Below are 61,682 nucleotides of genomic sequence, written 5' to 3' on the forward strand. Positions count from 1 at the left end.
GAGAAATGCAAAAATTTCTCTCTATCGTAGAAATATCATATATCTCTTTTCAGGTAAAAGCAAAAATCAATACTGATGGCAGTCTCTCTAACTGGGGTGCTGGTGTGGGGAGAGTGTTTAGGGACTCCTCCAGTAGGTGCTTGTTATTTTTTCATGCCCCGACTGAAGCAAGGGATGCCCTTGAAGCTGAGTTGATTGCAGTCTTCTGGGCATTAACCTTTGCTAAATCTGCTAAGTGGTTTAATATTTGGCTAAAGGTTGACTCTCTCTTACTTATCAATGTTCTAAAAAATGAAGACCAGTCCTCTTGGCATTACACATACTGGAAACATAAAATCAAACATCTCAAGGATTCACTTTGCCTCAACCTGGCCTTTATTTACAGAGAAGTTAATAAACATGCCAATTTGTTAGTTAAGCATGGGTTAAATTCAAACTGTACTTCTGTTGCCACCAAACCACCCCCTCTACATTAGCTCTTCTGCTTCATGGGGATACCATTGATGTCCCACATCTCAAATGGAAGGCTCACAAATTTAATGCATCTTCTACCATCCCTACTAGAAATTATAAACATCTCCCTGTCCATTAGTTATGTCTTGCCTTTTTGTCACTTTTATTTTCTTTTCCCTTCCCACTTTTTCGTATGGCTATCTTTTGTGGTCAGGTCTCCCTTTTTAGAGGTGAGTCATTGTGTAATAGGTTTCTAGAGGGGGACCTGTTCCTTTTTGAGTCTATTGTAATGGTTTTCATCTTTTAACATGTAGGGAGCCGAATAATGCTCCTTCCACTAATATATATATATATATAATAAAAGGAGACTAGGCTCCTATATCATTAATAAAAGACACAATATATATATATATATATATATATATCATCTTGATTATAAAAAATTGATCAAAAATAATAACATCACGCTTAGACTCTTAAATCCCATTTTTTCCTCCATTTTGTCTTAGAGCTAGGATTTTGTAAATTGTAAATCCAGTTTGAAAGACAGACTTATAGGATTTCGAGAAGCTGGAGCGTGTGAAAGCGGGTAGGAGCGGAGGGTAGAAAGACCAGTTATTTTTAAGGAGAAATTATTGCATACGGACACCGCATGCGGTGAAGACAGACTTATAGGATTTCGAGAAGCTGGAGCGTGCGAAAGCGGGTAGGAGCGGAGGGTAGAAAGACCAGCTATTTTTAAGGAGAAATTATTTTTTTAAAAATTTAGGTGAGGCCCACCGAAATACATCATGGCCATAGATCATCTGATTTACGGTCAGGATCGGACACCGCAGATGCATGCGGTGTCCGTCCGTATGGAATAATTTTTCATTTTTAAGGGTGTTTGGTACGATACTTTCAGCATAATTAAAGTTGGATTTATCTTTAAATTTAACTAAACATCATAAATAAATAAATTAGATAAAATTATCGTCAAGTTAAATTTAATTATTTTCTTATTCCGCTTATTAAATCTGAATCTATTAAATTCACTTGTTAGTTGGATTTAAATAATTTGTTGCAAAAAAAAAAAAAAAGGTTCAGAATGATTTATGCCAAATAATTCAAATAGATTTAATTAAATTTAACTTTAATTCAACCAAACATTATTTCAAATTTAATAATATTTAAATTTAATGAATCCGAATTTAACGATTTTGGGTTATGGAATGAGCAGAAAAGTTTCGAAAGGATCCTTGAATGCTGCGATCCAGTGGTTACTTTCCTAACTTACTCCTCCAATTGCGACTGTACTCCGCAGAGAGTATATATTAATTAATTAGTCCTAACTTACTCCTCCAATTGCGGTATTCGGTAGCACACTTTTAATAGGATTTAGCCATTCATTTCACCTAAATCTAATAAAACAGAAACAAAAATATATGAAACAAAATCTAAGACTCTGTTGAAGTAAAATGTCTCCCGTTTCGTCTGTTTCTTCCCGTTCCATTCCATCTCTTCTGCAACGTAAATCCAGATTTATCAGATTATACATAGATTTACGTCGTAGTTTCTCCGTCGTGAACTGATCGAAATCCATGAATTTGATAAATCCTATTAACGTAAATCTTCTGCTGCGGCGGCCATACAACGTCTCAAGAAATATTATATACATACTACTTAATTCCGTCTATGTATACATTAACATATACATTTCAAATTCTACGTACATGACATGTTATATTTCACCAACATTTTTTTTTGAAGCTACTACATGGGAAAAATTAGTTGAGATATTTTAATCTAATTTTCATATATTTGATTAATTTTAAATTTCTATAAAAAAATTAATTAATAAATTCATTATTAATAATCAAATTTAATAAATTAATTAATACATAATCATCAAAAGAAAAAATTTCTTGATTTCACGTATTAATAATAAAACGCATGACATAAATTAATCTTGACAAAAATTAAAAATGCCGAGAAAAATTTTCCCAATATAACGGACACTCTCCGAACCGACTTCCTTAGTTATCTCAGTTCCGGCGACGCTCGAAGCTCCGAATCGGGGGAAGATGTCGACAATGGAGCGGCTCTTTCTTGAAATCTTCGATAGGAAGAGGCGGACCGAGCGCCAGCTTCATGAGCAGTTCGAATCATATGGTGAATCTCTTGCCTGCAACGTAATTGCCGACGGCGGGCGACCGCCGCCATCCCCCCCCGCCATGGCTGTTGGAGCTGGCTCCAGCCACCGAAATTTGTGTTAATCCTCTAGGTACTTCTTCATTTCTCGTACTCTCTGCCGGAATTTTTAAAGATTTTAGGGTTTGATGGCACCGGATTGGTATTTATGAGTTATATGGAGATTTAAGTTGAATGGTTTTTTTATTTTTTTTAATTAAAGAGCACTGGAAGTACTCATTAAAATCCGAATGTATTTCATGAAAAGCATTTGAATTGATTTTCACATTATTTATATGTGTGCGATTTACGTACTAGGAGAATCATTTTTCTTGTGAGGAAGTTTAAAACCATCATTTAGAGAACACTCTATAATATATGGAGCGTTATTTTATGAATTGCACACCCAAGCTTTTTCTTAGCATGAATAAACTTACATAAATATTTCAAACTATCATGAATATTATCAATAACTACTCACATGAAAAGAAGTGATTGCTTTCGCATAGAAACTTCATTATTCTACAAAAGCAAAAGAAAGCTTTCTTACTGCAATTTTAAGTAAATTTGAAGCTTGAGAATCATATAAGGACCATCACAACAAAAGGTGGATACGACAAAAGCTGGATACGTCATAATTTTGAAGTAAAATAGCCACAACACAGGAATAAACTAAGGCTACGGATTTTCATTGAAGCTTTTGATCCTTTTGAATTCTGCAAATCTCTTATCAAAATCAAGATTCCTTTTAATGACTGACTTTAGGATGGGTTGTAAAGGTCTAATAAAAAGAAGTGTAAGCAACAACTGCTCACAAATTTTTGGTTTTACTTTTGTCGATTTTTTTTGGCTTCCAACTTTGTTGTCAAATATGGATTTAGCACTCTATTATTGGTTAGTTCTTGTTAATCCAGATTCCTATGTTGTTGTTTGGTGTAGAGCTTATTTTTTCACAGACAAACTTAATTTGGGATTATATTATTCCCTTCTGATTGCTGATATGAATTTGGTGTAAAGATTATTTTTCACGCACAAAATTAATTTGGGATGCTGTTATACCCTTTTGATTTATGTTTATTCTGTTTCTCCAGCATGTAGACATCCTTCATCTTCATTTTGGAATACAAAGAGAAAATCTTGCAGTCCTACTCGGAAGTTCATACAGGGAACTTTGCCCCGAGTATGTTCTTAGTTTGTTTTCTACATATATTTGCAACTTTACAATTTCTAATAATTCTTTTCATTCATTTAACTTCAAAGGTATCTAGAATGGTATCTTTGGCATTTTTAATCGTTGATTACATTAGCAGGATGACTGATTCATTTGTTGTTTCTCCTATTGTATGATTAGTGGTAGTTAATTTAGTTGTCTTTATAACCGTTATTTATTTTTGGTTAATTTCAGGTTCAGCTCTCATGTATAATTGAGCAGTTGGTATTCCCATCTTTTCTATTTGTTTCTAATCTTTGAGGCTTTGTCAGAAAACATTTAATATTTGTGCATTAAATATGATATGAACCTATTTGGTCCTATTTATTAAGGGCCTATTGAGGAAACTTTGTTAACTTCTGAAGATGTGAAGACAAGCATCATACCTATCACTGAAATGAATAAAAAAAATTATTCACTTGTAAGTCAATTAATTTTTATTTTTAATTAGTTAGACCTTTGTTCTTATCATTAATCACTTGATTTGGAAGTTTTGGTTAAAAATAGACTATCATTTGTTATGCATATGATGAGTGGGTCAACAAAAGCTAAGATTGTGTTGAACTTTTGATGCCTTGACTGTTGAGAAGTAAAATTTCTTTGTAAATGAAGAATTTGTGTGGTAAAAAATAATGGAGAGTGGGAAAGGGAAATGTATGGGTGCCTTAATGTAACGTAGACAAGGTTAGGGAGAGAGAAAGAAGCCTAATAACTAGGAGTAAGAGGAGGTAATTAAGCTTATAGATGATGCCAAAGAAAATCAATTTTTTTTTTCATCATCAAACATTTCTAATTACTACCCTAGACGAACTATTAATTTAAAGAAAAGAGTAGGAGCATTAGAAAGAAAGGAGTGTAGACTTCTCTTGTATTAGTTGAAATCGTGCTCTACCTACAAAGGATTGATGAGAAAGATGGAAGAAATAAAGATATCCTAGCAAGAAATGAAATCTAAATAATACAACCTATTTTTGATATAAAAATAATAAATATAATAGATTTTATTTCTATAGTTTAACTAAAATTGTGTTCCAAATAAGCCACGTATCATAAAATACCAAGCTGCAAGGTGGCAATGGGAAAAGAACGGCTGGAAATGCCATACAGGGACGCTCGTCTGCTTTTCTAGCTCAACCCAGCAAGCATTTCATCTAGGGCCATTATAGGAGTGGCCATTGAAGGTCTGCTTGCCATCCAATACACATGCTGGCAAAAATCCCTTGTTTGAGGCCACTATAAATGTTGTAGACGATAAAAATCCTCACTTTTTCTTCCTTTGATAGGGGAGAGAACATAGATTTCAATACTCTCCCTCGAATTGGTTTGTAAAGATCACACAAGCTAAGTTTGTTAATTATTTTTTCAAATATGGACCTCATCAATTCTTTGGTGAAATATGCCAGCAGTTTGCTGCGGGGAGGAAATATCTAAAAAACACAGATTGCTTTTTTGCGTTTTCCCTTTAACGCAGTCATTCTACCTTCACATAATTGGTTTGATCATGATGGACAAAGTTGGGTGCGATACTCATAGCTGCCTTATATATTGTCATAGGAGCTTGATAGTTATTAGAGCTTCAAGTAGTTTCAACCAGATTAGTTAACTAATCTCGCTAGCCAAGGATCTAACGTCAGCTTCAGGATTACCCACCACATCATTTTTGTTTTTTTACTTCTCATGCTTGGATATTACCTTACACATAAGTGCATTACCTTGATGTATAACTTATATTAACTATCAAACTTACCCAGTTATCATCTATATAGGTTTCTTTAATTTTAAATTATCTTTTTCTGAACTTTTTTAAAGAATAACCCTATTTTAGGGTTCCCTTTTAGGTACATCATTCATATGTTCTTTGTAAGGTGCATGCATGAGTTGACTTACCTTGCTAATAACGAGTTCAGAAAATGTTTGGGTTATTATCTAACAGTTGACTTATCGTCATCATGGCGTTGATATAAATTGGACCAAATTCAATACAATTATTAATGACCCCTTGGAAAAGTTTGGGTTATTCCAACATAATAATCACTAGAGTTGGGAACTGATTTTTTTAGTTCTTATTGAGGTTCATCTTGTCAGAGCTTTTGCCTCTCCGTTCATCGGCAAATAATGCACATAATCATTTGCCAACTTATAACACTTGACTCGGAGTTTTAAAAATTTTCTCTTATTTTAGCATCCTTATTGTAAATTTTTAAAAATATTTAGCATTGCTTTGCACCTTTTATCAATCAACATATATGAATATATGCCAAAAGAAAAGCATGGTATATAAAACTTGACATCTGGTACTTGATACACATCATATTTTATTAAACAATTTTATGATTTTAGATAAACATAAATATCTTGAAATTGTTTTAACTGGTGATCATAGAAAATGCAATAACTTTATTGGTAAAATTTGGTGTCAATAACATGCTCAATATGAAGAAAGTCTACTTACGTGCACATGACAGTTCAATTTGAGGGCAAAAATTCACAAACATTAGGCTCCCTATATTAGAGGTTGAACATACTACAATTAAATGATCCTTCCAAAGTTTAAAATTGCGCAAATGGTAACCAAGGCTTTTTTCTTTTGAAGCGATGCGTAAGTCTGAAGGTGTTTTAAGGTTTAAGCTTTAAATTTAAAAAATTATGTAAATTAATAAATAATGTATTAATTATAAAGTGTTAAGTAAAAAGTATCATTTTATATTTATTTTGAACATGTTAAAAAGTAATTTAACAACATTCTAATTAAGTAAAAAATTATAAATTTTTAAAAAATAGAAGTAACATTTTAATATGCTAACATCAAATTATGAAATAAGGTGAGTTATACAAAGGTTAAATTATTAAAATAAATCAATAAATTAAAATAAAATATTAGAATGTAATAATCAAAATAAATTCAACATAAAATTTTCTCTCACTCATACACTTCCCCACTTAAAAAAATATTTAACAAGTCATCAGCATTTAAAATTATAAATTTAAAAGTTATTATTACTCATCCCCCAATTAATATTCATTAGAATCATCAACATAAAGAATTATTTATCTCGCATCTTATTTTTATTTCTATCTATATTCTCTCATTCTCTCATTCTCTCATTATCTTTTTTTCTAGTTATTCTTATTTTCTTAAATATTAGTCATAAATAAGAATATTAATTATAATAATAAATTTTTTTGATAATTAAAACTTTAGTTGCATAATTTTTTTGGATATATATTATTTATATTTTTTATTATTTAGTCTGTGAAGTGTGAGGGTTAGTGGGTAATGTTATTGATATTGCTTATAATTTTGTTAAAAAAATTGCAGATAGCCTTAAAATTTAAGGTGTTTTTTTAGGTAAGGAGAGCCTCAGCCTCGGTGAGACATATGCAAATGAACAACTTTCTGTATGAGTTACGTGACGACTTATATAATAGTTTAAGTGTATCTTAATGGAATGAAATGTGCATACTTGTTTAGGCGATCCATTATCACCAACATCACCGTAAATACCACAGATCATGGCAACCCCTCTATAAAATTCATCTTCACATCCTCCCAAAACTTCTCAGGTTAGGCCAGGGGTGGCAATAACTCTTTTGGTGCCATAGTCAAATAATTGTTCGTTGGCACACATCACATCTCGCCAACATGCTACATCTCTGTACATCTCCGCCCAATATAGCTCGGTTGATAGTCAATTATATGTTTGTTGTACCACTAAGTGTTCCTTTATTGCATTGTCATGAAACTCCTGCAACAGTTTGGGGATGTACCTGGATGCTTTCAGTTACACAAATTGTTCCTGGTAGAGTAGTTGTTGGCCCCTCAATGCATATTTTGGATTATTGTTCGGATCCTGTAACAACTTTGCTCTGAGCTTCCTTAGCCCTTCATTCTGCTCCCCCTCCTGCTTCAGGGCTTCCTAATTTAGGACCGGGGGTACTTATAATGCTCTCAGCTGCACTTCCTTGGTTGTGCATTTTTGGCTTTATTCTCCAATCTTGGGCTGTATTGGATCTCAAACTCATATCCAAGTAATTTGGATAACCACCTCTGATGCTTCTTAGTCGCCATCCTTTGCTCCAATAAATACTTCAAGCTCCTCTGATCCATCTTGACTTTAATGTGTCGCCCCAATAGCTAGGGGCATGATGTCTGAATGGTCAAGACAAGAGCCATCAATTCTTGCTCATACGCGAACTTGAGCCTCACTCTAGCCATGAGCACCTTGCTGAAATAGACAATAGGTCGCTGGTCCTGCATGAGTACTGCTCTAATCCATACCTTGACGCAACCGTCTTTTTCAAAAATTGCTTACTGAAGTATGAAAGTGCTAATACTTGAACATTTTTCACGACTCTTTTCAGCTGTTTGAAGGCCTGTGTTGCTCCTTACTCCCCCTTGAAATTATCTTTCCTCAACTGCTCCATCAGTGAACATGCTATCATGTCATATTCTCTCATGAATTTTTGGTAGTACTCGGTGAGGCCTAAGAACCCTCCTAACTTCTTCAAGCTCATCAACAACGACCAATTCAACATAGTCTTGAACTCGTGTTGATCTACTGCTACCTCTGCTTTGGTCATCTCATGCCCTTGGTACTCCAGCTGTGACTGTTTAAAGGAACATTTTTTCACGTTGACGTACAACTAGTGCTCTCTCAATGTGTCTAATACGGTCCTCAACTTTCCTATATGCTCTGCTTCTGTTTGAATGTAGATCAGAATGTAATAAAAAAATACAAGAACAAACTTCATGAGGTAAGGTTGAAAAATCCCGTTGATGAGAGACTAAAATGTGGCCAAAGTTTTGGTAAGGCCAAATAACATTACAAAAACTCGTAGTGTCCTTCTCGAGTTTTGAATGCTTTCTCATGCACATCCATTGGATTCATCATGATCTAATTGTATTCCGACTTCAGATCGATCTCGAGAAGATAACTGCTCTATAAAGTTCATTCTAGCAGCTCATCAATCACCGGGATAAGAAACTGTCCAGTACAGTTTCCATGTTCAAAGCCCTTACCCACACAAAATCGTCAAGTACCATCTTTTTTTTCACAAATAGAATTGAACTAGAAAAAATGGCTCACACCGGTTCTGATAATCTTTGCTTCGAGCATCTCTCGATCAACTTCTCTATCTCATCATTTTCAATCTGATGATACTTGTATGACTTGACACTGATAGGAAGAACTCCTTCCTTTAATGTAATGGTATGCTCGTGTTCCCTCGGTGACAGCAATCCACTGGGCCGTTGAAAGAGGTCGGAAAACTGTTGTAGAAGCTGTTGAATGCACTCAGGGAACTCTACTGACTCAGGCTCCCGGATCACCTCCATACTCGACAACTCCACCAAATAGCCCAAACCCGCTGCTCGTATCGTCTTGACTAAGGTTTTAAGTCAGATCATGGTTTTGATTTGTCTTGCATCCTCTCTTAGCAGCACATTCTTCGCTTCCACCCTAATCTCCTAATCGATCTTCGACTCCCCATTCGTCTATAGCTACTTTATCCCCAAAATCACACTAGTGCTTCACAAGTCCAAGGGAAATAAGTCCTTCACCACATGTAGGCCCTATAGTGTTAATACTAATCCCTTGCAAATTCATCGGCTTTTTCCACTTTCATATCGCCATCTTGACCCCAAAGCTTCCCGTATCTACTAACTTTAACTCCAGCCGGTCCACGACCCGATTTGAGATGAAATTGTGAGTGACCCCAATATCCACAAACACTACTACCGGCTGCTCCCTGATCTGTACCCTCACCTTCATGGTGTGAATTGGAGTAAATCCCACCATTTAGTTGAAGGACACCTCCGATACATCGATGTGTATGTGCTCCTCTTCTTCCATTGTTTCTTCCTCCGACTCCTCACCACCGGCCTCCTCTCTCTCACAAGTTAAAAGGACCTGGAGCATGTGATCATTGCACCAGTGGCCTGAGGCATACTTCTTATCACATCGAAACATAATCCCTTTGCTCTCATGTACCACACCTCTGCTTCTATGAGGCGCTTGAAGTTAACCACGGGACGGCCCTCCATATTCCTATCATTCGATGACTTCTTCTGGGTTCTCAGCATCATGGTTGTTGAGGTACTCATGTGGAATCTTTTCATGGTGCCGCCTTTGCTAATCTTCTTCTTCTGGTTTCGTCTTTCACCATATGGGCAAGCTCCATCATCTCCCTCAATCACCGCAATCTCAATAGTCGGAGTGTTGCCCATATGTTGGGCTTTCGGCCCTTCTTGAAGTTTCCCTCCAATACTGCTTCAAAAATCCCCTTCGGCTATCCTGACAGTAGCTCAAATCTCTCTCCATAGTCCATGAAAGTTTCATGAAAGTCCTCTTCTAAGTTAAGGCATATAATTGCCTATGTAGGTCTTCTTCCGAAATGTTTCAAAAATGTTCTAACATGCAATCCTTAAATTCCTCCCACGAATGGATCTGATATTTAGCTTCCCTCCATTAAAATCGTGCGATGGTTTTCCTCTCCTAACATAACCCGGATGTCATGAGTTTTTCCTTGCCATTGAGCCCATTCACCGTGAAGTATCGTTCTGCTCAATACATCCACCCATGTGCATGTTCCCCCCGAAGATTGACATCTTCAACTTCCTAATACTAGCATCACGGCCCAACTTCCTCTCCCTGTGGTATTTTCTCCCATTTATCTAGTGTGAAACTCCCTCATTCGATCATAGTCATGCCCCATTCTTGTTTCTCACTTCGTGTTCATCCCAACCCTTTGCATAACATCTTTTCCATATTTGGACTCAACCCTTCCATCGAAAATCTCTAATCCCCACCCCCCATCTGAGTCATAGGGGAGTTCTTGATGGTAGATGCTTTCCTCCTCATGTTCCTCACGTTCGATCTCTTTCCTTTTTGATATGTCCACAGATTCTCCAGTCAACCCTTGGTTAGGGTTTGTAAGTTAAGCTACTGCTGGGGTCTTGGATTGCATCTTAATAAGTTTTTTTATCATTTCCAATTTCTCAAATTTGTTTTCAATGGAGGAAAATCTTTTCTCTATTCTGGATTTAAGTTGTCCTACCTCACTTTCCAATATCTTCTTCAAAACATCAACTTTTTTGCTGTCATTTCTCCATGATCGTTTAGAACAAAAAACTCCTTTACGTTGATTACGTCTGTGAGTTCTCAGTATCTTAATTCATGGCTTTATAGTGTGGTTAGGTCATTGTACGCCATGATCCCGATCAACTACTTTCCTTGAGACTATAGTGTTGCTGTTCGGTCACAAAGGAGCACTGACATGATGCGATCCTACTGGTGTTCCCTACAAATTGCGACTGAATTGCGAGCTTGGATCATGAAGTCGATGTACGTCGCGGTTTCCCTCGCGATCAGCCTTTGCTTCCTAGCAAGCGCAAATCGCGATTGTACCGTGAGCTTCAGTCACGTAAGAGTGATGCAATTCCGGAATCTCTACTGCGACATGTCGTTTCCCTCCCAGATAGCTTTTATCATGACTATATCATCATAAGGCATGCTGCAATCGAGTCGATTCCCAGAATCGACCGTTTCGATATCAATTTGATGAACATGAGCCAAAATTAGTGAACAACTTGTGAGAATTAGGTGGGATGAAATCTAAATTAGGGCTAATCGATTAATATCAAGCAAACAAGAAAAATACAAGGGTAATCTATAATTTGAAAGGTAGATCGTCTCTCTACAAATCTTAGATGCCGCTAGGAACATGACGGCAAAAGGAAAAGTTGTAGGAAATAAAACATAAAGAAAAACCTAGCTTATGACCCTCATAAATATCCTTGAAGACCCATTCAAACTTTCCGCCCGAAACACCCCTTTCTTCTTCTCATATAGGCGATCAACGGCTGATCAGGTTGGTTTGCCTTGGTACTGGACCAGCTGAACTGCAGGCGTATCATGGAGTTGGATATAAACTCAGCATCTTTCCATATTTGCTAGCCCTTGTTAGGGCTATCGTCCATAGCTTAGTCAAAACTTATATTTGATATTCATGAAAGAAAAGGTATGAGAGAATAAGAGAAAAAAGTTATAGTATTCTTCTTGGTTTTGTTGGCCAAAATTTAGCCCAATATATAGAGGTTTACATAGGTGAATATCGGGAAAAAGTAAATTTGTCTTAATAATAATGAAATTGTAAATTAAATAATAGATTTTTCCATACAAACTACTAAATATAATGTATAGCGTTGGAATAATCTAAAATCCGTGGCCATCATCGTTCCACCTGGATGTAATCCGTGGACAATGGATTTACAATATGTGAACAACAACATTACTTTTATAGTAATCTAGCAATATGTGGACAATAACATTTTATTTATGTTGTGTGGTTAATTCTGGATTCTAGAATTAAAGACTTTTTTTCATATTTATTACTTTCCTTGGTACTTATTTCTCTATTTATTTATATACAGTTATCATCATGTTTTTAACACCTAATATGGGAATAAATTCAATCATATAATCTCCCATTTCTTTTCTGTTCTCTCTTAATTTAACTTTCAACAGATATGATCCGTAAAATTAGCAACATGTTTGTTCCAAATCAGCTGACTATCATACAAGCCAAAACTGTAAAATTGGTGAGGGGAAAATGACTGATATGCCATATTGAGATGCCCGCTAGTTTTTCTGGCTCAAACCAACAAGTGTTCCGAGGAAAGAAACCGCTAGCCCCGTATAGCAAGGAATTGCATCTACAGAGGTGTGCCTATTGTCCATGGCACGTCATGCTAGCAGAAATTTCTTTTTTGGGGCTACTCTAAATATGGTAGATGATAAAGAAAATTTGTTATATATATATATTTTTGATAGGGACGGCAGCACATATTTTAACATTGAGAATAGTAGCCATTAAGAATAAACTCTAGTGACAATAAGTAATTGCAAGCATGCCCAAATGTGGGTTAACCATCCTGCTATCTAATGTAAGTGCGAGCATAAATTCTTTATTTGGGGCTGCTCTAAATATTCTAGATGACAAAGCATCTGTTCTTTTTCTTTTGACAGGAGTAAAATCACAAATTTCAATGTTGTAATAGTAGTCTGGATTTTATCGAACAATCTAATGCTCCTGACAATAAGAATGACATGCATGTCCGAATGGTAGTTAATTATCTTCTGACAAATAGAAAAGTAACGAATAAAGATAATGCTATAAACATGATAGAATAGATAGTATTTCACTAAATTAACATAAACTAAGATGCACAAGGTTTTTAACTAAATGTAGGTCTCATATAGACAAATTGTCTAATCTATTTAGCTTGGTCTTTTGTTTTTTTAATCAAAGTGACTGTTTTGTCTTGTTCCCATCAATGTATACTCTAGAAATATTGTTGATGACTTCGTTTTACGAATATAATAATTGTTTGCTTATTTTATTTAATCAATCAGAGAGCTATACTAATATCATCCATTATCGTTATGTGCTACTAAAGAGTTGCTTTCATTTCAGGTTGTTGGACTATATTCTTCTCTTCCATAATTATTTTTAACTTTGTCAACAATGCAAAAATAAATCTTTACACAACAACAACAACAAAGCCTTAATCCCACTACGTGGGGCAGCTACATGAATCCTTTTTCTCCATTTTGTTCTATTTACTGTCATATTTTCATTTAGTTCTGATAAATTAAGATAAATAAATAAATAAATAAAATAAAATCTTCTTTACATTATCTTTCTGAAATCCATTTTACTTCATTATGACCTTACTTTTTTTGAATCTTGACCAGAAATAAACTTTTATTTGCAGGATGATTCTGATTTTAAATCAAGCCTCCATGATTTTGTGATTGCACCAACTTTGAATCAACGAAATAAGATTCCCCACATAGTAGAAGAAATTCATTGCGCCTGTTCAAGGGAAGTAGTTAGATCTACTAACCTCAATGCATTTGAATCAGAAATTCATCAAATTTTGCAGGGAGCCGAAAAATTGCAGTCATATGTGGGTAATTATGAAAATAAAAATTCTGCAAGCTTTGATCGACATGATGGACCTGAAAAGGGTGAAGAACCATCTGAAGCACTCCAATGTCTGTACGGATGTGATATTATCGGTATGTCTGATACTGCTGGTGTCATGTCCAGCTATCATGGGACGATGACTGATTTGAAGGAGTCCAACACTGATCTTCCACATGTGGCAGAGGATAGTATTTTCTGCAAAGCTGATAATATTCCCAGCCTTGAAAAAAAACGAGCTTCTACCACCTCCCACTTGGTAGAAGAATTTCTCATTGTCCCCTCAATGGATGATATTAGATTCGGCAATGTCATGCCATTTGAGTCTCAAATTGATCACACTTCTCATGGTGCTGAAAAGTTATTTTCAAATGTGGATTCATTTGAAAACAAAGCTTTTGAAAGTCTTGTCCAGTATTGTGTTTCTGAAGAGGGCGAGCCATATAATGTAAAACAACATTTTCACAGAGGTGATATTACTGGCACATCAGATACTGCTGGTGTAAAGTTTAGTGACGGGAATGTACCTGATTTCAAGGGATCCAGTATCAGTCTTTCGTGCACATTAGAGGCTAATATCTCCAAAGATGCTGACCAACCCAACCTTCCAAAAGAACGAGCCTCTGCTACTCCACATGTAGTGGAAGAAATTATTAATGTCTGTTCCAGGGATGAAGTTAGAACCTCTAAATTTATGCCATGTGAATCAGAAATTCATCGCAGTTCTCATAGCGTTGAGAAATTATTTTCTCACATGGATGCATCTGAAAGCATTGCTTGTCAGAGTATTGGTCACCCTGATGGGTTTAATGAGGGTGAGGAAATACAACGTTCACACGACTTTGATGTTAGTATATCAGATATTGCTTTAGTTAAGCCCAACTGTGATGAAAACTTGCCTGAATTTGATGGTACTAAAATGGCTCTTCCTTTTGCAGATAATATTGTCTTCAAAGATGCTGACATTCCCAGCCTTTCGAATGAACAAGCTTCTACTACTTCCCACATAGTAGAAGAAATTCCCAGTGCCTGTTCAAAGGATGAAGTTAGACCAGTTAACTTTGCGCCATTTGATTCAGGATTTCATCACACTTTTCAGTGTGGAGTGGATTCATTTGAAAACAAAGCTTCTGAGAGTCTTTGTCACCATGAGGGATCTGAAGAGGGTGAAGAACCATATGATGCAAAAGACAGACGTGTTGTCACTAGTATATCAGATACTTCTGGTGTTGAATCCCGTTGTGATGAGAACATGCCTGAATTTGAGGGATTAGGCATTGATCTTCCCTATGAAGAGGATAATATTGTTTTTAATGATGCTGACATTCCCAGTCTTGCAAAAGAACGAGCTTTCGCCCTTGAACAGCTTCGTCAGTCAAGCATTCTTCTCACCCAAAGGCCTAAATCTTCCATAATGAACATAATGGATATGATTTCAGATGTTTCAAACTCTTCACCTCTTGGCATACTTCAAAAAATGGACTTGGATTTCTCCTTAGAACATAATAATCCGGTCATAGAACAATTTACTTCGACTTCCAGCATTAAGCTGATGGGCATGTTTTGCAATAATGGATCACAGTTGGATGGTCCTGTTTTTGAAAGTTCTCATTCTCTATCCTCTTTAAGTGCTATGTTTGGTTCAGAGTTGCAGAGTCTTCCTTTAACCCCTCCAGCTATAAAATTCAGCCATGTTAGGCTGTCTGGGAAAAAGAGTTCTAGTTCAGTGAAAGTTAGTTCTAATCCAGAGCTTGTATGCTTCCGTATTGATGAAAATTCCTCCACTACTGAAGAAAATGCAGATGTCGTTCAGGTTGGCTATTCCACTCAACGACCTTCAAGAAATATTGAAGTATTAACAAATAGCAAACCTTTGTCTGATGTGACGTCATTGTATCAAAATGGCACATGTTTACTTTCCAATTCCAAGGAATTTTTGGTGAGAGATAGCCTGGAATCTGTAAACTCAGATGCTGCATCTAGCCTTGGATTTGAATATCCAGAGAGAGAGTATAACTTGAAGAACAAAGAGAATCATAGGTACACAGATGCGATTAAAGAACTTGGGAAATCTACCAAAACAGTGACTAAAAGGTCTGAACGGCCAAGGATATCATGTAGATACAGTGACAAAATTAGGAAAAACCAAAACATTTTAAAAGGATGCAAACAATCCAACATTCTATCCAACATATCTTCATTTATCCCTCAAATTCAGCAGAAGCAGCGACAAGCTCTGCCATTACAGAGTGAGTGATTTTTGTGTTTGGCAGTTTCATTCCTTTTCACCATTAAAATCATGTCATCGTCTACTGGTTATATTGTCATGCCTGGTATAATACTGTTGTTATCCGGGAATTCACGTTGCCATTTCCCATATAAAATTTATAGGAGATAATAAAATCCAGACAACACAAATGCACATGCTAAATTTGAGGGTAATTTTGGAAATTTTTATTCTTTATTGCAATCGGATATAAGCCACCCTTTCTTGGTCTGTTGCTTAATAAAACATTTTTGTTGACGGTAGAGAATTGGAAAGTTGGTTCGGTGAATATGATTTATGTATTTTTAGGAAGGAAAAAATAATTATTCCTATTCAATTTCATAGAATACGATTACAAGATAAATAGTGTGGGATGACTCTCACAATAGGGAAATAATAAATTCAGCCATAACTCTTTATGATAAAAGAATGAAACATGAATTATGACATACCAATAGTTCTAACTTCTAAATATAGTACACTATTAATAGAATAATATACTAAAAATATAATCTTTCTAAAAATCCAAGACCTCTCTCTCATGTTGGAGCGTAGATATCTATCATGCCCAATTTGCGTACAAGTAGCTCAAATTAGGCCTGAACAATCATTTGGTGAAGGTATCCACAATTTGTTGAACATTAGGGATAAATGACATGCAACTAGCTCCACAATGAATCATGTTTTATGTTGTGTCTGTTAATCTCCACATGCTTTGTGCGATCATATTGCGCTGGTTTTGGTTCTATGTTTATGGCTGCTATATTGTCATAGCATAACTTCATTGGCATGCTTATTGGGATATGTAGCTTTTTAAAAAAAAATTTCAACCATAACTTCTCACATATTCCACTAACCATAACCCTATATTCTGCCACCACACTACTCCTTGCGACCACATTCTGTTTCTTCCTTTGCCATATAACCTAGTTTTCGATGGAAATATAGAGTTCATTGCGATCTCCTCTCTTTTGTTTTGCGATCATTTGTTTTCTTGATCTCCTTTCATTTGTGTTCATTATGATCTGAATTTTGTATGGAGTTTAGTATTTTATAAGGAGTTCTCTCGCATATGTAAGAAAGAGATTTTTTTTCTCGCAAGACGCCGGCGGTGGTGACGGTTCCAGTGTGTGGCGGTGCAGTTGTGGATCTTGGCGGCGTAGGGAGGGCTCTGGGACTGGAGCGCTCTACTGTTACACGCAATGGGCACTTCATTAGCCGCTGATATGAGTTTTTTATTCTAGACTTCTGCCCTTTTCTGTCTTCATGCGACCAAATAAGCTTTTGGAGTGTATAGTTTTTTGCAGTTTTCAGACGAAGTTGAAATTTGTTTTTGTTTCTTATCTTCTATAGAGCTGTTGAAATATCTTTTTATTGATTGCAAAGGATTAATGAGGCATGAACTCCATGCTCTCTTTAAATGAGTAATTTTTTATCCTCCAAATAGAACTTGTTAGTTGATGGATCATTTTAGAGTATCACTTCACCCTCAAAATAAAACTTATTACTTTAATTATCAAAGTATCACTTCACCTGAAAACGGGTGCTTGCTTTGTAATTATCAATGTTTTAAGCCATATGACCTTGTTCCGCTGCCTGTGGACCTTTTAAATATCGTTTGTACTTCTTAATCTCTTTATATTTACTACTGGATTGAGAAATGAAATCGATTTATGTGATTTGGTCATTATTTAATGATAAATATTAATAATGTGAGTAAAAAAGCTTGAAGTGATGCTAAGTAGTTAAAATACCCTCTTAATCAGCCAACCAACTAATACTTTGTTTATTAATGTATTTAATAAATATTTTAGGCCACTATTTAATGGTTGTTAAACCGTTAAACTTGTCATGCAAACAATCACGATGATACAAGTTCAAGCACTTTAACAAAAGTTCATTGTAAATTTTCTTTTATTCCGTACCTTAGCTGCTTTATTATTGCCCAGTAACAGATTTCTCAAAATGGATAGTCTTACTAAGTGAGTCCTAGTCTGGAAGTATGTTGTGGCATCCTTGTGGAACGTTGAAGATAATGTTGGGGAGTTTGTTATATGCAATACTTTTTAATTCTCCGCAAAAAAATATTTGTTCGAGTGTTGTTTACCTGCTTTTTCTTGACATATATTATGATGAATAATGCTTCTTAAATGCTCTAAATGAAGTCGACTGTGAAGCTATTATAGGGAAAGCTGTGTTTTCAATTTTTCTATAGTTAGTTTCGTTTTGTGATTCCTACCGTCTAGGTGCTTGCTTTAGGACAATCATTTTTTGGAAGGTTTATTTCACATTTTAATAGTTAAATAATGGTATTTTGATGTGATAAGAGTTAGGTGGAATAAATCTGAAAACTAAAGATTAGGTGTTAGATTTGAATTATTTGGTATGTATGCAAATGCCCTTTTTTTATTAGACTGTTATGCTGCTATTATTTGGTGATTATGATTGATTGGCACATGCCTAAACTTCAATTCTTACATACCTGCCGTATGTTCAATTCTTACATACCTACCAGTTGAAACCAATGTATGTTCAAGGTTGCTAGTTTTGATTGAGTTGTGATCTAAAAAATAATTTTGGCCGGCTCACTTGAATCTCTCTAACCCGAGATTCCCGCTAATCATAAATCTACACAAAATAAGCAAAATAAGTGATGTGTCCCTTGTTCCTCAATGATCTGCCCATAATGCAACCACTTCAGCTATATATAAATCAACATAAAATTGACGATATTTAATTAGGATATGGATGATAATTCTGTCGCTTCATTGTAGTCCTATTTTATTTATTATTTGAGCCATCTTTAGTAACCGTGCATACTTTAAAATCTTAAATATTCTATTTTTGTCATTGCAGAGAAGAAAGACATTAAAGTTAAGGCCCTGGAAGCTGCTGAAGCTGCCAAGCGCCTTGAAGATCAGATGAAACTTGAGCGTGAGAAAAGAAAGGCAGCTGTGAAACTGGAGCGGGAAAAATTGAGGCAAGAAAATACCAAACGACTGAAATTCGAGCAAAAACAAAAAGCTGAAGAGGGGAGGAAGAAGGAAAACATTGCAGCAAGGAAGAGACATAGGGAGGCTGAAGAGAGAAAAGTGAAAGATAGAAAAAGGCAATGCATTGGAGAAACAAGGACATTACAAAGACAACATAGAGACAAATTGCATTGTGGGAAAGCGAAGAAAGATAATCAACAAAAAACCATAGTATAATAGCTTATATATTCATTTGTTTATTGTATTTTTACTCCTTATATGATAAACATGCATTATTCCTGTAGGATGAGGATCAGAAAGGGGGGAAACAAAGAAACAATGGAGGCCAAAAGAAGTTGGAAAGTGTAGTAGATGTTATGGAAAGTCAAATGGCCGTTGAAATGCAACAATGCACTATTGAACTTGTATCTGCTGATACCATACGGGGTGATGATAAGATTAAAGTTCTAGTGGCCTCTGCTGAACGCACATCCTTTGAAAAGGTAAGAGTTTGAAAAATATACCCGGATAGTTGTTATTGGTTAGTTTATTCATAAATAAAAGTTGTTGTGTTGCATTAGGCATAATTTTATAGTTTTCCTTTACATAGGTGAAGTTAAAATTACTTTCTGATTACTTTTATTGGCGAGTAGATTTATAATATAATATGAAATGTAATCAATAGTGGGCATCATGCCTATTGTTAAAACTTTTCTTTTGCAAAGGTAAAGTTGAAATAATATGAAAAAGCATTGTTGACTAATCTATTATGTCAGTATATAGGGCAATCCTCTTTAGTATTAGGCTTAATTTTCATTTATGATGGTCAACATTAGTTTCAATACATTTTATTTCTTTTTGCATAAGATCTGGGTCTCAAGTCTCTAATAGCCACGTCCATTTTTTTATCTTCATTTTATTCCTGTTTTCTTGCATGCATTTACCTTGGACATTTCTGGAGCATTTCTCAGCATTTTTTTTTTAAGTCTGAAAGAAATAATATTGATTTTTATCTTCTAATACAAATTTATCAAGGGAGTTGGCGGTTCAAATTTTTTACAAGAAACAGTAGAAGATACTGTCTGTGCTGCACACATTTCTTTTGAATTACAATCATATGAGATGTCTCCATATCAAACGTCTGATGAAGAAGACATGGAAGAAGATAGCAGACATAGAAAGTACATTCCAAAGTGGGCAAGGTAAGCTTAGTTTTGTAATGTTCAACTGATATAAGTATGCATTTTATATTTAACGATCTCTTTTGGTAGCCTATAGCTGTAAAAAGCCCGAACTTTCAATGATCAAAATCTTGTTCGCTTTGGTCTACTAGTGACTTAACAGTTTTGTCTACCTGTTGCAACTTCCCAAATTCACTCATCCTAGGATTGCCGCTATAAGATCACTTTTAACTTCAGTTTCTAAAGAAATTCTAACCATCACACGACAAAATGCCTCTATGTTTGAGATTTCAGCTTCATCCTATTAAAGGGATTTCACAATCCCCCTCATTTAGTAACTTACGTCCTCTTGAAACTAACATCCTCTTGTATCCTTACATACATACACAAAGCAGAAAGAGTTCTAGATGTGGCCTATATATATATTTAGGTGGTGGTTCCCACCATGTTGTACTTTGTCCAATAAGAGTTTAAGATATGGCTCTTATACTATAGTTTTTTTTCTTGTATGATTATTTTGATCTTCTAGCTGATGTATTGCGCTAATATCATTTATAGCAGGGCATACTCTCAATCATCAATATATTATTTGTTTTGGCCTAATAATCTCATAGTTTTGCCTACTTGGTGCAACTTAGTAGGGGTCACCCATCCTAGGAGCACTAATATACGAGCACACTTAACTTCACACTAAAGGCACCTCAATATGGAATGCTGAGCATCATACATTAGGGATTTTATAGTAATCTTTTGTAGAAGATTTGTGGCCTTTTCAGCAAATTTAGTCCTATTAGTAAGTAAACGTGATTTTCATTTCCATGCAAAGTCTCTGCCTATTCATTGTCACCATGATTATGAAGTTTTGCCCTTATTTTTAGCTTTACATAACTTTTTAGTTGGCCGTTTCAAGTAATGTACTTTATTTTTCTTCGTGTTGCACAAGCTGTTGTGCCATTTAGTGATATCCTTGATTGAGGATTTTGATCTTTATTTGTTTCATTTAACATTGGTTGATGTGCTGCCTTTGAAGTTCTTTTGTTCTTGTCTTTCATAATTACTTCCTTGGATATCGACTTGAGCTTATTTTTACTGATTTTCTTATTCTGGAAAAGTAAATATAAAATTGCCGAGTATTTGTTAATGCAGAGGAGAGAGCTTGGTTGAAAGCATTGTCAGCAATCAGCAGTTAGATCCGAAGGATATCTTTAGCCGCAAACGGTCATTCAATATTTCTCAAGGTAAAATTTCCCCAATAATTTTGTTTGCATTTCAATTACTGGATATTCAATTGCTGGGTGCAAATCCTCTACACGGTTATTATGACAATTTTGTAGACGACCAGTTGGGGAATTCCATGTCTAATTCATTTTGAAAGATTGGGGGCATGTTTGAGATCAATTTTATTATTTTTTTTAATTTTTTTTTTGAACTTTTGTTTTCAAATGTTTGTCTTGTGTGTTTTTCTCGTCTTTTTGTTTTTGGCCTTTAAAAATAAATTTGTTCATTTCTAGGAACACCTGAAAAAATTTTAAATTATTTTTTGTATTTTTAAAAATAATTTGATTTGTTTTTAACGTACAAAGATGTTATGTTTCAATTGAAAACTAAAATAAAGTTAAACAAAAACACAAAATTGAAAACAAAAAATAAAAATGATCCCAAACAATCCCCAATTTCTAATTTTTTTTTTAGATTCAATTCATGCCATCCAAAGTCTCTTGGACTACTTACTTTCCTCAACTGTACCTCTGTAGTTAACCATGATAACTGCTGAGTATTTGAACCCTTATTTGGTCTTGGTCAAAGACGGACTGAATCCTTTTTTTGCAGTTTTTCCCACCGAATTGGTTGGCGCCAACTATTGAAGTGATCCGTAATCCTTGACTTGAATATTCAAATTGGACATGGACTTATGAGAAATAAAAAGAAGATTTTTTAAATTTAACTAAAGTGATGTGTCCCGTGTTCCTCAATGATCTGCCTATAATGCAACCACTACAGCTATATATAAATCAACATAAAATTGATGATATTTAATTAGGATATAGATGATAATTCTATCGGTTCATTGTAGTCCAATTTTATTCAGTGTTTGAGCCATCTTTAGTAACCGTGCATATTTTGAAATCTTAAATGTTCTATTTTCGTGCTTGCAGAGAAGAAGAAAGACATTAAAGTTAAGGCCCTGGAAGCTGCTGAAGCTGCCAAGCGCCTTGAAGATCAGATGAAACTTGAGCGTGAGAAAAGAAAGGCAGCTGTGAAACTGGAGCGGGAAAAATTGAGGCAAGAAAATACCAAACGACTGAAATTCGAGCAAAAACAAAAAGCTGAAGAGGGGAGGAAGAAGGAAAACATTGCAACAAGGAAGAGACATAGGGAGGCAGAAGAGAGAAAAGTGAAAGATAGAAAAAGGCAATGCATTGGAGAAACAAGGACATTACAAAGACAACATAGAGACAAATTGCATTGTGGGAAAGCGAAGAAAGATAATCAACAAAAAACCATAGTATAATAGCTTATATATTCATTTGTTTATTGTATTTTTACTCCTTATATGATTAACCTGCATTATTCCTGTAGGATGAGGAACAGAAAGGGGGGAAACAAAGAAACAATGGAGGCCAAAAGAAGTTGGAAAGTGCAGTAGATGTTATGGAAAGTCAAATGGCCGTTGAAATGCAACAATGCACTATTGAACTTGTATCTGCTGATACCATACGGGGTGATGATAAGATTAAAGTTCTAGTGGCCTCTGCTGAACGCACATCCTTTGAAAAGGTAAGAGTTTGAAAAATATACCCGGATGGCTGTTACTGGTTAGTTTATTCATAAATAAAAGTTGTTGTGTTGCATTAGGCATAATTTTATAGTTTTCCTTTACATAGGTGAAGCTAAACTTACTTTCTGATAGCTTTTATTGGCGAGTAGATTTATAATATAATATGAAATGCAATCAATAATCCATATCATGCTTATTGTTAAAACTTTTCTTTTGCAAAGGTAACGTTGAAATAATTTGAAAAGGCATTGTTGGCTAATTTATTATGTTAGTATATAGGGCAATCCGTTTTAGTATTAGGCTTAATTTTCATTTATGATGGTCGACATTAGTTTCAATACATTTTATTTTAGGTCTGGGTCTCAAGTCTCTAATAGCCATGTCCATTTTTTTTATCTTCATTTTGTTTATGTTTTCTTGCATGCATTTACCTTGGAAATTTCTGGAGCATTTCTCATCATTTTTTTTTTAAGTCTCAAAGAAATAATTTTGATTTTTAATAATTTTAATTTTTGTCCTTCTATTACAAATTTATTAAGGGAGTTGGCGGCTCAATTTTTTTACGAGAAACAGTAGAAGAAACTGTTTGTGCTGCACAAATTTCTTTTGAATTGCAATCATATGAGATGTCTCCATACCAAACGTCTGATGAAGAAGACATGAAAGAAGATAGCAGACATAGAAAGTACATTCCAAAGTGGGCAAGGTAAGCTTAGTTTTGTAATGTTCAACTGATATAAGTATGCATTTTATATTTGATGATCTCTTTTGATAGCCTATAGTTGTAAAAAGCCCGAATTTTCAATCATCAAAATCTTGTTCGCTTTGGTCTACTAGTGACTTCACAGTTTTGTCTACCTGATGCAACTTACCAAATTCACTCATCCTAGGATTGACTATAAGATCACTTTTATCTTCAGTTTCTAAAGAAATTCTAACCATCACACGACAAAATGTCTCTATGTTTGAGTGTTCAGCTTCATCCTATTAAAGGGATTTCACAATCCCCCTCATTTAGTAACTTACGTCCTCTTGAATCCTTACATACATACACCAAGCAGAAAGGGCTCTAGATGTGGCCTATATATATATTTAGGTGGTGGTTCCCACCATGTTGTACTTTGTCCAATAAGAGTTTAAGATATGGCTCTTATACTATAGTTTTTTTTCTTGTATGATTATTTTGATCTTCTAGTTGATCTATTGCTCTAATATCATTTATACCAGGGCAAATTCTCAATCATCAATATGTTATTTGTTTTGGCCTAATAATCTCATAGTTTTGCCTACTTGGTGCCACTTACTAGGGGTCACCCATCCGAGGAGCACTAATATACGAGCACACTTAACTTCGCACTAGAGGCACCTCAATATGGAATGTTGAGCTTCATACATTAGGGATTTTATAGTGATCTTTTGTAGAAGATTTGTGGCCTTTTCAGCAAATTTAGTCCTATTAGTAAGTAAACGTGATTTTCATTTCCATGCAAAGTCTCTGCCTATTCATTGTCACCATGATTATGAAGTTTTGCTCTTATTTTTCTTCGTGTTGCACAAGTTGTTTTGACATTTAATGATATCCTTGATTGAAGTTTTTGATCTTTATTTCTTTCATTCAACATCGGTTGATGTGCTGCCTTAGAAGTTATTATGTTCTTGTCTTCATAATTACTTCCTTGGATATCAAATTGAGCTTATTTTTACTGATTTTCTTATTCTGGAGAAGTAAATATAACATTGCCGAGTATCTGTTAATGCAGAGGAGAGAGTTTGGCTAAAAGCATTGTCAGCAATCAGCAGTTAGATCCGAAAGATATCTTTAGCCGCAAACGGTCATTCAGTATTCCTCAAGGTAAAAAAATCCCAATAATTTTTTTTTGCATTTCAATTACTGGATGTTCGATTGTTGGGTGCAAATCCTCGACACGGGCAGTTGGGGCATTCCGTGTCCAATTCATTTTGAAAGATTGGGGGCATGTTTGAGATCAATTTTATTATTATTTTTTAATTTTAAATTTTTTTTGAACTTTTGTTTTCAAATGTTCGCCCTGTGTGTTTTTCTTGTCTTTTTATTTTTGGCCTTCAAAAATAAACTTATTCATTTCCAGGAACACCTGAAAAGATTAAAAATTTTTATTTGTATTTTTAAAAATAATTTGATTTATTTTTAACATTCAAACATGTTTTGTTTCAATCTAAAACATAAATAAAGCTAAACAAAAACATAAAATTGAAAACAAAAAATAAAAATGATCTCAAACAATCCCCAATTTCTAATTTTTTTTTTTAGATTCAATTCATGCCATCCAAAGGCTCTTGGACTACTTACTTTCCTCAACTGTACCTCTGTAGTTAACCATGATAACTGCTGAGTATTTGAACCCTTATTTGGTCTTGGTCAAAACAAACTGAATTCTTTTTTGCAGTTTTACCCACCTGAATTGGTTGGCGCCAACTATTGAAGTGATCTGTAATCCTTGACTTGAATATTCAAATTGGACATGGACTTATGTTTTTGATAACCATGTATATCAATCATGACCCAATGCAATTTTTAGCTTGGCTCAAAAGACTTTTTTTTTGTTTTATTCCCTTAAAACCAGTTTTTAAGGGAGTTCCGAGTTTATTTTCCATGCATTGGGCTTTTGCTGTATTAGATTCTCTCAGCACTAGTAACGAAGGTATTTAACCTGCTTCTAGAATGACATGGTTGTTAATTGTCATGTTACAGATAATTACCTGATGGATGGTTGCATATGTTATATTGGATTTTCTGTTTGGAATATTTACATGCATGCCTCTCCGTTCCTATGTAATTACATATCTAACACTAACTTTAATTTTACGTACATGACACCTTATGCAAGAAAATATTTATTTGACTTTTTGAAAATTAAAATGGTTGTATTATGATTGTGATATGAAAGTTTTAGATGATATAAATGTAAAAAATATATTTAGGTGTAAATACATAGAAATTGGGTGTTATGCATGTAGATGGGGCTTTGATTTGATAATTGATGCCATGCTTTATCAAGATTCTGTGATTTTATTATTCGGGTCAGGATTCAATATATTTAATCAATCAAATGATGGCAACTGGCATTAAGTCAAATTTCTAGTTGTTTTAATTATGTTGATGCACTATTCATCATATTTTTTGAGTCATTGTGTCAATTTTAAAGCATTCCTTCGAAGCGATGCACTGTATAAGCTGAATGCAACGGTATGTGTATAAGGGCCATTACCCTGATGACTAAGTGGTTAACTCTTATAGGTAATTTTATATTATGAACGGATGAGAGTAAAAAAGTTAATTAATAATGATAATATTAGAATGAAAAACTTAAAATATAAGTATTTTCATATGTAATTTAATAAAATTAGTAGATATTATAGTTCATAGGCAATAAATCTCTATGCATTGAAGAATTAAAAGAGTTGGGGGGAAATATTAAGGAGATTAATGATTTATGCTTTAAAAAAGAAATGTGCATATTAACACTTATAAAATAAATTATTGCAAGTAAAAAAGATCGTTGAGATTCTAAGAATTGCAAGGTTGTTTCAAGTAAAAATTTAAGTATGCAATATCAATTATTGATTTTAGGTTTTAAAATTAAGGTTTGGAAGATAAAAAATATAATATAATATTATATAATATTAGATGGGGACGTGTGTTAAAAAAAATATATTTATAAGTCAAGTCAAGATCTTAAGATTTAGAAATTAAGATGTTCATGAATAAGTAAATACTATGTGAGATAAAGTAAGAAGAATAATTAAGCAAGATCTAAAAGTAGTGTTTTGAAAAATTAAAAGAAAAAAAAATTCTTTAAATAAAAGTAGTTTGCGGTGGAATAATAATGTGTACTAAAAGATAAAAAAAAAAATTGTTATAAAAATTAGTTTAAATGTAAAAATTTGGAGAATTGGAAAAATATATAGAGGCCCATATGGGCTATAAGAACAATTTATAATGCCAATAATTTTACTTTTAATGTTTATTATAATATATTAGAGACTAAAGAGAGTAAAATATATATGTATGAAGTACTCAAATGAAAAGATAATAAAAGTAAAAATTTACTTCAAGTAAGGTGTATTAAGGATGAAAATAGAAAAAAAGTACTTTTAAATGAGAATATTAAAAAGTGGACGGTGATATATTTTAATAATTTTTTCAACGAAGAATGTAAAATTTTGATCAATTATAGTGATTTTAACATCAAAAATAATAATTAAATTTTTATTTTTACTATAGTGTTTGTAAAATAGAAGTTGATGAGGTTTTTAAAAAATGAAGTGTGGAAAAGTAGTAGGACCTTATGATATTCCAATAAAAGTATGAAAATATTTAGGAAATTTGAGATTTTTTTAGCTTAATGAATTTTTAATATTAATTTAAAAATTAAAAAAAAATATTTAATGAGTTAAGAAAGAGTCTATTGGATCTTATTTTTAAGAATAAAGAGGATGCACAAGATTACACAAATTATAGATAAATTAAGTTAATGAGCAATACATTAAAGTAATGGGAGAGAGTACATGAACATAGGTTGTGATTATGATATGAAAATTCTCCAAAATCAATTTGAATTCATGTCCAACAAGTATATAAGAGGTTTGATGGAAAAGTATAAAGAAAGTAAGGATGATCTACATATGATTTTTGTTAATTTAGAAAATGCTTGTGATTTTTGCAAGATAATATAATTTTGACTAGAGATGCACAATAATATATTATCCTCAAGCAAATGGATTATTTGAAGCATTCAACATAATCCTAATTCAAATCTTAAAAAAGTCACTTGAAGATAATAAGAGGACGTTGCATGAATAGTTGGTGGAAACTTTATGGGCTTGTCAGACCACATATAGAATCCCAACTCATTCCACTATATTCTCCTTAGTTTATGAGTCTGAGGCTGCACTCCCACTTAGAGTGTAATTTCCCTCACTTAGAATTGCTACCTGTTTAATTAATATTCTAGAACAAAACATCTGGTAACTATTAGAAGAGCTCAAAGAATAGGATGAGCATGTCTGTTATCTCAACAAAAACTCAAACTTTACCAAGTGTGGATGGTTCAAGTGCATGATAAATTATTTTGGCCTAGAACCGTTCATGTGGGGCAATTGGTCTTGTTACTCAAAAGGCTATTCTTGGCCCATCGAGTTTCTAGACTTCAACCAAAAGTGAGGTCAACAGCCCATCAAAGGATATGTAAATTTGAACCAAAATGAGAAAATCCATTTTTTGTAGATAGTATATCAATGAGGTTCTTATCAATTGTTAAACTGTAAGGGTGAGTGTTCAATACTGCTGATCAATGGGTGTTACCTAAATAAGTATTATGTCTAGTGTTGTTTATTTCTTTTGATGAAATTGGTTCTAGGGGCCCTAATAGAAGTTCAACAATTATTGAATCTCTGAATTTTTAAGGAAAATTTATATTTCAATTATGGATTTAAGAATTGATTTTAACAAAATTGAAGTCAATCAAACTTTAAGATCTCAAAATCTCAACACTTTTTCAACCCAATTGAAAATAATTAAAATCCAAATTCTTAATTCTATCATTCACATTTGATGTTCCCTTTTAACCTCTTTCATAATAAATTTCTTAACTGATGATTAAATTTTAATTAAAAGTTGAGCTTTAAAATAGGTTTAAATTTTTATTATTATTGTGTATAAAGGTCATCAGGCAACCTTATTTTCCCTTTCAAAAACAATAACAGTCTGGCAGTCGATCAAGCTCACATGACAAACCACCCGACAAATAAATTTAACATTGGCTTTGAAGATTTGGATCTATTCTGCAACAGCCCACATATAATTATGGCTTAGCCAAATGAAGTTACTGAGAAGGATCTGTTGATAGAATTCTCTATAAGGGAGGTAGAAACCATGTCCTTAATGAAAACGAAAAGGAAGAAAGTGTCGCCTCTTTAATTCGCAGTAAATCTATTGAAACACCAACTAAACCCCAAATCAAATTAATCATTACTAAACCTACTTCAATTAAACATAAAGGAGAAACAAAAATAGAAATACAAAGAAGATGTATTGCAAAATGACTAGGAAACCAATTTTAGATTCAACTTAAGTTAAGAAAAGTAGAGGTAGACTTAAAAAGGCTTGAGCATGTTGTATAAAAATTGAACTTACAAAGAAGATGTATTGCAAAATGACTAGGAAACCAAAATTGCAGAGGTTGAGCATACACTAGTTGTGGCAGAGTATGTACCCATGGAATTATCTCAAATGATCAGAGACGGATGATTTAAATATATTCCACATTCTCTTCCTATTAAACCACACTAGAGGAGCTAGAGCGGTCACTCTATCATACCTCTAAATTAAGTTTGATGATTAATTAGCAAGGAGGAGGTAGGTGAATAAATAATATTTTGAGCAATTTTAGTGATTAAGAGGAAGATTTGTCAATATATTGGAGGAGCTAGAGCTTTACAATGAAATATTTAGTGAATTGAAGCAATAAAAATTTATTCAGCCTGTGAATGAGTTATAGGAGAAAGGTTGACAGGGATTGCTTAAGTGATGCACTTAAATAAAACTAAGGAGATAGATGAAGGGTAAGGACATAACCACTTTACAATTTGAGTATTGTTATAACAGTGAATGAGACAATGAAGGCCATTTACATGACATCATCTGTAGTGAAGAAGCTGACAACCTCCCCATACTATTTAAAAGCATGATTAAGCGGCTTTTGTTATGGTATGTTATACATCCTTCATCTACACCCAACGTATGCATAGTCAAGAACTACGAAGAAGGAGAATGCATCCAACTGCACATTGACCATTGTAGTTTTGAATGAACTTTTTGCACTATCTCTTTTCAAAGTGAAAGTGATATTATTTTTGGTAAGGAGATCAAGACTGTTGGTGCTGGGAAATTTTTTGGTGCATCCTCTACTCCTTTGTCAGAGGTTTAGTGCTAGTTATTAATGGAAATGGAGTGGATCTATCGAAGCATTATGTATTTGTATAATTGAATTTTTTATTTACTAGAAGTCTGTTATGAACATTCAATTGGCTTAGAATGTTTTTTTTTCATGAAAATATTATAAAATTTATGTTCCTTAAGGAGCAAAATTTTTAGTAACTAAATGTCACTGGCGAAAGAGATCTATGCACCATCTATATGCATTGATGCATGTAACTATACTACCACTGATGCTGACCTAAATAGTGATGAGTCTTCTGGCACACGTCTTGGATCTCCAACAACATCTCATCTAAACGCCTCATCACCTTGACATTCAATGGGTAAGACTGTGGTATCCCATGATGCCAAGAAAAGCTCCTTTCCTCTTATGGATGAACTTGCATAGAGCCAACAGAAGAAACGGAAGTCTTGGTAATCACCTTCTGCGGTGGAAGTAACTCATCTCCACTCCCTTCAACAATCACCTCTCTATAACAGAAGATAAAAATCAGTGAGATGTGCCCTAATCTTACAGTGGTCTGACCACCTATTATGTGAATGATGGACTAGTGGAGCACTACCCTAATATCAATCAGCCTACCCATTTGGGTACAGAAGTTTAGGACTGCCCTATTATTAGTGACATCTGTGGGACTAGTGGTGGAGAGAAGACAGGACATAATGAAATAGTGTCAAGTATGGCAAATAGGGTTCAAACAGGTTAGGGGAAAGTTCACTAGGTCTTTCCTTCATTCCCATAGTGGACTTTCTACTAACTAGTGTTGTTAGTCAGGTAGATAATAATCTTCTGGTATTCAGGAAAAATGAAACTCTCAAAATCACAAAGGAGCATGTTTGGGAGGCTACACAAGTTATTAATAGTAGTGGGATCAAATGGAACAGGTCTCCCTGACACAAAGGCTCGCTCGCCCATGGATTCTTTCACATTCAAGTAGAACTCGCAGACTAGCGGGACAATAGTAGAGGAAATAAAATAACAGAGACTCCCCTACCCACCTCTATCCATCTTGGTCGTAACCTTCTCATCGGGCATTTGGAAAATCCATTCCAAACTCATTTTTTAGTACTAAAATGCTCTCAAACCACTATGATGCAGCGTAGCTTATGAATTTAGTAAATTCAGAGCTCGATCCCCCTTTCCTTTAGTTTTAGGTGCCATGAATCAAAAGATAGGCCAACAGAAATAAGGTTGTAAAAAATTTTAAATGTGCTGACAAGATATGAAGGCAGAGCTGGAAGAAAAGTGAGTTCTGGCAAGAATGTGATGATAATCAAAAATTCAAAACCAGCAAAAAAAAAAAAAAAAACTTGATGAACAACGAATCTAATGATAAGAACTTACTGAAACCTAATAGATCATGCCCGATTTACCCAAATCTTGCAGGATCTAGTGAGAGAAATGCGTCTTCGGCAACCTAAGAGGATGATGGCATGCTATGAGGGTGTTTGAAGGGAAAGGAAGAAGGAAATGAGATGCTATGACTGGATTTGATGGCTTAAATGGGCAGCAGTGTGGTCACACTCGATTATAGCGTGGTCACACTCGGTTATAGCTTGGTCATGCCGATGGCAGGCATGGTCACACCCAAAGTAGGGGTGGTCACGCTGACCCCTTCACATCGATACACAATCTTTTTCATCTCCTTCCCCTCCATGTGGGCCAACTACTATGTAGAGGGTCTAGACACTAAAAAGTGAAGAAAACATGGAATAACAAACACTCGACACAAACACTAACTCAGAAATCAATATAAATGCAGAAAATCACTCATATCAAAGAAAATCATAAGACAATATTTGGGTTGCCTCCCAAGATAACAGTTGGTTTAACGTCCTCAGTCAGACGTGGCTATATTAATCAACTATATATAGGGTCTCCAAGATTAAAATTTCATTTTAGTAATCTCTGATCACTTGTCTTAATTGTAAGTTGTCCTAGAGAATCAACTAAAAACTTAAATAGTTCTACTCTCTTAGGCTCTTCCAAAGCATACAATCTTGTTTCACCCTTTAGTTGATATTTTGTAGTAACCTCTCATCTCAAATCAAATAATCATTAATACTCATAAGGGGTAGATTAAGGTTTCCTCCTAACGGGTCTTAGCCTAATGTCCGAGCTTCTCCTAAATGAATGACAACATCATCTTTAATAATATTCCTCAAGAATTCATCTATTATTAGTTGCTCTTTGGGGTTCAATTCATCTGATTTAATAGATTGACTTCTTGCTATCCATGTCATCGACTCTATCCTCAAGCTCTGATCAACCCTAGAGGCTTGAGGAAGTCAAGTGATTTAAACAAAATAAATGTTATTGCTTGATCATTTTCTTTTAGAATTACTTCCCATCCTGGATATCAATAATGACCCTTCCCATGGCTATAATAGATATTCCAAAAATTAAGTGCATTTTCTTATCCTCTTTTTGATCCAGTATCATAAAATCAGCATGAAAGGTAAATTTGTCCACAATAACCTATAATTTTCAACAATTCCCTAGGGATGGGACACAAACTGGTCACCTAGTTGTAGGGTCAGGTTGGTGAGTTTAATTTTTCCCATTCCTAGTTGCTTGAAAATGACCATAAGCATGAGATTAACATTGGTTCCTAAATCACAAAGTTTTTTTTCAAGAAATTTTTCTCTTATGGCATAGGGAATAATAAAGCTACTAGGATATTTTGTAGGGTTCTAAAGTCTTCAAGAGAATAAAGGTGAAAGTATCTCATTTGAGTCAATTTGAATGGTAAAGACAATTGTTCCTAAGCTAGGCTTCACAGAGATGATCTCACTTCTATGGCTCTCTCTTTTTTCTTCTTCGAACCTCACTCCAACTACCTTACACTGTTTCCCATTTTGATCTTTTGAGTTCACCTCAATATTGTTAGAGAGGGCCCCAGAGGGTTTATTGTTCATTGAATTCTTCAGCTGTCCTAATTGAGTTTCAAGATTCTTGATGGCTACAGCTTAGCTCTATATTTGGTTCCTCATTTGAATGGCTAATTTTTTGATAGGTGACTTTTTTTGTGGGTAGGCAAAGAATTAGCTTGAAATCCTAGAGGTTATGGCTATCTTTAGGGGTTATTTACTTAGTTGTTCCAGTTACCTATAGGGTTGGCTTGAGGGTTCCCCCACTGCTGGTTGTTATTGTTCCATGAAACGTTTAGGATGGTTTCTCTAGGCTAGGTTGAAAATGTTGGAATCAGGGTTGTTTCTATAATTTCCTATGTCATTCACAGCTTCCATAGTGGTTAGGCTAGAATCTACCACTGGTGTGTACATCATTCCTTCACTTGATGGTGATCCTGACACTAAATTTACCCCTAAATTATTCAATTTTCTAAAAATGACTACTACTTGGGATGCTAGGATAGTTAAGATAACAATATCTTGTACCCTAGCTAATTTCTTTGGGTTCTCCCTATCAGAAGGCCACTGAAAAATATTAGTTGACATTTCTTCTATCATTGTATAGGCTTCATCAAATGGCTTAGCCATTAGGGACCCTCTTACAACAGCATTTATGATGGATCTAAGTGAACCTACCAGTTTGTTATAAAGTTTGGATAATTAGCCTATCAGACAGAGCATGGTGTGGACACTTTCTAACTAATTCTTTGTATCTTTCTCAGGCTTCATAGATTGTTTCCCCCTCTATTTGGACAAAAGACGTGAGTCAGTTCTCAGTTTGACAATTTTTTAAGGTACTTGGCTAAGAATTTCCAGGTTAAGTCATTTAAGGTTGTAATGGATCATGAGGCTATGAAATTTAACCGCATCTTGGCTCTATCCTGTAAAGTAAATGGGAAGAGTCACAGTCTAATGACTTTGTAGGGGACATCGTTATACTAGGTGGTACACTTAGAATGTTTGCTAGATAAAGGTTTGGGTCCTCAGATGGTGTACCGTCAAACTGACTATTTTATGCCATTTGAATTATCACAAATATCAGTTCAAAAGTGTTGGCTTCAACAGTAGGGTAATTGATACTACAATGGATCTCTTCAACCGATGGGTTGGTGCAATCCCTAAGGATTTTCATGATGGAATCTTGAGGGTTAGCCATTTCTATAGGTTTGTTGGTGGACAATTGTGCTCTCCTGAGACATCTATACATGCGATCAATCTCAGGGTCAAAAGGGGCGAGGTGAGCCTTAGATCCCTTATTTATATAAAAGGATAGACTGAACAGACTCTATGCAACAACCAATCAAAACGATCTGCACCAGTCAGTCAACAAGCACACATGCAAAGCACACAATAGATGCAAAATATAATCAATCAACAAATAATTACTTCTGGTTTTTGGCTTTTTTATTTTTTTTAGCTTTTTATTTTTAGCACATGCAAGAAAATACAAGAATAATACAAATAAAACAAATATAAATTAATTAGAAAAAATAGAAATTGATAAAGAAGTTGAACTATAGTTCTCCTAAACTCAAAAATTTTTTTAACGCCTTTCCTCTACAATGATGCCAAAAAATTGACAAGCCAAAATTTATCATGAAGTAAATCAGTTTCTCCCACAATATTGCATTTCAATCCCATGAGGAAAGGGATAAGAACTATTCTGATATGCAAAGCTCAAGTTTACTAAATGATTAATCCTAGTTTAGCATAATCACAAACATAAGATGACTTTCTAAAATCCTAGCAAAAAAAAAAAAAAGAAAAAGAAAAAGAAAAAGAGGTTGGAAAACTAGAAATCATCGGTAGAGTAATCTTATTGTTCATCAAGGGATAAGAGGCTTGCGACTATGTGATTTAGGTAATGTGGTGGTTCGTGGTCTTTTTAGATTTTCTTTTACGTGATAATTATCAATAGGAATAAAAAATCCTCTCTATGTTATGTCTAGATCAAAAAAAGGCTAGAATCCATGAAGTTAAGACTTCCTCAATCCTCATGACATACCGCAGATTTGTTTTGATCCCCTTTTTAGGCTTTAAAACCCAAATAGAATATGTCTATTCTTACCCACTTTTTATAGTTAACTACTTCGTTCCTCCACACAACGGGCGAGAATCACATATCACTAAACATGTTAATATTCTAATTGGTCATATCAGGAGTAAATTAAATTCTGTGGTTAACACAACTACTATAAACCTTGATTCCTCGAGACAATAGTACTGGAAAATAAATCATCTGAGAAAATCACATCTCATGAATCACTGAGTCGTGAAAAGAAATTTAGCCACGCAAAATAGAAAAAAACACAGAAAAAACATTCCATCAAAATTATTGTTGCACGTAAAACTGAAAGAGAAAAAATTACAAAACAATTTGTTTCCACTTCTACGGGAGCAAATCCCTTTCTTATAAAATAACCTCTCAAAACATGTAAGAAAATACAAAAAAAAAAGGTAAGGAAAATCCTTTGGAACTCAATCTCAGGAGAGGAAGAGAAAACTTAAGGAAGAAGTTCTCCAAAACCCTCACTTTTGCTCTCCAGTAGTCTTGACATCTCTCATCATCCTTTAGATTCCCTAAAAGTGCATTTTTATAGCCAAATCTATGAATTTGGCAAGAAAAACTATTTCTAAACTAGATTCCTGCTCCATTGTTGTGGTAATGTTGAATTGCAGCGCAGTCATGCCAGACTTCTGGAACAATCGGCGTGGTCATGCCTGATCCTGACGTGGTCTCGCCGACCCTCTAAAATGTTGGCATGGTCACACCCATTTATTATGTGGTCACGTCGCTAGTGAGGATATGGTGGTGTGGCCGTGCCTCTTTCAAACGTGGTCATTCCGCTTGTGGTCACTTTTTTCTTAGTTTTTCCCATCCCAAAATGCTCATATTCATCACCTGTAACCTATACAACATCAACAAAAACCTTCCACAAGTGTAAAATCTAAAAATTATTTTTACTTATTTATCATGATTTTACCTATTTGTCTGGTCGGTTTTGGCATGATTGCTTGTATGGCTTCCTTGATTGGACAAGTGTCTTCGCCGTACTCTTCCCTTCTTGACCTAAGATCAATGCTAACATATTTTTTATGTATAAAAACTAAAATTACTTTCAGTGCTTTCAAATTTATGTTATTTTCTTAGAAATAAAAAAATAAAATACTAAAAAATTATAGTAAATAAATATGATTTAAAAATACAAAAATAACAAAAAGATAAAATTGATCTAAAATAAGCACCATTTGGGAACTGGTTTTTTTTCTTATGTTGGGTCATCAAAACATCTTTATCAAGCACAAATCTTGTTGTACAGTTTTATAAATGATTTTTTAAATGCAAATGTAAAAGCATATGGGCCTCGATTTTGGCAAACTTAGATTCAAAATGACCATCTCAAAAAGACAACTCTAATGATACCAAATTTGGTTCAATCCATGTCCAATTGAATGGTCAAATAAACTTTCAAATTTGACATATTTATAGTCAAATTGAATATCTAGACGAGAAGAATCCAATGAGCCTAAGATTGCTAATTTTTTGGGTCATTTAGGTGCTCAAATCATTAAAGAATCATCTATGATCAAGGAAATCAATAGTGATTTTCTGATTAAGTGGTTAAGAAAGTTATGCATCAAAAGACCAAAATGTCTCTCCCGAAGGACTATAAATAGACCCCCTCTCTTCACTTCAGAGGGATGAAGAGAAGAAGTTGATTTCAGAGTCTGTTGGGGAGAGAAGAACCAGTGAGTAACCATCAGCCTTCGCAACCACTAACCACCTCGCGTCGGTCACCATCCGTTGGCCACTACCGATCGACCATTGACAGTTGTCCAACGTCGACCATCGTTCATTGGCCACCATCGGCCACTGCCCATCAACCACCGTCGATCGCTACCAATCCCCACCTCCTGTTTTTGCCGACTGCTGGCAACTGACAACCACTGTTTTCAATTATTATAGTCAAAATACATATGTTGTATCTATCACTTGTATTTTATTTGTGTTGTTTAAAAATAAGCATAATTTTTAGCGTAAGATTGTAAACGCGTTCTCCTTAACAAGAGAGAAGGGTGTATCCTTGACTTATAATCACATAGTGGATTACTTTAATTGAGTTAGACCATATAATTTATTCTCTTCAAGGATTTTTTTTCACATATAAAATCTTAGTGTTTTCCCTTCTTAACTACATTTGTGATGGATCTTTGCATAACACTAAGATGCCAAAATATTAACTTTATCGTTGTGAATTTTCAGTCATGCAACACTTTTATTTCTATTTTACATTTTTAATTTGAATTAAATCAAAATTGATTGTGTTAACTGTTTTTAAAGACACTCAAAATATCTTTTAGATTTTTTTGTGCCTTTTTAAAAAAGGTAATTTGTTTCTAAAATTTAAAATAAAAACATGTTTATATTACATTAATCAATTTGGTTTTCAAAAACAAAAGCAAAGAATAAAATTGACAAAAAAAAAGCCTTAGGTTATTTATTTACCTTTTAAACTTCTGTATATGGTGATGACTTCAATTAAAAATAAAAGAAATAAAAAAAAATTGATAATAAAAGAAATTTTGGAGAGGATGGCATTAAAATTAGGAAAACGATAAAGTTTGGCATATGGCCTAATAGGCTCAAACGTCGCTCGAACATTTTTTTTTTTTTTATCATCAATACCCCTATTAAGCGACAAACAAAAAAATATTTTTATTTAATGCAACTATAGTGTTTAAGAGAACTTCTCATATATCATATAACCTCTTTAAATAGCACAAGCTTTTTAAAAGCTATACATCAACATATATCATATAGCCTCTCAAACTTCTGATCATAAGTCTTAGATTTATATTTTTCCAATTAAAAAAAATAAAACAAAGAGTTCAAATTATCTGCCATCAATTTTGTATGGTCAGAGGAGCTCTACCAATCTCGAAGTAGGGCCTGCCCCTAAGAGAAAATAATCATTCTCATATCTACATATGAAGAGTGAAAGTAATCATTATATTGTACATGTTTGCCGATTTGTGTCTCTTTAAATAGCACAATATAGAATAATTTGGCTAATTTTTTATACTCGCAAAATATAGCAATATTGGATAAAATTTCATTTCAAACTCCATACCATCATCATCAATCCATCTTTAATACCATGGATGCATAATGATAGCTTGTTTGACATACATCATATAGTCTCTCAAGCTTCTAAGCAAAAGTTGTACATTGTTATATTTTCCAATTTAAAAAATACCAAGGACTTCAAATTCTCTTCCATCAATTTTTTATGGTCAGAGGAGCTCTACAATCTTGAAGGGCTGGCACCGGAGTTTCATGGGTTCCCAAACATTGTTTTCCCTCTACACCAATGGCCTTCAACAACTCTTCAAAACCCGGAGTTCTTAACTCCTCGATACATGCCAAACTCGGCACATTAATTGCTCTTTTTGGTGTCAAATAAGGTTCTTTGTCCACCTGATTTTCAAAAGAAAACAAAAATAGTGAGAAACAAATCCTTCAATAGCAAAGTAAAAGACAAAAGTTTGATTAGGCTACCCCAAAATATTTACCATGTAGTCTTTCTCCAAACAACTCTCTACATTTTCTGTGATCTTCATCGTTCTGTCATGATGACCAATTTGTAGTTCTCTCAACTCCGCCAAACATGGAACAATTAAGGAATCAATGCTTTCACTTGTTTTATGGTCAAGCTTCAATGAACCTACATGTAGAGCATGTTAATAATAACCAACCTATCATTGAAAGCTACAATTCAAGAATAAAGGAACTTACCATCAATAGATGATTGAAAACCCTTGCATTCAATATCAAGATTTTCTAGAGCAGCAGTCATGGAAGCAGACGATTCAGAGTGTATCACATCATTTGCTTCTATTCCACTCCTGCAAAAATTTAGAAGCTTGATAATAATAATAATAATAAAAGTGAATTTTTTTCGAACACATTTTTTCTCGGATGTGTGTCAAGATGGAATACTTGAGGAGGAATTCCATTGATGATTTATTGTTCTGTCCAATAGTTAGCAAAGAACTGTGTGCAACCTCCCACTGCTGCAAACCTGACATTGCTATTGATTTGCTGCATTTTCAAGCAAAATTTTAGAATTTAGCCAAGTGGTTATATAATTCTTAAGGAATTATGGTGAAATCACACCAACCAATTCTGGAGGACTTCTTCTATGGTAATTTTTTCCGTCTCGGCTGTGCTCGTATCTGCACGATATTTTTTTTCGGTTTCTTCCATATAGATGGTCCACTGTTCCTTCATGTGGTGAGTAAAATCTTGTGTTGAAGAAACTTGTGTCTGTAAGGCACTAGTTCTTTCAACATCCATCGATTGGATAGCAAAAATTGCTTCTTGAACCTATATGAGTAATCAATCAAAAAAAATTGTAAGTTATAAATTCAGTACTTTCAACATTCTACATGCCAAAACATATTGCTTAATAATAATTTGTGCCTTACAAAGAGTAAAAATTCAAGGCAAAGGATAAATAATAAAAACATCGATAATGCATTTGTGGCCAACTAGTTGTTTGCATTTATGGCAAATAATTAAGACCAACATAAAACTGGATTGCAAACAGTTCTAAAAGAACAATTGAGAATTTCTATATAGTTATGTGCTTAAAATTAGTAGAATTAAACATCGAGAACATGATACTGAATTGTGAAAGGTTAAAAATTTTGGATCTATCATACCAAATAAATTGGTCTTAATTATTTTCCATAGATGCAACCTACTAGCCCGCAAATGCATTATCGATGTTTTTATTATTTATCTTTCTCTAGGAACGTTTAGGTGCTAAATTTTAGTAGAATTAAATATTGAGTACATGATACTGAAGTGTGATAAATAAAAAACTTTAGATCTATTATTAAAAAGAATTTTGTCATTGATGAAGTGCACAACAATTACGAAGCAAAAAGAGAATGCCATATAAAGACTACAAAACTATTCTATAAAAATGTTGTTTGAGTAGCAATACGACATGGATTTATTATAGGAAGGAAATAACCATTTTGAGGGCTATGAAAGATATTATAGGATAAGCTTATGGAAAACTGAGGAAGAAGTGAAGTATAGTTTTATTGAAAAACTACATAAATAACACATTAAAATAATAAGGCATGGACAAACATAATAGGTGGTCGAAGATACTCTATTAAATAAGCTGACAATAATTAACATGGTATATGCTTCACAATGAAAAATGGTGAATGGAAGAAAACTTAAAAGTAAGTTATGAAAAAGGATTTATTAAAATACAAATGCCATCCTAAATAACAACAACAATCAAACTTGAATCTGGGAATCTTCAATAAATAATCATAAATAAATGGTATAAGACTAATATAATAACTTAGATGATATTGATATGATCACTGTCGACTTTTGTAATAATGATCAGCTGGAATAAAAAAAAATTTCAAGTAATTGTTATGAAGTACGAGTTCACTATTAATGGCTTCACATATTGAGTAGAATGTGACTTATTTTCCAAACACTATTTTGTATAGATTAGTGAGCACATTCTAAGTTTGTATCAAATATTTATTAATTTGTCTGAAAATATCATGCAATTTCTTGTGTGTGTGAGTGAGAGAGAGAGAGCGAGAGCCAAAGAGCAACGTACAACTTTAGCACAACACTGAGCTGAAAAACCTAAGTAATGAGTCTGGCTTTACACACTTTACAAGTTCCTACTAAATGTTGTTTGTGATGGCATGTTTATTTGAAAGTCTGGCTTTACACACTTTAGTCGGACTTTGTTTGCTTCATCATTCTCTTGAATTAATTATGATTTTATTAATGCTCTATTCAAATGTTATCATTATTACTATATCTATTATTCTGGATAAGTTGATTCATCACATATTAGCTCTTATATATATAAAAATCAATAATGACCATTTAAGTCAAGACAGTCAAAACAGAACTTTTAGTAATTCAACGACTCAATTAGCCTTGAGTAGGGATCCTACATGAATTAAGATTCTAAATACAAATAGTTATGCAATTAAATCTAGTTATTAAATTACATGTAAACATACACACACATAGATATATATATATATATATATATATATATATAATTTAAACCCAAAATAGCATGTCATCTTAGATAATTTGCATCATCACACGTTAAGATTTTGAAAAATGTCATTATAATAGGCATAATTTTTTGGAGTTTATACCAATAGTAATGTTTGTTTTGATGGAAAAAATGACATTTGTGGTCATTCAGTTGAGTGTTTTTTGGATATCACCTGTTATTAAGTTATTAATATTGATTTCGTGTTATGGTATTTAAAGTTGTTTGTGTTTAATGGATAGTAACTGCTGCATTATGAGGTTCTATTCAAACATATATGGAGAAATAACAAGTTTGCCAACTTCACGACGATAGGTCTGAAAAAAAATCAAGCCAATTTATCTTTCCAATTGATGTAATCATGTAAATAGGAGCTCGATTACCAGTTTTTTCTTTCTTGCATTTGAACTTGCTATCATTTCTTCAATCTTCATGAGAAATTGCTTTTCCTCATTAGCTGCACATTCCTGCGGGCATGATATAAAATTTAACAAAATGTCAGCAACACATATTATCTTCTGTTATGTAAGAGAAAACCGAAGGGATCCACCTCAAATTTCTTTTCAAGCTCATACAATTGTATGCTTCGAATATTTCCTGATTCCTTCACAATCTTGCTAACTTTAGCTGCATGAACTTCTAAATCATTGAAGAAACTAGCAATTGACTTAGAGATAGATCTGGTAGCTTCCACAGTTCTCAGATGACCCTATTGATAAGAACTCTAAAGAAAGTTACAAACCAGAAGGAAGAGAAAAATGGTAGTTATCAGCAATGGCTACCGACCGACCTCATGTTGCTGCATTGTGAAAGAGACTAATTTGTATTCCATCATAGATATGCCACTTTTAAGCTCATTAAGCAACTGATTTCCCTCTTGGGATATATTTTTGAGACACTGTCATGTGGAGAGGGAAGTCAGAACCAATTTTTGACAAAAGCCTATGAAAATATATAGGATTACTTACATCTTCCAGCCCAGAATAATGCATTGATATTTGCGAGTTGAGTTTTCCAAAGGTTGACTCTGATTTTTCCTTAAGTTCACCTACAACTCCATCCATGCTTCTTATACCATTATTATACACATCTTTCAATCTTTCTAGCCACTCATGGAGTTCTTTTGTGGTCTAAATAGTTATATTAGAAAAGAAATTGTACATAAAATTTGCAAATTCATGAAAGCAGAGCAAACTCATTGGGCATCATCTGTTTAACAAACCTTAGTCTTAGCAGAAATAAATGACCGCACTTCCTCTTCCACTTGTTTGAGAAAGTTCCCTTGTTGTGTCAAAGATGAAGAGACAGTGCTGTGCAAAAGACCCAGCTGCTCATTCAGATGGGAAATAAATCTTTGCAGCATAATTTTGTTTCCATCTTCAATCTTGTTTTTCCTTTCTGAAGATCAATCCACGGATATGAGCATGTCAGAGAAGAAGAAAACAGGACCTTACTACTACTTATATTTTTACAAACAAACTTAATGAGAAATACCACCAACCGATTCTAGAAAACAGTCCAGAAATATCTGTTACTGCACTATCAAGTTCAGATCGAAGCTCAAGAGCATTTTCAAGAAGCACCTTTTCTGAGAAACGAGAGAAGGTTCATGCCATACATTTCAATATCAATATTGTGCCAAAATTCATACAACTACTTTTTAAGGTACTCCAAAGATATATTTGCCTACCAGACTTTAAAATTTTAGAAATGAGATAATCTTTTTCTTTAATAGCTAGATTTGCTTGTTTATAGCGTTGCTCTAGATCAGCGAAGGAGTGTTCCTTTTCATTTAGTTGTCTCTACATAAAAATAAATTTAGAAAAAAAAACCATAAAAGGGTTAGTCTTTTTGCAATTTTGAGTTAATGTCCACAAAAATTATGAACTTGGAAGACTTGTTCCATGCCTGCGTTTTTTCCAGCATATCACTGAGATCTGCATGCTGTAACTTTTGAGATTTGCAAATATCTTGTAGCCCAGCGAATTCCTGTTTTCAACCAAGTCCTTTGACTCAAAATTTAGAAATGATTAACGGCTAGAAATTTAAAATTACTGAATTGATACCTTATCTTTTAATTCCAGTTCTGCTTTCAAACATTCCAATTTCTCTGACATTGACTGCAATGCAGAAAAATTCATCATCCATCTTAGCAGTAATAATCATACCTCATTTAAATTATATAAATGCAATACCAAATCATCAAAAGTTATTCAGACAACAGAATTAACCTTTTTTAAAGCTTCATCTTGCATGAAGCAGTCTTTTGGAATGTATATGCCATTTTTTTCTCTTGCAGCATATAATTCTGTAAAATTATAATATAAAATAAACAAGCCCATCCAGTTTGCAACCATTACAAACAAAAAATGAGAAGCAGTTCCTGTATTGTATATGGTAATGTTACATAAAAGTACAGATTTTGCTCTTTTTCAAATATTCATAACTCTCCTAAAAAATTTAAAATCATTGAATTTTTGCAGTAAAGTTTAATGAGAAATGGGGGGTTGAGGGGAGAAACCTTGTTTAAGGCGGTCAATCTCAGAGTACAAATCCTTGATAAGTGTAGATTTCATCATCTTTTGATTGACCTGGATTAAAAAAAGGAAATTATAAGCACTAAATCATATTAAATCTATGGAATTAACTTTAAATCTACCTCTGGCTTGTTCTTTATGTTTTTGGCACGATGTGCATAATCCAAAGTATTCAATGTTTCTTCCAAGCAATGAATGGAAGGCGATATAGTAGCAACAATGCAAGTCTTTGTTTTTCCTCCCAACGAATCTCTCAGAAGCCTTGTTAATTTGCTATCTCTGAAGAAAAAAAAATTTTGAGCACATAACATAACAAACTCTAAAAAACATGAAGTTAAGAAAAGAAGGTATAATAACCTATACGGAACATGGCCTGAGTGGTCAACAAGAGCATTAATAACCCGACCAAGTGTAAGCAAGCTTTTGTTAATTTCCCCAGCTTCCCTTGCTCTATTCTGCAATATGGAATCCATAACCAGTGAAATTAGCAAATAATTCTGTTAGAACTGTGCTTTTCTCAGTTAAAATAGCTGATGAATTACTCACATCTCTAGCACCAGACCTCAAAATGTTTTCAGAACCTGCTAGATCAACAAGATTAAGTTTCCCACATTTGATCATCTCCTCACCCTCTGGAGTCATATGAATTGTTATTGAAAAAATTGAATGTGACCGGCTACTTTGCTTGTTGAGCAATGTTTCTGCAGTACGCCTCTTTGAAGAACCTTTTTCTAGTATTCTATAGATTTCACCAGCAGTTGTAACTATCTCCTCTTCCAGGCCCCTCACTAAAACTCCTTTCTTTCCATCTTCCATTAGAGCAATTGGTTTCTTGGACTTGTCCTCTAACAGCCTGAGCTCTTCGGGAGCCAAAAGATCTGTGATTTCCTCATTATACAGCTCAAGAAATGTAACTTTCATACTGTATTCTGCATTCTGAGCCTCAAGCTTATCAAAGATTTGTCGAACAGACCTCGGGATGATACCAGCATCATTTGGAAATTCTCCATTCTTTATATATATTGTTATTAAAAAAACATCATACAGTTATTAATTATAATGAAAAATAACTAATACAAGCATAAAGGTAAATTTAACCTTTGCGTTGACTGCTCCTCCTTCCATAGTGTAAGTTTTTCCAGTACCAGTCTGACCGTATGCAAATATCGTACAGTTATAACCCTCAAGAACTTCTCTCACAATAGGGGAGACTGCTTGCTCAAACAAATCATTTTGCAGGGATGATGGACCAAAGACCTATAAGATTAAACTAAAAGTTTACATCACTGGAAAAAAATTAATTTTTTTCTTAAAAAACTTGAGCACTGGATATCTAACCTTGTCAAAGGTAAAGGTCTTATCAATCTGCTTGTTGGCTATGTTCTGAACAGCAGAAACTTCTCTCCGCTGCTCGTTGCAGGATACCACCACCGGCGTATTGAATCTCATCTCATCCTCACTCAAAGGTCTAAAACAGTTCAAAATACTAAATTTCATGAAAAAGATGACGTTTTTGGGGATTTGAAGTCCTTACCGGCATCGGACGATGACTTGAATGTTGACCCCCTTGTCTTCGTCATGCTTGCTGTTAGAATTACTGCTGCTATCATTCGATCCTTTGCTAGACCTATGGTTGGATCGAGGAGTCAGCGATGGTGAAATTGTTACAAATGCTCCTTTCCTCTGAGAATTATCCATTACAAAAGTACTGGGAGAAGGGTAGGCAAACATATGGTGAATTCGGAATCTGCCTGCGATGATCTAAACCACGAACCCAATAAACAAAGAGAGTTTTTTAGTTTCTTGAACACTAGCCCAGTGATTGATTAGGTGTCAATCTTCCGGAGACAAAACAAGAACACAAAATTAACCAGAAGAATGAGATACAAAATCCTTCTGAAGTTTTAGTAAACGTTGAAAAAATGAGAAATGCCAAGTAACTGAAGAAAGAATGATGAAAATAAAAGGAAACTGAGAGATCTACGATCGAGTGGGGAGAGAAGACGAATCAATCCAATACTGGCGAAGTCTTCGAAGTGAAAGGACGCGAAAAAGTTGCCGCTTTTGCTCTTGTTTCGAATGCAATTGGAATTTATTGGCGAATTTACGTTTTTTGCGAAGATAACAAAGGTTGATTAATTTGTGCGGATGTGAGATGAGAGAGTAAGTATATGGGAAAAGGCGAGAGGGAATCACTAGCCGTTACGAGTGGGATTTGAACATTGAAGGCAGTCCGGCATACCTATTATATTCAAAATTTAGATCATTTTTTATTTTGAGGAAGTTCATTTAAATATGTTGAATTTAGATTTGTCCGTGAACTACACCTAAGGACTAAGAAAATAAGAAGAGATATAAGAGGCGTGTGAACAGTAAAAAAGTCATATTAATAATATATTATTCATAAAATGATCTTTTTATTTATACAAGAAATGATACAATATGATGATGTTATATTCTTGCTTGTGTTTTAAAAAGGGTATGTAGACAATATTCTTGGTATTTTATTTGTATGAGCTGATCGTTTGGCTGCTCTTTTGGTCTGCCAACTAAGCTTAATTGAATTTGGATCAACAGAGTCAATTAGGTCGACTGAGATCCCCTCAATAAGATGAGATTAGCTCGGTTAGCTGAATTTGATCGGTATGAGTGGGTCAGTTGCTATGGTTTGGTAGTCAATCCTTAAACCCTGATGAAGGATGTTTCTGGGTGGTTCAAGATGCTAAAGATTCAAATCTTTCTAGGATTAACACTCCTATGATAATCGACTTGGATGTCCTTTTACCTCATTTTGTCTGAATAGCTGTTATTGTATCCTCTGATCGTCTTTAGACTCTCTCACAGTTTGATCGGCTAGGGCCTTTCTGGCTTTTGGCTCGGGCAGCCTCACTCGATCGAACAAGTGGGCCACATGATCTTCTATTGGCAGACTCTCCGTCATTGTACTGTTCTTTTCTTGAACAATAGACCTTCTCAAGATCAATACTGACACATTTTTTATGTACATAATTTAATTCTCTTTTTCTTTTACTTCTTGAAAGTGACATTATGATAAAAGTTAGAAAATTTAACGAAAAAAGTATATCACATTTATTATTAATAATAAATTTAATAATTGAATTCCGTTTATTTCTTTATTTTTACCTTTATAAATAAGGCGTGACAGACTCTTTACCTCTACAGCCCTTCTCGTTTAAATCTATCAGCTTCTGACCATTATAATGGATAATGTGTTGAATCTCCTGGGGGATAACCCCAACAATGATCTATTTTGTGTTGTCTTCAAGAGGCCGAATGAGCGGTATCGCCCAGAAGGTGAAAAGAATTGTTAAAAAGAATAAAAATGTTACGTTGATGGATCAAGCTACGATCGTCTGATTCGTTCTTAGTCACTAAGTAGAGGAATTTTTCAGGCGACCGACCTGGCTATCAATCTGATCCATCACCTCAACTTTTATTATAGCACAAGACAAATTGATTGAATGGGTTGTGCAAGAAACTGCTAGTGCTCTGCCATTACATGGTGAGGGCACTGCATCGATATTAGTGTCTGAGTTGGATTGACTCCTCAATATGAGGAGTCTTGGTCTTATTTGTTTGATTTGCATATCTTATGAAGTGCCTTCCCTTTACATTGTCCCTTGGTGCAACTGACCCGACTCTAATAGACTCAAATGATAACTCTCTCTTAAATGTGGATGAGAATTCGATCGCAGTGTCAGCAGCTGCTGCATAGGCACCAGTTGAGGGTGGTCGATTCTCGGGCAATGATGGTGTGATTGATTGCCTCGTCAATCCTCTCGAAACCCATTGGAAAGAAACTAATGGATGTTGGATGTCTCCCAAATTGTTGGTACATCGTTTGGACAAGATCGAGAATTTTTTCACTTGGTTGGCCATAATCCATCAAGACAAGGAGATACACATTACTTGTTAGTGTGGAGAAAGTGAAGAGAACGAAGGAGGAGATTACTACTTGTCACTAGGAACTGTTGAACATCCAAGGGAGATCCCTCATAATCCACACTAAGTCAAGATAGATCGTATAAAGCAATTTAAGTTTGGGTGAGAAATTTTGCTTAAAAGACTCCTTCGACTAGAGTATATATCAGTTGAATGAACCCTTGAAAATATCTCTCCGCTGGCTAGTTCTCAAGCTATTCATGTAATCTTTAATGATTATTTTTTGAATTAAATATATTTTTTTGTCTCGTTTATTGTGTTGATATGATCCTTCTTTCGACGCATTTTTCATATTAATGTAGAATTCTCTTTTTACACCTGTGTGATGATCCCTCTTCTTTTATTTACCTATGTATAAGAGTGAGGGGTTTGATGATGTTATGCTTTTATTATTTATTTTTCTCCTCGCTTCTTTTCATCCTTCAATTTTTTCACTTTACGTTATGATTGATGACTTTGAAGTATTCTCCAAAGGCCTTTAAAATAATCGTATGGAATGGTCGGTCAGGGATAACTCTAGATAATGTGAATTGGTTGAAAGAGACATATGTCTTTAATCACTTATGAATTGGGTCACTGGCAAGAACGACCGAGCGACCACTCTATGATGCATATTTTTATGAATTATAAATGTTTTTCAATACCACAACTCACAAGGTAGCTACACTAAAAAATATGCAAATTAATCACAATAAAATTTACTTTAGTATAACAAGTTTTCTTCTTTAAAATATCTAAAGGTGTCACTCCTAGTGAATTAAGGTGTACTTTCAGTTTCAAATAGTCACTAGGTTGCAAATGCAAGTATATATATCGCTCAAATAATAAAGAGCTATAATGGAGTCTTAAGTATTGATTTCACATGGAGATAAAAAATTGTTAGGAAAAACACGCAAAAGCATAGTATTTAAACTATAGAAAACTTAAGTAAGAAAACAGGTCAAAATTTGTTTAATGCAACTAAAGAAACTAAGTTTGATACACAAATATCTAAACTTCAAAGCTAAATTTACAAAAACTAAACTAGGTTTTGTGACAAAGAGTTCAGATTTAAGAAAACAGCCTTCCTCTTATAACGAGATTATAGTTAGTGAATTATTAAATTGAAAAAAAATGTATTGTGTCAAATAGGAGCAAATATATTCTTTATCATTTTTACAAGCGATAAAAAATATTGGTTAATCTAGTGTTTAGTCCCTAAATCTGCGGTTAGGCTAGGAAGATACTGGCTCTCACTCTAGAGTTTCCACATTTCCCTCGCCGGAGGAGTATCATCTCGCTTTAGTTTCCAAATTTTTGGGCCAAATTGAAGATTTTAGTCTGTCACCCTAAAACCTTCAATTTTACGCTTATCAATGAATATTTCCCTACTTATTTGCACTCAACCCTATAGACTACATTCTCATCCATGAAATCAAATGTGATTCTTTCTTTATTGTGGAAAGCATGACCCTCTCGGATCGTATGTTTTACAACAAATTTTAACAATTGAATTGGTCAGATCAAAAATTAAATGAAATTCGAAGTTCGAATCATCACAAATATGAAATTAAAATTTTGCACAACAATCTTGATTCTTCACATGACCAATTTGTCTTTGTAGGGAGAGAAGAAAAAGGAAATCTACTCAGAATTCAGGAGAAAGATACATAGATTTTATATATAAGAACAAGTTTACAAAACAAGAAAGAAAAGTAAAACAACATAACTCGATTTCTTCCCAAGTAAATCCATTGAAGTTTCTTTAAATCCATTCCTCTCTTTACAATAACACTCAAATCTCTCTTAGAAATGTAAGTAAGAAAAAATCTCTAACTTTTCCTCTCCTCTTCCAACTCTTAGAGACACTTGCCACACTCTCCTACACTTTGCTACTCATGCCCTACACACTCTGACATACAACACACACACAATTCTAACATAAAAGCACTCTTTTATAATGTGGGAATGAATTTCCTAAGAGTCTTTATAGGAATCTCTTCAAAATCCGTCCAAATTCAATGCATTTGTGAAAATAAACGTCTTTGGCATGAGTCTTTATAGGAATCTCTTCAAAATCCGTCCAAAATCAATGCATTTGTGAAAATAAACGTCTTTGGCACGTAGGCGTCGTCTTCTTTGGATTCTGGCGCTTAGGCACCAGTTTAATTTTTTGAAAACGCCACTTTTGACGCCAAATTTTGTACTTTTTACATCCTTTAAGCTCCAAATGCCTAGACTTAGTATACCTGTAATAAAACATGAAAATCTGTAATAAAACATGAAAACCTGTAATAAAACATGAAAATATCTTTCTTTAAATTGCAATATCACCAAATATAAGCCTTAAATATATATGAAAAATTGAATATTTTTTGCTGTATCAAATCCCCCAAACTTAATTGTTATTTGTCCTTAAGTAACTCTTTTATTACATAAAAAACGCGACTTAAGGTTGTGAGCATCATTTAAAACTTCTATAGTTTTTGTTCTATAGAGACAATAGTAAGACTTTAGAAAAATTTATGTAGTCCACCTTCTTTTGTTTCTTTTTTAGTTGAATTCGATTTTTTGCTTATGACTGCTATATTTTTTTGTTTGGGTTGTTGTTCTTACAACAGATATTATATTTCACTTGGTTGATGCAACAATTGGTATTGACCACTTGGTTGAGGTTAATTCTTCTTGGCTGAAAATGTTATGTTTTAGCATGCCATTGAAAATGATGTTCCCTTTGCTGAGTTTTTCTGTACTTGAATCCATTTTATAATGAGGCCCAACTTGAACTTATTTTTGATGAAAGTGATGAACTTTCTTTTGAGCTTATTTGCCACCTTATTTTGTGTGGAATGAAATGATTTGGTAATTGTGGAACTGTTGTGTATCGGTCGTGGTCTTCTTTATCTACAAGATTCACTAAACAGAATAGTTCTACATCATTGTTGGCATCGAACATCGTCTTCTTTTTCTACACAACAATTCACTACACATAATAGTTCATTGCAATCTAAAAGCAAGCAATATTTTGCTTGATAGCAACATGAACCCAAACATTACATAATTTTGCTCTGCAAAACTATTTCATGTGGATGAAACAGAAAAATATTTTAAGTCAAATTGTCGGTATGGGCACATCTTATGTGCATACCCATACAGAGTGGTTTTTTACTGAAATGGGTGTGGAAACAAGGGTATTAAGTGGGTTTTTTTCTTTATTTGTCTATTCACATTAGTTTGGTATTTCTCCAATTCATTAATCATTAATTCATCACTTTCTTGTTCCATTGAATGGGATAGTGCACCAACATTTCTTTAACCGCAAAACTTCTAAGATAAAAAATATTTTTGCATACATATGTTGTATGCCAACTTTCTGTGGTTTTTGCGAGCAATAAAACATGCTTTCTTTTTGTATGACTGTGCTATTTATGTTAAGTTTTGTATCAAATTTTATTTTATTTTAACGGTAAAACACCTCATTATATCGGTATATTGTTTATATATCATCTTTGCTATATTTTCACGCAACATTTAAGTTTTACACACTGAAATTGTAAATTTAAATGAAGTTGTGTCTATTATAGTCAAAACTAGAATGCATATAACCATAATCCGTTAGAAATTATGTGCCATCAAGTCATATGATGTCTACTCTAGTAAAAACTAGCATCTTCTTAAAGATTGATTGCAAATTAAGGACTATCCATCCAAAGAAAGATATAGCTGAAATATATCATGATATGTCTAAAAAGGTAAGCACAATATCCGTACAAAAAATCAAATTTGTCCCATGACTTTTGTATGCAGTTCATTGAATCAAAGAGCATCACATTTATCTAATTTAGCTCTTCGATTATACCAAATTGATCCCAAATATTCCTGTAGGTACTAAGCTGATTAAGCCTTTGATGTGAATGATTACAGGCAATTGCTAACTTATGTGGATAACAATGAATCCTTGGCAAAAACAGATCTAGATATCATATCTGGACCAAAACCCACAGATTTCGGAGAAAAATTTGCGTACGTAAGACGTACACAGCACTGCGTATGTCAGGGAGGTTATTCAGAGGGTATTGGGGGGTTATATCAGCGTTATACCCCCTGTAACCTCCCTTTAACCTACAAATATATGAAAACAGATGCACGAAACTTAATAGAAGGTACAAGTAGGTTACAGAGGGTATAACGTGGATATAACCCTTCAATATCTTCTGAATAACCTCCCTGGAGATATAACCCTTCAATATCTTCTGAATAACCTCCCTGGCGAACGCAGCGTTGCGTACGTCTTACGTACGCAAATTTTTCTCCTGAGTTGGTGGCAATCATTTTGTTGAGAGACAAGAATTTGAATGGAGCTTGGATTGAAGTTTCGAACTTTCTTGTGAGGGAAGAGTTGCTGTTGACTGGTTGGAGTTGAAGATGACATTAATGTACCCATTGGCTTTTAGTTGGAGAATGTAGATCTTTTCAACTATGGCTCTGATATTACGAAGAAATAGAGAAGCAGACAACAGGAAGGAAATAAAGGAACTACACATAGAGTTGGGAAGAGGATGAAAAAAAAATAAATATATTGAAATGTACTTCATTCAGCCCAAATACTTCTTGTGCAGCAGGTCTTTATGTATACTAAGTTAATATCAAGCATGCATAATCTTATTTATAGATACATGTCATTTTAATATCGTTGTATATAACTAGAAGGATTAAAAATTATAGGTCTAGACAAGAGTAGCGCTCCGTCAACTTAAATTATCAAAAACAGTTTTTTTTTAGATACCACACAATTCTTATGTATTTACTGATGAGGTTCAGTAGCAGCACAGGAAGTCATTCGTGTTTATATCGCACAGGTAAGTCCAGAAACTCTACAGCATCAAACTCAATTTTAGGTGGATATATACTACTAAAATATATTAAAATAGGATAAATATATTTTGTATTTTAATATAATAAATTAACCTATTGTAAAATAAATGAAAATTTTTAATTCAAGGGATACTTTAATTTAGAAGACTGCCCTATATGCATTAAGAAAGAGCATGCATAATCTTATTATTGAAGTTTTTTTGAAAAGTTTGGAAAAATAATTTATATATTATTTTATGGGGTTTTTAGATACGGAGGCCACCAAACTCTTATATTTACAAAAGACGACCCTGAAACTCATTTTTGACATACGAAGGGTCTGGGGCAGCTGCAGCTTATTGAATAATCTGCTAATAAGCTGATTAAAAATAATCTGCTGATAAGTTAGGTGCAGTGGTTATTATAATTTATTTATTTTTTGTTTAAAAAGTCAAACTGTTGCCAGAAAACTGTCATCGCATCTAGATGGATGCGGTGTGAAAACACTGCTTTCTGCATTTTCAAAACACATAAGCTGCCTAAACGCAGTTTACCCATCAAAGAGGTCAAGTATGCTTTCAAAACGCCACGACACCAAATAAACTGCCCAAGTCTCTGTTACGCCTCGTCTCCCTCTTTCTCCCTCATTTCAGAGCAAGTGGGCACATGCCTATAATGCACTGGGCAGGATTGTTGGAGGGTGGGGCCCAATTTCAGGGACGTGAATTGAGTGCGGAATCTATCTCTTTACAGAGCGGCAAGCCGAAAGACGAGTTGTCTAAGAAAAAGGCGGAGATGGGAAAGGGAGGGACGGATAGAGGGCGGAGGGAGGAGTTAGCGAGGCGGAGGGAGATGAGATGACGAAAAGGAGAGGAGTCTCTTGCAATGACATTATCTTGGCGGCCCACGGAGAGGTCCATGATTGGAGTGTTTAGCTATTTTGGGTCAAGTGTTCAAGCTGGTCAGAGGGAAGGAGAAAAATTATTGCATATTCAACGTATGTAAAATTGCACGCGGTCCTCCAACTAAAATTCTTTCTATCCCAGAAAGTGTATGACAGTAGGCTCAATTTTAAAAATTTAAAAATTTTTAAAATAAATATTAATTAGGTGGAGTTTTTGGAATGAGAGTCTGGGGACCTCCTACTTTGATTTATTATTTATGAAAATTAATATGTACAAACAAAATAAGTCCACACAAATTTTAAAGAGATCCATTGATCCCAAGGGAAATGACGTACAAGTAGGGGTGCACCGGGTAAAACCCAAGTGTCTACCTTTGATCGACTGACACATGCTAGCCAGGTGATAACACCTAAGGATCTATCTTTCAACTGCCTGGCTCTTACTAGCAAGGCAAAATGCAACCTACACAACTAGATACTATTGACAACTGGCTCAAAGGATACCCCGACCAAACTCCCGCACAACTGCTCAATGACATTCCTCAATTGGACTAGACAGACATCAACAGCAGCTTGAACTTGTTGTGGATATTTGATATCCTTCCGTCGACTGCCCAGAATGATGTTCGCCTGGATTATGTCTGGCTGGGTGCCTTTTTAGGCTTCCTTCTGGGCCTACTAATGTATACTACCTAAAGTACCCCCTGCAATCGCTATTTTGCTACGGACACAAAATGTAATCTCGAGGTCCCCTTATATATAAATAGGGAGCTCATCTTATGAAAAACGTTATGTAATTTCACTGTTCATTAATGTTCCCTCTTTGTTTTTCTCTCCTCTTTTATGTTCTATTCCTTGGATGTGTCTCTCAGATAGTTTCAAATTTAACATTCTATAAAGTGTTGTGAGCATAGAGCCATGCCATAAAGAAGAAGAGAAGCACAATGACAAGAAGAAAACCATTAGAGAGACATAGTGACTATAGGATGAACCAGAGAATTCATGGAGGAGTACATGCAATGAGAAATAAAAGAGCTAAGGAGCTAGATATCAAATTAGGTGTTGGAACAAATTGCAGAGGTCCTTATAGTTGTTACATCTTTAGGAGGAGAACACACTTCTCATTGGCAGATTCCTTGTAGAGAAGTGACGTTGGTGCACACCTATAGAAGGTTGAACCATGGCCTGAAGAGGGGCAGAGATTCACAATACTAGGAAAGTGTGGGATCTATACATATAGAAGGACAATGATTTGGGCGTACTAAGACCCCATGGAAACCAAAGAATGTGTTCTCCCTCGAGATATTGGGAGCTGAACCCCTAGAGAAGTTTAAACTCCCAACGTTAGAATCTTACAAAGGTCAATCAGATCCCAATGGCCACCTTTATTCATTCAAGTCATTAATGTGCTTGTTAAAGGTCTCCTACGCATTCAAATACAAGTTGTTTTTAACTACCCTTAGACCATCACTCTGAGGTGGTTCAACTCATTGTCGGTCGAGGTTATTACTTGTTTCTCCAATTTCAAAATACTTTTCTTGGTGCAGTTTGCGAGAGCCTAGAGGCAAAAAATAAGGGCATTGTCCTTGTGACAGCTCAAACAAGGACCGAACAAAAGCCCACTTTCGTTCATTCTATCATTCCAGTGAGAGATGCTGGAGGTGACGGAGTTGTGATCGAACATGAAACAGGCAGTCTTGACCCAAGGTTTGAGGTCTGAGAGGTTTCGTTTTCACCTCAGCGTGGAATAACACGGAGTTTGGCTGAATTGTTGGAGATGACCAATAAGTATATTAACGCCTATGAGAACTTCGTTAATGTCAAACCATTAGATCGCTGCTCCCAGAAAAGACCCTAACAAATTAGTGGGTGGAAGAAGAAGGAAAATTCACGAACAATCCCCAACATGATGAAGACTTGCTACCTCGTGATAATAGAGGGACTGGCTGGGACAACAACCAAAGAGGTCAGGCGAGGAGCCACGACCAACAACCGACCTAGTATTATGTGAGACAGACTCAACACAACAAGAGGCTCATTCAAAACTATGACCAACAATCATATTAAAATTTATGACACTAGATTAGCGGATTATCATTTTAGTGTGGTATGGAGATTCAACACATACTCTGAAATGAAAGAAAATAATTAATGATGACACCAGAAGTTTTTACGTGGAAAACCCAGAAAAGAAAAAAATCATGGTGCGTGACCCAACTGAAGAGTTCCACTATAAAAAAGATGATTACAATTGCAACCACTTGTTTCACGTGGTGGTCGACGATAATTTGATGTAATCAATGGTGGTTTGTGGTGGTTGACGACGGTTGACGTTGGTCGACAACGGCAGGACTGATGTTGGACTTCAGTTTGTTCTCACAGCTTCAAGTTCCTTCTCAAGCCTCAAGCTCTCTTTCGGATTCAAGTTCTCTCTTCGGGCATAGATTTCTCCTAGGGCTTCAAGTTCTCTCCCCCCTCATGAAAGTGATGGGCCTCTATTTATAGAGTTTCAGGTGAAATTAATGTAATAAAATGAACCATTTTGATCAGATGACCCAGAGAACTCCCCTCGATCAGTTGGAGTTTGATGGACATTTGAGTGTCTTAATATTGTTAGAATTCAGCAATCTTGGACTCGTTGGATTTATTATGTCAAGATATTTGATGCGCCTATAAGCTCATAAAATTCATCATATATTTGACCTTTCAAATATAGTTTAATGGTTTGATCGAGGCGCGTTCTGGCTCCGATTTTTTGTATCATTGGGTCCATCTCGTTGAGCCGATTTTACTATAATTTTGTTGGAATTGAAACTCCAGATTACTTTTATTTAAAATTTGAACATTCTTTGCTCAAAAAATTACCTCAATATACGCACCGCAATCAGGAATTTTTTTGATCGTGTGTCAATATCCTACAGCGTGAGATTTGAAACCTTATTCTAGTAAACAACGATAAAACTATATAATAAAGTTAGCCGATGCTCATCCGTAATCATCTCTTGTAACAACAAATAAAAAAATAATCAAATAAATAATCAGCCAATAAAATATAGAAGAAAATAATATTTTTTTGAAAAAAGAATTTACAAACCTCGTAATTCTTATGTACTTAACATCTCTAACAAACAAAGTGTCTGTTTGATATTTACATTTTAAATATTTTAGTAACATAAACACATGAATAATATTGCATATTACACTTCTAAAAAAATATAGGTGATATTATTTTTGATATGTTGTTTAAGATTCGACTTCTATGCATGTAAATATGAATATTTATGTGCTAGACATGTCAACACAAAAAAATAATGTGGCATGTATGCAAAAGCCTTTATTTTTAGCTCAACAACGTGCGGTCCACCAACAATGGAGTGCACAGAATGAATGAGGTCAAATTTTCGATCCCTCTTCTGTTGCTTCGCCAATCCCAGCCGTAACCGAGGCCAAATAAGTCAAAAATGAAATTAAGAATTAGACAAATCATTCGGCGGTCTAAAAAGGAAATGCAGATAAAATATCGGCCTAAAATATGATTTTTTTCTTAAATTAACCGGAAATAATCTTAATTATATTAGGTAAACCGTCTTCAGAATCACTCAATTCCCATAATTATCAACGTCAATTTTAATGCGCAGGCGTGATTCATTCAAATTCCCCATTTAGAAGGTTCGTCATTCTATAAACAGAGCAGAAAGTGATCAGTCTCCTGTGCTTCTAGCGCAGAGAGGAAGAAGAAGAAGGAAGATGAAGAAGATTCAGAAAACAATGAACTTTCTGCCGTTTCTTCTCATCTCAGCCTTCTATTTTCTTCAATGCCCGGCTTTTGCTGCTCAAAAGGTTCGCCTTTATTTCACTTTTCCAATCTGTTCATCAAAAAGTTCTCATCTTTTTCAAAGCAGTCACTTTGAATCTGTGATTCATTTCTCCTCTGTTCTTCTCTTTTGTTACAGTCCTATGTTGTTTACCTCGGAGCCCAATCCGACTTTGCAGCAGAATTCTCTGCTGATGCTAATGAAATCGTGACACAATCCCACTTTGAGCTCTTGGAATCATTCCTTCAGAGGTGCAGAAACGGCATGAAATATAATGCTTTATTTATTTATTTGCTTATGGAAATTTTTTGAATATAAGTAATTGAGGATTAATGCAGCAAGGAGAAGGCCAGGGATGCAATCTTCTACTCTTACACAAGATGCATCAATGGCTTCGCAGCAATCCTGGAGGAGGAAGATGCTCTGGAGATCTCAAGTGAGAGGAATTCTCTCTTACTTCCACATTTTCTGAAAGATTTATGTCGTTTATTTTCTGAATTGTATTAATTATATTTATTGATGGTGTGTCAATATCCTACAGCGTGAGATTTGAAACCTTATTCTAGTAAACAACGATAAAACTATATAATAAAGTTAGCCGATGCTCATCCGTAATCATCTCTTGTAACAACAAATAAAAAAATAATCAAATAAATAATCAGCCAATAAAATATAGAAGAAAATAATATTTTTTTGAAAAAAGAATTTACAAACCTCGTAATTCTTATGTACTTAACATCTCTAACAAACAAAGTGTCTGTTTGATATTTACATTTTAAATATTTTAGTAACATAAACACATGAATAATATTGCATATTACACTTCTAAAAAAATATAGGTGATATTATTTTTGATATGTTGTTTAAGATTCGACTTCTATGCATGTAAATATGAATATTTATGTGCTAGACATGTCAACACAAAAAAATAATGTGGCATGTATGCAAAAGCCTTTATTTTTAGCTCAACAACGTGCGGTCCACCAACAATGGAGTGCACAGAATGAATGACAATGGCGCGCACAGAATGAATGAGGTCAAATTTTCGATCCCTCTTCTGTTGCTTCGCCAATCCCAGCCGTAACCGAGGCCAAATAAGTCAAAAATGAAATTAAGAATTAGACAAATCATTCGGCGGTCTAAAAGGAAATGCAGATAAAATATCGGCCTAAAATATGATTTTTTTCTTAAATTAACCGGAAATAATCTTAATTATATTAGGTAAACCGTCTTCAGAATCACTCAATTCCCATAATTATCAACGTCAATTTTAATGCGCAGGCGTGATTCATTCAAATTCCCCATTTAGAAGGTTCGTCATTCTATAAACAGAGCAGAAAGTGATCAGTCTCCTGTGCTTCTAGCGCAGAGAGGAAGAAGAAGAAGGAAGATGAAGAAGATTCAGAAAACAATGAACTTTCTGCCGTTTCTTCTCATCTCAGCCTTCTATTTTCTTCAATGCCCGGCTTTTGCTGCTCAAAAGGTTCGCCTTTATTTCACTTTTCCAATCTGTTCATCAAAAAGTTCTCATCTTTTTCAAAGCAGTCACTTTGAATCTGTGATTCATTTCTCCTCTGTTCTTCTCTTTTGTTACAGTCCTATGTTGTTTACCTCGGAGCCCAATCCGACTTCACAGCAGAATTCTCTGCTGATGCTAATGAAATCGTGACACAATCCCACTATGAGCTCTTGGAATCATTCCTTCAGAGGTGCAGAAACGGCATGAAATATAATGCTTTATTTATTTATTTGCTTATGGAAATTTTTTGAATATAAGTAATTGAGGATTAATGCAGCAAGGAGAAGGCCAGGGATGCAATCTTCTACTCTTACACAAGATGCATCAATGGCTTCGCAGCAATCCTGGAGGAGGAAGATGCTCTGGAGATCTCAAGTGAGAGGAATTCTCTCTTACTTCCACATTTTCTGAAAGATTTATGTCGTTTATTTTCTGAATTGTATTAATTATATTTATTCAGAGCATCCCGGAGTTGTTTCTGTTTTTGAGAACAGAGGGCACAAGCTCCACACAACTCGGTCATGGCAGTTCCTTGGCCTGGAGAGAGACGGCATTGTCCCGAAGCAATCTCTGTGGAGAAAAGCTAGATTTGGGGAAGATGTAATTATCGCTAATCTTGATACTGGTATGACATGAATCATTGCTAAGCTTTTCGCAGCAATCATGATTCCATCTCTTTACTTCTTCAGAATCCTAACGTTATTTTCTTAAAAAAAAAAGGATTTTTACAATAAAACCACCTAATTCTTATGTATTTGCATCTCTAATACTGAAAATTTCTGTATTTATATTTATAAAATAGTGATAGCGAAAAAGAAGTACCGCACATCCGATCATTAAAAAAAGGCTTTTTTTTTATCTTTTTGATGTTCTACGCGTCTAGATGTTTGACTTTTGGGATTGACTGATTGCTGACAAAAAAAATATTTGAATGATATATTTGCGATTCTAATTCGGTTTTGCTGTTCATTGCGGTATCCACTCATTGGGTGGGGAGGTCAAAGCAAACTTTCTCACGTTAGTTGTTTATACTTCTGAAAAAATCTATTTCATATAGATACCGTATTCAGAGATATATGTTGTGTCTGTTCTTTACCGTCTATTACAGTAAATTTTTTTTTAAAAAAAGTTCAAAATAAAGCTCATCTTCATATATCTTTGTTGTGATGTATGGTAGAGATCAGACCCCATATACATCTCTGCATACGGTATCCGTATGGAATAATTTTTCAAATTTTACCGAGCCAATTTTTTCGTCCACAAATTTCCTCTTACACTCGAAATATAATTTACTATACAATTAGCTTTTTTTTTTTTTTAAATTCTGGTTCAAATATTAAAATAGATATAAAATTTTAACTCGTATTTTTCGTTTTGTTAATGAATGATTTGTTATATGGGTGTGTATGAATGTATGCATGAACAAGGATGAAAAAAATATGCATGAGCTTATTTAATAAGGGACAAAAACAAATCTTCAAAAGAATGATAAAGAAGAAGAAATCAAAGTAGAGAGGAAATAAATTCAAACAAAAATTGTTCCAAATAGCTCTTTATTTTAGATTTTAAAATTGAGTAGTTATCTATCTACCTCCTCAACATACATTTTTTAAACCCTTATTATGTCATGCATATTGAGCATCCTTATAAACTAATATACTTCAATCTATTTACTTTGTTGATTTTTAAAAGCCTTTTATAGTAGAGGAGGAGATCACCAAAATACAACTTGCTAAAATTTAGTAGGTTGGTGTACGTTTTGGCGTCGGCCGGCAATAGACAACAACATTTGTCAAGCATTGGAACCATCCTTTATTAGATAATATGAAAAATAAAGATGTGCATACATGCCCCTCAATTCTTACATGCATATCATCTATGTATGCCCCACAATTCCTATGTATGTACAAATCTAACTTCAATTTTCTTACATGCATGTCACTTTCATTGTTTTTAGTTAAAATGATTGCATTTTTTTTATTTGATATGAAAATTTTGGTTGTTATGGATGTAAAAGGAAAAATCTAAGTGTTAGATATTTAAATTCTTAAGGATTGTGTGATGCTACGTATGCAAAGGAAAAAATATTAGATCGGAACTCCTATCGTAGAGCTACGTTCGAAGTTCACTGATATACAGACACGTAGCTTCAAGGAAACGAGCGCGCTTTCCTGTGATCCGGTCCGGCAACGCAGGAGAATATTTCTCCTGTATTTTTTTGCGTTATTCGGGCGTTGTTGTGGTGATATTGATATGTTATTGTGTTATTATAGTACCGGGAATATTTTCATTACACAATAACACATGAATACCACCAGAATAACACCTGCATAACGTGGAATAACACGGGAGGATTATTCCCCAGCGCTAAAACAATTTTTTTTTAATTTTCTATCACCTCAACGTGTCGTCATTTCATTAGACTCCGAACGTTGCTCTACGTTAAAAGTCCTAATGTAATATTTTTCTCGTACGGAAAACACCCCTATTTAAAAATCTATCTAGAAGTAAAGTATTGTAAGGTATGAAGGCTTTGGTTTAGTCAACAAATTCCAACAGCAATTAAAATTCTGAGTTGGATTATTTCGACTTCCCCAGTTGTTGATGCACACTATTATACAAAATTACAAAAATTAAATAGCGGCAAACCAGGCTGCGTTGTGTCCCCATCTGGTTTTTTTTAAATTAGAAATTCAGCCCTTATTAATTGATTATTTTACATATCTACTGCTTCAAGGGGGTAGAATTGGTATTCCGTTTTCCTCATATTAGCAAACTTTATCCACTCTTATATCATTATCATTGATTAAAAAGTTAAACAATGTTCTTAATTTAGATTATTGTCCCTGCTACAGTCCTCTTACCAATCAACATGAATTCTACAGGAATAATTCATCTGTGTTATTTGTAAAAATAGAAGTGTTATTTGAGTATTATATAATGTTATTCGATTATTTTGCAATGTTATCAGAATATTCCCCCGCGTACTTGATTTGTGGCTGAAGAGTTATTAGAATATTCTCCCAGGTTGCTTGATTTGGGACTGCGTTATTCCAATAAAATAGTGAAAATTGAAATAACA

General features: G+C 34.3%; 3 protein-coding genes and 1 pseudogene across 3 annotated transcripts; 3 read left to right on the top strand and 1 right to left on the bottom strand.

Moving 5' to 3' along the window:
• The first annotated feature begins 2,664 nt into the window (after positions 1–2,664).
• LOC110030288 lies at positions 2,665–25,788 on the top strand. Its single transcript, XM_020732931.1, has 13 exons — positions 2,665–2,716; positions 3,714–3,802; positions 13,608–14,634; positions 14,758–16,068; positions 18,942–19,288; positions 19,363–19,560; positions 20,093–20,259; positions 21,385–21,476; positions 22,395–22,744; positions 22,819–23,016; positions 23,557–23,723; positions 24,778–24,869; positions 25,444–25,788. The coding sequence occupies exons 3-13, from the start codon at positions 13,917–13,919 to the stop codon at positions 25,455–25,457; spliced, it is 3,654 nt and encodes a 1,217-aa protein (XP_020588590.1). The 5' UTR covers positions 2,665–2,716; positions 3,714–3,802; positions 13,608–13,916; the 3' UTR covers positions 25,458–25,788.
• Positions 25,789–37,998: 12,210 nt separating this feature from the next.
• LOC110030293 (kinesin-like protein KIN-5A) lies at positions 37,999–45,722 on the bottom strand. Its single transcript, XM_020732936.1, has 23 exons — positions 45,551–45,722; positions 45,101–45,327; positions 44,905–45,034; positions 44,665–44,823; positions 44,113–44,577; positions 43,924–44,021; positions 43,689–43,845; positions 43,551–43,620; positions 43,261–43,337; positions 43,096–43,149; positions 42,938–43,018; positions 42,720–42,831; positions 42,531–42,617; positions 42,252–42,427; positions 41,998–42,159; positions 41,820–41,927; positions 41,580–41,738; positions 41,413–41,496; positions 39,092–39,297; positions 38,911–39,012; positions 38,707–38,816; positions 38,484–38,635; positions 37,999–38,388 (listed from the first exon to the last, which is right to left on the bottom strand). The coding sequence occupies exons 2-23, from the start codon at positions 45,295–45,297 to the stop codon at positions 38,191–38,193; spliced, it is 3,144 nt and encodes a 1,047-aa protein (XP_020588595.1). The 5' UTR covers positions 45,298–45,327; positions 45,551–45,722; the 3' UTR covers positions 37,999–38,190.
• An 11,164-nt stretch (positions 45,723–56,886) lies between these two features.
• Positions 56,887–57,627, top strand: LOC110030287 (subtilisin-like protease Glyma18g48580). The gene is made up of 4 exons (XM_020732929.1): positions 56,887–57,106; positions 57,220–57,332; positions 57,420–57,517; positions 57,623–57,627. Exons 1-4 carry the CDS (start codon positions 57,014–57,016, stop codon positions 57,625–57,627), a joined length of 309 nt encoding a protein of 102 aa, XP_020588588.1. The 5' UTR covers positions 56,887–57,013.
• A 717-nt stretch (positions 57,628–58,344) lies between these two features.
• Positions 58,345–61,682, top strand: part of LOC110030291 — an 8,446-nt pseudogene continuing 5,108 nt past the window's right edge.

Source organism: Phalaenopsis equestris, unplaced genomic scaffold, assembly GCF_001263595.1.
Source record: "Phalaenopsis equestris unplaced genomic scaffold, ASM126359v1 Scaffold000694, whole genome shotgun sequence".
NCBI classification, from domain to species: Eukaryota; Viridiplantae; Streptophyta; class Magnoliopsida; order Asparagales; family Orchidaceae; genus Phalaenopsis; species Phalaenopsis equestris.

Coding starts and splice junctions, on each gene's coding strand:
- LOC110030288 (XM_020732931.1), top strand. CDS start 13,917: ATGTCTGATACTGCTGGTGTCATGTCCAGCTATCATGGGACGATGACT. Junction 14,635..14,757: donor CCCTGATGGGTTTAATGAGG/GTGAGGAAATAC, acceptor TTCCTTTTGCAG/ATAATATTGTCTTCAAAGAT. Junction 19,561..20,092: donor AACGCACATCCTTTGAAAAG/GTAAGAGTTTGA, acceptor AAATTTATCAAG/GGAGTTGGCGGTTCAAATTT.
- LOC110030293 (XM_020732936.1), bottom strand. CDS start 45,297: ATGTTTGCCTACCCTTCTCCCAGTACTTTTGTAATGGATAATTCTCAG. Junction 41,739..41,819: donor TCACAATGCAGCAACATGAG/GTCGGTCGGTAG, acceptor TCTTATCAATAG/GGTCATCTGAGAACTGTGGA. Junction 39,298..41,412: donor ATGCAAGAAAGAAAAAACTG/GTAATCGAGCTC, acceptor TTACTCATATAG/GTTCAAGAAGCAATTTTTGC.
- LOC110030287 (XM_020732929.1), top strand. CDS start 57,014: ATGAAGAAGATTCAGAAAACAATGAACTTTCTGCCGTTTCTTCTCATC. Junction 57,107..57,219: donor CGGCTTTTGCTGCTCAAAAG/GTTCGCCTTTAT, acceptor CTTTTGTTACAG/TCCTATGTTGTTTACCTCGG. Junction 57,333..57,419: donor TTGGAATCATTCCTTCAGAG/GTGCAGAAACGG, acceptor GGATTAATGCAG/CAAGGAGAAGGCCAGGGATG.